A 72,089-nucleotide genomic window follows, 5' to 3' on the forward strand; every position below is an offset into this window, starting at 1 on the left:
ATTCTGGTTTGCCTTTCTTTTGCTGCTTGAACCCCAAAATCGTGAGATGCAAAACTTAAACTCCATTTTTACAACAATCCATGAGAGTGGCATTGGACTCAGAAGATCTGGGCTCAAACTCCCATAGTAGCCAAACCTTCATCCTCGTGTGCTCCGTCAAGGGGACAGATGATACCTAAGACTTCAGCAGAGAAGTTGGCACCAAGTGAGGAACCATCACCAACACCGACCACAGCACTGACTACATCAACACTGACCAGAACTGCTGAGGGCATGGGCAGCAAAACCTCAGACATCAGAGCAGGTCACTGAAAGAGGCCACCTAGAACACTGAGGCAGGGGCTTCAGGAAGAGCTCAGTGTCCTCTCATGTAGAGACACAGGAAAGCATCAGGGATAAATCATCAAACTCTCCTAGCACTGAAGATGAGTGAAAAGGAGCAAACTACAGTGCAGCAGATTTCCTTGATTCTGGACCCACTGCCAACTCCAACCTTGGTATTATGGGGGAACAATTGTGGACTGCAGAATGGTCATCAGCACTGAGATGTCCACTGGTACTGACAGAAGCACTGCACCCCTATCCAGTGGTGGCACTATACCCACTGGCACTGCCCATGTGGGACACATACTCATCATCACTGGGGCACACTTCACCAGTATCGAGCAGGAAGCCGTCCCCCTTATGGTCACTGAAAAAAAACATAAGAGTTCTTTAGAATTCAGCCACTGCATCAGGACTGGCATTGGTCCTGTCAGCAACCTTCCAACCACCTGTATTCATACGGGATACCAGTCTGGCCCTTCTTGGGCTAAACAGTCCTCCTTTGCAAGCCTGAAGGAGCCATGCTTCTCCATCAAGAAAGAGAAGATCTCCCTCTCCGGCAGCCTAATTGGCAAGTCTGCAGACCCCAGAATACCAGGAGGAGCGGGATCTGTAGGCACAAATCCATCAGCATCTGGCATTGCCCCTCAAAGACCTTTCCTAATCATCAACCAGCAAGGTGGTCACCTCAGCATTGATACCAATGCTGGGATGATTTCAAAGCATTCCAAGAGCTCCTGGTATGGATCGCAGACACACTGGAGATCCAGACTTCAGTAATATCTGAAAAATCTCACAAGCTATTCATTTTCCTATCTTCACCTTCTCCATAAATGTGGGATTGCTAGATCCAGCATGAACTCCATGGCAACTGCTGGCCACTGTATCACTAACAACATATCAAGAAAAGATACCAGGTGCCACCTTCCAGGTTCAAGTATTTTTATTTTCACCCTAATCCCAATCTCTAGTGGTCTCAGTCATCCAAGAAAAATCGCATTTGGCCAAGAATATGCATAAAGATCCCAAATGATTGGATCTGCTATCTCTATATCACCAGTGAGTGGTGGCTAATTGCCAGGCTCTCCTAGACAAATGAGAGTTTCTTACATGGGACAGAGCAACAAGCAACAAGCTCCCTCACAAGGCTTGAGAGGAGCTTAAAGACATTGGAAAAGATGGACAATTGGCGGCAAATATGTCCCCGCAATCCACAATGGATGTAGCTAGATACACAAGCACTGTGGTGTTAGTGAGGAGGGTATCCTGTCTCCAAGCTTAGGGAATTCCTCATGAAATGCAAGCCATAACTGAGGATTTGCCATTCTCACTCTGGACATTTCCAGAGCCCTACAGGCGAGTCTCATCTTACGAGGGGTTCCGTTCCACGGTTAGCGTGTAAAGCGAAAACTGCGTATAGTCAAAACTACATTGAGTTGAATGGTGGGCGGAATCGCCCGCACTACAGGTACAGTATTAAAATTGTTATTTTTCTCTCCTTTTTTTGCCGACCGCGTAAAGCTGAAATCGCGCATGTTAAATGTGCGTAAGATGCGACAGACCTTGTGACGAACTGGGACTGTTCTTACTGGGGTCTGGGAATGCTGACAGGGGAGTGTGGCTAGGATAGTCTGCATTGGGGGATGGGAGTCTGCCCGAAGGCGAATACCTGAGCGTGTAACATGAGAACCCAGGAAGGGGTTGGAGGCCAGGTGACACCTTGGCCCGGGGAAACTGAACAAAGGCTGTGGGAGGGGTCGCTGAAGGCAGAGTGTTGGAAGCGGGCTGGAGAGATGGCTGGGAGGCAGAGATGGCTCTGACCCCCCCAAGGGGGGGGGGCTGGGATGCCCTGGGACCCCAAGCTGGACCTAACTGAGGGGGGCCCTGTTGTCTGTGCCTGCAAGACCTGTCTTGGACTGTATTCCTGTCATCCAAATAAACCTTCTGCTTTACTGGCTGGCTGAGAGTCATGGTGAATCGCAGGAAGCCGGGGGTGCAGGGCCCTGAGTTCCCCAATACTCCGTGACAGACCTATATTTTAATACCTAAAGAGGAGTAAACCCTTCCAGCACCCTCCCTGTTTCTTTGTGTATTGAAAGGCAAAGTGATCTCTCCACGGAGACTCTCCAAGTGGATTACACGATCCATTTCCACTTGTTACTATCTGGTTGGTGAGCCTCACATGTGAAAGTCAAGACTCGCTTTACCAGAGCTCAAGCGAGCAAGTCGGCATTTGTCAGAAATGTGCCAGATTCACAGAGCTGTAAGGCAACTACATAGACAAACCCACTGACCTTCTTTAAACATTATGTACTTGACATGCAGCCAGGGCAGATGCCAAGTTCCGAAGAGTAGTACTTCGTTTTTTATTTGATTAGCACAGATGATATTCCTCATACCCACTCAGGGGGGACTGGAACAATTTGTATAGGGCGGGTGCTGAGAGCCATTGAACCAAACAGTAAACCCCAGGATATAATGGAAATCACTTCAAACCAGGGCATACAGCAGTACCTCCAGCACTCTTAGTTCAAGTGCCAGGGTACCCACTATCCAAAAGAAGAAACTGCTTGCCAGTCACATACAGTGGGATTCACACTGACACATTCTCAAAGAAGAAAGAAATGAAGCTTACTTCTTTGAGGGAGCCTCTGCATATTCCCATTTGTGGGATCAAGGTGCCTGCACCACAAACTTCTGGAAACTTCTGACAAGCAGTATCCATTGGGGCCCCTCACTCCTCCCTTTTCCTCTGATCCTGAAGGGTTCTGATGGTGTAAAAGTGTGGAGTGGCCCCAACCACACCTCAGCTCCTTCCACTAATTTGGGAATTCTTGCCCTGAGATTCCAATGAAGCGGGGAAGATGGGCAGGGAGTGTGAACATGCAGAGACTGCTCTTGTAAGAACTTCAGTTACAGGTAAGTAACCTTCATTTCTTCTTCGAGTGGTCTCTGCATATTCCCACTTGTGGGAGTTAACAAGCAACAGAAACTCCAAGAAAGTGGGCTGAGGCGTTCTAGGTAAACAAGGACTGCAGAACGGCCAGAACAAGCATCAGCTCCGGATGTCAGGTCAAGAATGAATAGATCAAGCTTCTCACTTCCCCAAGATAAGTTTTAACTGAAGGAAATTTTTTTGCTAAAAACAACGTATGTAGCTTCTTATCTGTCATGCAGCATGGTGTGATGAAGAAAGCATATGGGCATGCTGTGGACGTGGCCTTTCTCCTCTCTCAGTGGTGCAGCAAGGGCTTCCGCCCTCAGGCTTCCAGTTCCCCAGCTGTTGCCTTTCTGGGTGGAGACCCCCATCTTTCTCCCTTCTGAATGGGCTGTTTCCAGACTGCACAGTTCCCTGCTTTCACAGTGCATTTTGCAGCACTGACAGGTTGCCAAAGGGCATCTGCTGACTATCTCTTTAGACAGTCTACTTACCATAGGGTAAGTAACTGTTCTTTATTTTTTTCTGAATAAGGACTTCAGGATTTTGTTCAATATGAATTAAACTCTGGCAATTCTACATTATGTCTGGTTATTGTATAATAAATTTACTGGTGATTGCGCAATAATGTTGGCAGCCATTTTAAGTTTGGCCTAGCTCCTTTCCACTGCCTAGATTATAATATAATATATGGAGATATACCTATCTCATAGAACTGGAAGGGACCCCGAAAGGTCATCGAGTCCAGCCTCCTGCCTTCACTAGCAGGACCAAGTACTGATTTTTTGCCCCCCATCCCTAAGTGGCCCCCTCAAGGATTGAACTCACAACCCTGGGTTTAGCAGACCAATGCTCAAACCACTGAGCTATCCCTCCCTTAAACCAGATTGCCTCTCACCTCTTATCCTCTGGTTTTACAGATTACCTACTTCCTCGATCCTTAGTTCCTTCACAATTTACACTCCATAGTCTTCCCACCCCACTCTACTGTATAGTTTTTTCTATCTAATCTATCCCCATCTTCATGTCTATCTGACTGGCTACGTGTTGTATAGCTTGCTATTCTCCAGGATGTGGGTGAGGTGTTTTTTTTGTTTTTTTGTTTCAGTAGGATTTCCTCCAGTCCTCTAACATGAAAGAAAAAAGCCGGTTTAATGCAGGATGCTACAAGTTTATATGCATATATTAAAAAGATTACAAATGATAAGCACATCTACTTACCATGAGGTGGAGAACTGCCACCATGACCCCCAAAAGCCCCTTCTCTTGCATTACCCCCTGTTCTCAGTAGCTACATACATGACAGGGGTAAGCTTGGAATAAAGAATTTCTCGGTATAAATTTGGATTAACCTGCATAACTCATATGTGGCTACACTATGCATTAGTAATGTTTCCATCTCTATCTCATGCCTATAAAACGTAAATATGAACCTGAACAGATAGATAGATATGGACATACAGAGCACAGACAGTTAACAACCTAGGGATAATATAAGGTTCCTCTGAAACAATTCCTACATGAATCCTTCATTTAAAATGTGCTGTGTTTTCATGAAGTATTAGCTTTGGTTTCATCGTTACAGCTTTCTGGGGAAGGGGGAAAAGAAAATAACATATGAGGATCTTCTCTAAATTAGGATGATAGTTTCTTTTCAAAGAGAAACTGTAATGAGTCATCGCTACACATTTTTAGAGCCATTTACTGCAGGTATTGCTCAGGAATAGATAAAAGGCATTCTAGTACTCAGCCCTTTTTCAGAGAGGGTTTTTTTGCTGATGGCATAAGAGTGCCCCCTATTGGAGTTCCGAGAATGAAAATGCCCACTGAGACAGAAACGTCGAAACAGACTGTCTATTTCTCACATTAAGTATAGAATATTGCAGACTTTTTATCCACCACAGTAGATGTTTTACAAGATATTTTTATAGATAAGAAATCCAGAGTACACAGTAGATGATAATTATGTAGCCGGTTTACATGAACATAGTATCACTTTTAAAACTTACTCGCTTGATGGAGTCCCCAAGACACACAAAATGTTTCTCACTCTAATCAGCAGCAGAAAGGTTTTAAGCATTAAGAGACATACATGGGATCACAACAACATAAAGGGAACCCCGATTCACTACTAAAACCTACTAGGGGAATCTTCTGTTTGTTTGGGGACAGTAGGTAGACAGCAGTAGGCAAATGTAAACATTTGTCATTTCAGTGGCCTCAGAATCACTCATTAATAAATTGTGCTAAGAATGTTTGTGACATCTGTCCAAGTGTTTTTAAAACCACTGATTTAAAAATGAAATGTCTACCAGCTGCTGTTTTTAATATCACTTTCTCTGCACAAGCTTCTAATATATTGCTGTCTCAAAAATTAAATCTGGGATATTATTAATTCTGCCTACAGCTTTTTAAATAGAAAGTGAAAGCTAAACATGAATGCAATGGGCAGCCAGAAAATACAATATATGGAATATGGGGAATATGGAAGGTGGAAGCAGGGGCTCAGGAAACCTTTTTTTTTTTTTAAGGCATTAGCATGAATTACAAAAGATGATATACAATAGAACTGTATGTCATGAGCTGTGAAAGTACATCTGGGGACCCTTTCATCAGAGCCGTCCCTTGGGTACTGCGAATCGGCCCCGGGCCCCACACTTTGGGGAGCCCCGCGCGTCAAGAAAATCATGAGGAGCGGATGGGGAGATGAGGCAAGAGACGGGAGGGTGAGGAGGCGAACAGGGAGGCGAGCAGCAAGTGGGCGGGGGGGGTGAGAGGGATCCCTCCTACCAGAACCTCCCCTCCCCCCGCGCCTCCTGCTCCCCAGCGGGCCCCACCGATCAGCGCCTCCACCTCCCTCTTAGCGCCTACCACCAGCCATGGATCAGAAGTTTAGCTGCTTTCACAGCGTCAGGAGGCACTGGGGGGGTGCACAGCGCACTTGTGGGAGGGGGCAGAACTGGGCAGGGAAGAGGCTGGGGGGCAGAAAGAGGCGGGACGGGGGTGGGGACAGGATCTGGGGGAAGCATCTCCTTAGGTAGGGTTACCATATTTCAACAATCAAAAAAGAGGATGGGAGGAGCCCCGCCCTAGCCCCGCCCCCATCCTGCCCTAGCCCCGCCCCTGCCCCTTCCACTCCCTTCCACTTCCTGCCCCCTCAGAACCCCAACCCTCCCCCCCACTCCTTGTCCCCTGACTGCCCCCTCCTGGGACCCCTGCTCCGAACTGCCCCCCAGGACTCCACCCCCTATTTATGTACAGGCGTGACTACCTGCCCTTTCCTGGTTATTATACGCGGCCAGTCCGCATCCACATCCAGTAGTTAAAAAAAAAAAAAAATAATAATTTAAATTGGAATTTCATCCATTAATAAGTATTTATTATATAGTTAAAACCATTCTATTGAAGGACAGATATTAAATAACACTAAATATGTTAATGTTCAAAACAATATTAAAAATTTGAAAATTTAGAGCATGGAAACCAAAATAGCTAAAATTAATTTTGGCAAGATACACGGAATGGAAACTCCGGGATCTTTACCTGTCACTGAATATAGCCATCATACCAATAGTGGAATATAAAACAAGTCTACATATACTCTCCTTAAAATTTTTACTTCTGTCCATTCCCAATAATTGTAACAAATCATTATTACCTTCACTCCACTTGCCACGCGCCCCAAGCACAAAACCAAAGAAGTGAATATTTTTACCTCCCGTTACGTTTTTAATTTCTTCCTCTAACTCAAGATAATAAGCCACCTTCTCACTGTGGGCTTGTTCCAAACTTCCGGCATTATCCTCCCATCGCACTGTAACATCAACCACCACTGCTGTATCTCCTTTTATAAATATAATATCCGGCTTTCTTAACTCACCCTTACTATTTCTCAAATGGGGCTCTATCATTGCCTTCCACCCTAATTTACCAACCTTATCTACAACTGCAGACACTACTCTATTATGCCTTTTTATCCTAGCATTCTTAATCTTATAACATTGTCCTGAGATATGGGGAACAGTCTCCCGCACTTTACCGCACCATCTACAAAGAGCATTCACACCTCCTCTTCCTCTTGCTAATGTCTCCCTAGTAGGATAAATATTTGCCCTAAGCTGCAATTCTGCGATATACGCTGACGATTTAACTTTACTAGAGTTTCTAAAAATCGAATTACTAATTAAATCATTTTTAAAATATTTTATCCCTATTCCCTGACATCTCAGTTCCGACCATCTTAAAAATTCCTCTTCCCTCCATTTCTTGGGATGAGATGTTACTGCACTAAATGACAATATTTTATCCACAAGATTTTCTCCTGCATATAGATAAGATAGGTCCATCCAATCATCTCTCGAGACAATATGTCTCCTCCATTTACGAATTAACATATTTGGGATTTGCACACTAAACTTAGTGAGAGCTAAACCACCATCCCTACCTCTAGAATAAAATATCCCATCTGTGGTACACTGAGGTAAATGTAAAATCTCTTTAACTATTTTTCTAACTAACACATCAAGATCGTCTAAAAGATTAAAAGGGGGTTCTATTAAAAGAAGATTATAAAATAGCTTCGGTAAGATGTATGTCTGTAAAATTAATATTTTTTGGGCCGGTTTTAATGGGGCCTTAATTAAATTCTCACTCCAATCTTTCAATTTTTCTTTAAGTACCGGTCCCCCTACACCTATCCAGGGATCTATTCTAGCCCCTAAATATTTTTCAAAATCCCCTGGTTGAACATATTCAATCTCCTCTGACCCTATCTGCCAATTATCCTTAGGATTAACTACATAGGTTTTATGTTTAGTTAAAATATGAAAGCCTTTCGTTTTCTTCACATTAACAGAGAGATTAGTATTTTTACAAAACTCCTCTAAGATACCCAAATTTTTGATCATTCCTTTATATGAGCTACTTAAAATTGCCACATCATCGGCAAAAGCCAATGACGTGACACTATTACCCTTAACATAAAAAACACTTCCTTCTACTTCTAATCTAGTTAAAAGGGGATCCATAGCAATATTAAACAAAATTGGGGACAACGGGTCACCCTGCTTGACCCCCCTCCTAATTAAAATAGACTCAGTAGCTTCATCACCCACCCATACCCTAGTTGTGCAATTATCATAAAGGTCCCTAATAATATCTATAAAATGTTCATCTATACCAAATCTTCTCAACCCGGCTATTATATGTCCGTGTCCCACAGAATCAAATGCTTTAGCCAGATCTACGAACACTATTGCAATTTCATTCCCATTTCGTTTAGCCCCTTTAATCAAATTATCTAATATAGCAATATTTTCCTCACACCCAGGGGTGGATATAAACCCTTTTTGTCTACTACATATCTTAACTGTTTCCACCAGTCTTTTTGCTAATATTTTGGTATAGATTCTAATCCAAACTGACCTAATTGTCAATGGTCTCCAAGATGTTAACTTCTTCATTTCCTCCTCATCTTGTGTCTTTGGTATTAAAATCGTTCTATTTTTCTTAAATTCATCTGGTACCTGTCTATTTAGAAACCATATATTAAAAATTTTTGTAAGTATTAAGGAGTCTAAATTAAAAATATCCCACAAATTGCTCACTTTTACTTTATCTGGGCCAGGAGCACTATCTTTTCTTATTTCTCTTAAAGCTATTCTAATCTCATCCACAGAGATCGGACTCATTAATATATCATTATCCGCATTCTCTGTGGATGATGGCCACCCTATCATATTACCATGTCCAATTGTTCCCAAAATATTTACATAGTATTCCTCAATTTCTTTCATAGGGATAGCACACTTAGCCTTATCTGGCTCTCCCATTATAATGCGAGTCAATCTTCTTCTATCCTTATCAAATAATTGTTGATAGAATTTATACTTAGCTTTCTTTGTAGCATATCTCCTAATTGCATTAAATTGCTTCCTTCTCCCCTCCTTTCTCATCTTCCCTTTTCCTTTATTCCTCAACTCTATTTGACTTTCATTTCTAGGGTCCTTTCCCTCTACTAATGAATAACATAATTTTTCCAACATTGCCCATCCGAGAGCTTTTGTTAAATCCTCCTTTAATAATCCTTCAATTTCCCCTAAACTATTTATTATTTCTCTTCCCTCCCTACTTTGTTTTCCCATTTACATATTTTCTCCACTAAATCCACTTCTGGATGTCCTTTTAGTGGGAAAATCCTCTCTCTTGGGGGCGGAATTTCTAATATATTTACTCTAATGTCCTCTACCTCAGTCACTTCTTCCCTATCTCCTGTTACCACTAACTTCTTCTTTGCTAATTCTCGTCTTTTATCTGATATTTGTTTTGGTCCTCATCTCGCTCTCAATACATTTATTTATATTCCTTTTCCCAATATATTTCCTTTCCAACTGTATAAGCTGCGCAACCTCATCTTTGGTCCATATATGAGATCTAGTCGATCCCTCTTTGATCTTACTTTTAGCAGCCATATCTTCTTTTCTTTGCTCATTCCTCACAGCAGGGTGTCTATGTCTACAGTGTTGGCTCAATCCAGATCTAGTATGAAAACCAAGCCCACAGACCGAGCACGTATGGCTCTTCATTGGGGTATCCGCCTTCTTGGGTATGCACTTGGGGTAGTGGCAAGCTATATTATGATATTGAGAAGATTTTCCACATTTACTACATACAACTCGTATGGATTTACTTTTATGAACCACATTAATGTGTTTGGCCCATTTACCAAATGTTGGTAATATCTGGGGACATATTGGACAATTAAAACTATCAACGGGATACTCTAAATAAAAAACCCCATCCTTCCACGAACTACTTTCTAATATATTTATATTACTACCAGTACTGTTAAGATCCTTATTACGATCCCTATTAAAATCAGTACTTGGTCTAAAACTATTTAATAAACTAGACCCATTAACTAAATGAGCATTAAGATATCCCGATTCCCTAACATATGGATCATCAAATGTACTTAAATACTTAAAATCTGGATTAAAACTGTCCATAGTTAAATCATTAAAAGTGTCCCTTGTAAAAACCATCGGTAAGATAGATAAAATCTCCTCACCATGATCATCACAAACATTCTCCTCTACCTCCTCTCCATGCTCCACTGGGAGGACTTGATTCTCACTCTCATGCTCATGAGACTTCATTATAGTCCACACCATTTTATCCATTGGTCCAGCGACCCTGATCACACCCCTAATATATTTAACACTGTCAGCCGGGGCATCAAAGCCAACAGCGGGGCGTTATTAACCCGGTCCAGCGCCAATCCGGTATAAAAATATAAATTACTTTTTTCCATAGCTAAAAGATTTACCCTTCTCAGGGGGAAACTAACCCTTTCCAGGAGGAAACTAACCCGTACCTGGGGGAAACTTACCCTTTCCAGGGGGAAACTAACCCGTGCCTGGGGGAGACTACCCTTACCAGGGGGAATCTAACCCTTACCAGGGGGAGTCAACCCGTACCTGGGGGAGGCTACCCTTACCAGGGGGGCATCCATGTGGCACCATATGGGGCTGCCCAACCCCGTCCCACACCCCACTGAATGTGGGTTCGTCCTCCGCAATCCGCCTGACTATCCAAGCCAGTTACCGACTCTCACCACGAGGAGGTAGCGATTGGACTTGCAATCCAGAGGCTTTCCTCAAAGAGGGGTCCCAAACAGCATAATGTCGAGCTCTAACAGGCGTGTGAGAAAAGGCTCAGATCTTGGTAGGGGTTGCCCCTATTGACCGGGCTCACGCCCACCCCCACCTCACCGATAACCCATTCTCTCACTACCCTCAGGCAATGTTTCCGTCCAAGCCCGACAGCTGAGAGGGTCCAGAGACGCATGTAGAGCCATTAAGAGAGCCTCCCTGTGCCTTGTCCCCTAACTGCCCGCTCCTGAGACCCCTCCCACCTATACTCTGACTGCCCAAAACCTTACACCCCCAACCCCCAGACAGCCCCCCCCGAACTCCTGACCCATCCAACCCCCCCCCCCGCTCCCTGTCTCTTGACTACCCCCTCCAGAACCTCCCTGCCACTTCTCTGACCCCCTGGCCCCCTTACTGTGCTGCAGAGCAGCGTGCTCGGCAGCAGGGGGAGGGGAGCAGGGTCGGAGCTCCAGACTGCCGGAGGCCCAAGGCGAACGGCCGGCCAGCGATCTGCGAATGCGGGGGGGGGGGGAGAGAGAGGAGGGGAGTGGTCTCAAGTTGCAGGGGAGAGGAGGGGGAAGTGGAGGAAGGGCTCTGGTTGCCGGAGCCCCGTGCGATGGCACGATCCGGCCAGCTGCCCTGTAAGCCACGCGTGCTCTGCATGGGGGGGGAAATCCGGACATTTACAAATTTCCCCCGGACGCTATTTTTAACTCAAAAAAGCTGGACATGTCTGGGGGAATCCGGACGAATGGTAACCCTACCTTAGGGATGGCCCTGCCTTTCATGGTTTATAATATAGTGATATAGTACATCTTGGTCAAAGTCAAAAAACAGGTAGTGTTGCAGGATAGTTGTGCCATTAAAGGAAACTGGGCTTGGCTCTCCTGTTCTAGTCCAGGTGGATGATGATGAGGGCAGGGCAGCACCTGGGGACTATAAGGGTATGTCTACACTGCAATTAAAAACATGCAGCTGTCCCGTGCTAGCTGACTCAGGTTTGTGGGGGTTGGGCTGCAGGGCTGTTTCACTGCAATGTAGACTTCCAGGCTCAGGCTGCAGCCCAAGCTCTGGGACCGTCCCACCTCACAGGGTCTTAGAGCCTGGGATCCAGCCTGAGCCCAAACGTCTACACTTCGATGAAACAGCGCCCAAGCCCACAAGCCCAAGTCAGCTGGCACAGGCCAGCCATGGTTGGCTAATTGCAGTGTAGACATACCCAATAAGGTCTTGTGAGCAAGAGACCAGGAGAGCAGAGCAGACTGGAAGGGCAGGAGATAAGAGCTGCCAGAGACAGAAGGTGGTTCCTGCGAGAAGGATGAAGACAGGAGAGCAGCCAGAAGGTTTTGCTGGCTGACAGGTCTTAACCCAGAGAGCCAGGGCTGGAGAAGGCTGAAGGTGACAGCAGCAGAAGAGGGAGATGCCTGCTGGCTCTAATCCAGAGAGATGGAGCCAATGGCCATAGGGGGCTGAAGGAAAGGGGAGCAGTGAAGGGGCTTACCCACTGATGTCTCTTTGCTGGAGAGCTGGACCCTGAGGAACAGTGGGGAGTGAAGGCATGGGGAGTGAGAGGTGCTCCCAGCAGAGAGGCTGTGGGAGCTTCCACTGGGAAGAACAAGATTGTACACATGAAGGTAGGGCTGGACTCTCCTGGCAAAGGGATGGAGATGTGGCAAAAGACACTGGCATATGGTGAGAACAAAGCTGGATTATTTAAGGACTAATTTCACTGGGGTGACATGCTGTGGGACATTTGTGCTATGTATTATTAATAAATGTTGATGGACTTGAGAACATGTTTGCATGGATTTGCTGGGGATCCAAGAGGGAAACTGAGGTGAGGGACCACATGCAGGGCTGCCCCTAAGCCAGGAGGGAGCACCTGGGAAGAGGTTTCATGTCTACAGAAGGCATGTGGGAGACAAAAGCTAAAATTTTCAAATATGGATAGGTAAAATTAGACTACTAAGGTTGTACTTGGCACATACGTGAACTGATTTTCAAAAGTGCTGAGAACACCACAGCTGCCATTTATTTTGCTTTACTATTAAGGATAAGAAACCTTTTATATTCAGTGGAAGCTGCTAGGTACTCAGTATTTTTTAAAATAAGGCCATTTATTTAGTTACCTCATTCTTGGCTCCCAGTCTCAAAAACTTTAGCAAAAACTATGAAGAAGAAATGAGAATGCAGTGCTTCCCCTAGAAGCCATCTGTATGGGCTTTAATAGGAACTGTGGGAAATCAGGCCACTTTTATTTAGGCGCCTAAATCGAAAATCTTGGCATCAGAATGCAGCTTTTTGGAGTCTGAAGACTGAAAACAACTTGTCTATGTTGCAGCAAGGAAATGGGATGAAGACAGAAAGGAAAGAGACGAGACTTCTGGTCATCTGGAAATATACGGTGGAGAAGAAGATAAATCTGAGGACGATGAAGAGGATCCGTATACTTTTGCCGAGTTGGATGAAAGTGTGTATGATATGATACTGGCATCTGATGAGGAGAAAAGAAAGCAACACGGATCCTTTATTATAAACCGGCCACCAGCACCTACCCCTCGTCCATTGAGTTCCCCTAAAGAAGAGAACACTCCCTATATAGTACAAGGTAAGGTTAGTTTAAAGATATTTACTGGCAGATAAGTGTTGCTCCGGGTAGAGTTGTCTGTTGTGAATGATGAATATTAATTTTCTAAAGATTATCTTCTACTTGAGGCTGAGGTCCTTGGCCTATTAATAAACTTGAATCAACCTATTCTCTCTTTGAAACAAACTGAAAAAGTATCCAAGTTGTTGCTAATTTCAGTTTTGCATCTAAAAGGATGCTGCTTTAAAAAAAAAAAAAAAAACCTAATCAAAATTACTTAAAATAGTAACACAATATGATGGAAGATGAAAAATTACTAGACCAAATACTCAGCTGGTGTAAATCAGTGGAGCTACACCAGTTACACCACCTCAGGATTTGGCCCATTCTGTTCGGTGTGTCCTTCAAGCGGTTAACAAATGGTGCAATATATTGCCCAAGTAACAATATAAAAAAAAATCTTTCCTTTCCCCAACCCCAGCTTCAGAACTTTCTTTACTGTGGTTCTTCCCTTAAATCCCATTTACCCCATTTGGAGTTACATTGTGAGACCTACCATTTAGCCAGCTTTTAACCCATTTAATGTATGCCCAGTTAATTTTTAATCTAAATGTTGTACAATGCCAAATCAAACACCTTACAGAAATCTATGTATATACACTCTTACCTTTATCAACACAGCTTGTAAATCATCAATAAAAGACATCAAGTTAGTTTGACAGGATCTATTCTCTAGAAGCCCATGCTGATTGGTATTAATTACATTATCCTCTTTTAATTCTTTATTAATCAAAAGTCCTGTATCAGCTGCTCCATTGCCTGGGATTGATGTCAGAGGGACAGGCCTATAATTACCCAGGTCATCCTGTTTACCCTTTTTAAATATTGGTACAACATTAGCTTTCTTCCTGTCTTCTGGAACTTCCCCAGTTCTCTAAGAGTAATTGAAAATCAACAATAACAGTTCAGCAAGTTCCTCAGCCAGCTTCTTTAAAACTCTTGGAGGCAAGTTATCCAAACCTGCTGATTTAAAATTCTGTCCATTCTTCTTTCATCTATCACAAATCATCAGTAAACCGCATTGAACTCGGGAAGAAGATGTGGAAAACAGCATTTAGGAACTGATGTTTCAGTATCTATGATTAAATATTTCTGTATCCGGAGCGCATTTCCTTTCCTAGCAATCTTATTGTGGCATTAAATTAGCATTTTGAAATAAAGTATCTTAAAGGTTTTTTTATGCACAAATTGTCATTATGATAGTTAATGAGTGAACCTCAAAGATATAGAAGCTTATTTTGGTAGGAATAATTACACATAAATTAGGATGTGTATCTGAACTTTATCAAAGTGATCTGAAATTCCTGCTTCTGAAAAATTGGGTTGGAAATCTCATGGGTGCAGGCGTTCCAGTGAGCTGTCTAGTACTTCCTGCTTTTGTTCTGTCAGAAATACTGTGAGAACAGTGTTTCCTCTTCTGTTTGAATTATTTGAAAAAGAAAAAAAATCAGTGAAAAAGTTATCCTGATTTATTTTTTTAATTAAACAAAAATCATACCAAGTTCAGTTTGAGTTTTGAGCTAAAGTTTGGGCAGGTTCTTAATTTATTCAAATCAGTTCATCCATCTCTAACAATTACAGAAAACATTATTTCACAATTGAAAAGCTCCTTTCTTCAGTTCAGTTTTATGTAAATAAGGATGATTCTGAAATATAATACTGGAGTTTAAACTATACTGAAGGGATGGAAATGAAAGAGAAAATGTATACAGTAGCGTGATTGGTGTTTGGCTGGGATGGGGCTAACACTCTGTCTCTAAAAAACAGAGTTACCTCAGGTGTGTCTACTCATTACAGACAAAGACAAATATGGTTGAATGTAGCTGGACTCATCGGAGACCAGCTGAATTATGGGGCTGGCCATAAAAAAAGGGAGAGGTTGTTAAGAAGTGGTTTGTCAAATGTGCTGGAAGTGTAGTTTGTTTTGTTTGGGATTTATGATTTGATTATTAATACACAGACATTTTAATTTTACTATGGGTAGTTTGGCATATTGTATTTTGCTGGCCTTTAAGTGTTTGTCTCCTAACATTTCCACAGAAATCTTAAGAGCTGTATAAAGAAAAGCCATTTTGCTACACTGAATATTCTGCATCTGCACCACATTCACCAAAAGGATCTTTTCTTTTACAGAGCTATTATGAATGGTTGTCGGTATCATCAGCATAAGCTATTTCCCTCTAGGTTTCTCAGAATTTATCTGGATGTAAAAGAATTGCACTAATTTCTTAGAAAGTCATCACTTAATTAGAAAACTAATTTTCTTCCAGCTTGTATTCTCTGAGAGAGGACTTGGAAGATAAGATTCTTGTGGTATGTTTAATTTAAATTCCCCATTCTCTTTATTAAGGACATAACCTTACATTTATCCAGTAATGGCAAGACAACCATAACAAAAGTCATGCCTTTCTTAAAGGCAGGGCTGGTAGCACCACCTCTTATTAAGAGTATCCAACACTTTCCATTATAAGACCCTGATTTCAGTTTTTTGAAAAATTCAGCCAAAATGGTTCAGCTGTTTTGGAAAATGAGAATAGGGGAAAATACATTGTTTTGTCCATGTTGAAAGAGAGTTCTTTGAAATGCTATAGTGCCCCCATGCTGTGGAGTAGGGACTGACTGACTGGCGTCTAGTCAGTGAAGAGAAGGAATTCTGATTCATCTGATTCAAATGTAGAGGGGACAAAAACTGGATCTTTAGGAAGGGAAAGGAGTAGATTGGGACCAGGAGTCTTGTGAGCCTGGGACTGGAGGAGGGAGGGAAATTGTGACCGTGAGATGGAAGGGGGAGGATTGGGACTGGCCGAGAAAGGAGGATGCAACTGGGAGCCATGTGGGGAACAACTGCTATCAGCTGCTCCATTAGCTATAATGGCAGAGGTTTGTGTGATGGATTAAAAGGTTCCAACCCTGCTGATGAACAGCAATGTGGGTTTCAATATGATGTCACAATATGGAATTTGTTTTGTCAGTTGGTTTAAAAAACAAAAACTCAAACCTGCGTCAAAAGAACATTATTAATGTTGTAAATTCAAGCACTCAAAAGTTAGGAAATGTCAGAATTAAGGTTGTCTGTAATTTGGCCCCCTTGTCCATATGCATCAATTACACAATCACATTTTTTTCCCCACAGGACACCTGGGTGATTCAGTCCACAAGCCTATTTGGTCCTGCTCTTGAGATGAATCAAGGTTGAGTAGTGTTGTTTGTAGGACCTTTGCATCATTAGTTGCAGCAAGATGGAAGATCTATACTGAATAAGACATGGGATTGCAGTAATAGAAGGGATGGTCTCATGTTTAACACAGTTGAATGCTGCTCTGAAGAGTTGAATATTCTGTCCCTATTTCTGACACAGAGTTTCTGTGTGGTGCTGAGCAAGTCACTTAAACCAAACTATTCACAAGTGGTCACTAATTGTGTGTTCCTCTTTTTTCTAGCCCAACTTGAGATCATGGGGCCTGATCTTCAGAAGTGCTGAGTGCTCACATTTACAACTGAAGTAACTGGGAGCTGTGCTCTGAATGTATAAAGTGCTAAGTACTCTGAAAAATTGGCTCCTCGTGTCTCAATTTGGCATTCAAATTCAGTGGATAATTTTGACCTTAATCTCTGTGCCTCAGTTTCCATCTGTAAAATGGGAATAACAACACAGTTTACCTCACAGGGGTGTTGCATGGGCAAGCTTAATTACAGCATCTCCTAACTTCTGAGTGCTTGATTTGGAAATAATAGTAAGGTTGCAATGTATTTTTTGTGTGAAATTTACTATGTAGACCACTTTGGGAAACTTTAGCTAAAAGGTGTTATTTAAATGTAAAATATTATTGCCAGGGCCCTGATCCTGTATTGTGGACTGGAGAGGTGTAGCCCAATGGTGAGTGTGGGATAGTGGGGGCTTGTCCAGGATTCTGAATTGTTGTGGCCCTCAGATGCTCAGGATGACAGTCCCCTGTCAACAGGAAGTAGGTAACCTACTGGTCAGTGTGTGTTGTCCTCTTCTATACCGCATCCAGAGAGGATACAAATCTGTTACTGCTACCACTTACAGGGTCTGCTTCTTAGAGATCAAGCGGTGGAAATGCATGCTATTAGTTTAGCAGATCCCCTCACATTCAGTCCTGATGCCAGCCAAGAGCGAGGCCATTTCACAAGTAGATCCTTCTTGAAGTCAGGAGCATTCGACGTAGGCAAAGGGTTATTCCCACAGGGCCTACCTGCAGAAGCAGGGCCCAGTTTCTGTTTACGGTGCTCACTCATAGAGAAATGATCAAATTGCATGTACCACCATTTATGTTTGTGCAAGTACAGCCTGGACTCCAGACTTTAAAACTGTCTCATGACACACTGTCTGCTGGGCACTTTGGCCAGTCTAAAATGCAGGGCTTGATTTCATAGAGTTTCTCATGGCCAAGTTTGAGTTCTCGTGACAGGGTACTATGTGTAGCACCGTGGTCACTGGGTTTGCTTCAGCACTGGGAGGAGTGCAGGATTCATTGAAGCCAATTATACACTTTCTGTTGTGGGATTGTGCATACCTGGTTGATAATCTTTGGGCTAATGAGGTAATTGGATGGAACAGGAAGCAAGAGGCAGCTCAGAAGGGTTGCTCAGAGGGTGAGCCTGGGCTGCAGAATGAAGGTGTCATGGAAGTCTCCCCTGGCTGTAAGCCTGCATTACACTGTGTTACTTTGTAAAAAAGAATAAATACACACCTTGGTGAAAGTTTGGGTGTGTGTTTGGGCCCATGCAAGCACACATACCTGAGCAGGCAGTGAAGTACACCAGATAGTGATAGCTCTTATTTCAAGAAATACATTAAATTCTGTGACCTTTGGCTCACAGAAGAACCCATGCTCAAAGTCACTTGGTCTTCTCCAGCCCTTGCTCACCCCACTCCATCCTTGGTCCACCGTGTCTCTAGATTTTCTTGTGGAGCTGCCCTGCTGTCATGGGTGCATGGTGGTGCTAGTCATGGTCAACCTCCTGACCAAGATGGCACAATTTGTTTCTGGCCACAAAATCCCTACCACCCAGGAAAAAGTGTGCTTCTTTTCTAGTTCCATGAACTGCCAACCAGTATCGTGTCAGACCGAGACCCACACTTCATCTCCCATTTTTGGCTTGAATTTTTTAAGCTCCTTAGCGTGGAACCCCCTCAGGCTAATGGGCAGATGGAATGGGTCAATCAAGTCCTGGAGCAGTATCCCTATTGTTCCCTGAACTACCAACAAGGTGACCCTATGCGGATTTTGCTTACAATAATTCAACCCAGGCCACAGCATGATAGAGCCTGTTCTATGTCAGTTATGGCTTCCATCCACGCGTTCACTGAGCCTCACCCACAGATTCCCCCATACCTGCAGCCATATTAAAAAAGCATAACTTTAGAAGCAGCCGGAAACAAGACTCACTGGACCAGAGAAATATGTGACTAATCAGCTTTTCCATAGATCACCAATAAGTGCTCTGCAGACCACAATTTGGGATTTGTTGATTTAGAGGCAATGAACATAGGACCCCATGATACCATTTATACACAGCCACTTTTCAGAGTAGGACCACGCTTTGAAGGATGATGGTCAGATGCTCAGCTGGTGTAAATTGGCATTGCTCCATTGACTTCCACAGAGCTGTGATAATTTATACAAGTTGAGTATCTTGGCCCTGTGTCTCCCAGCAGATGAAAGTAAAAGATCTGTAATTTAATGTTTTTATGACCCTTCAGCTAGGAGACTCCCCTCATTATTTTTTAAAATTGTTATGAGTTCTAATAAGGTTTCTCTTAATTTCATGTAATTTTTTGCCAGATTATACTGAACATGCAAACTTTTATACTGAACACTCCACTAAACGTACTGCATCTTTAATAAACAGTGGAGTGTATCTCTGCTTGTTGTTTAATGCACACCAGTGTAAATATTCTGTCTTTCTATGAAAAGTTCATCAAAAGACGAAGCTGCAGAGTGGTGCCAAATAGCGCTTTGTCCAGATGGTGCGCATTCCCTGTGTGCTCCCTCTCCATTCCTTAAATTCTTAATATTCCTTACCAGGTTATTTCAATATGTTTCCAGCTATGTGCTGTCAAAACAATTGTTAACTAAATGTATGAAGGGATTTTATTTTTATTTTACAGTGAAATTGCAGTGCTCATTATAAGTGCCAGATTAACAGTCCTGCAACCCAATTTTCTCAATTTATCCTCACAACAGGTGCAAGCTTTCCCACAATGCCCAGCAGCGTGCCCCAACTCAGACTTTTGAGGACTGCCTAATACATTTAGTATCCCTCATTGACCAGTCACTTACCTCCTTGCTGAACCTACCAATGAGGGCGCTAATTGTCATCAGTGTTTGTTATGTGGACACCTGGTCCAGCAGGAACTAGAATGAAGCCACAAACTTGTTTCATATGTGTCGTTAAAGAGCTCTCGGGGGGGCAAAGGCTTTTACTATTCTGCTTCACCCAACCAGTGACATGGTGTAGTCTGTCTCTCATTACATATCCCTGGAGCCGTATACATGAAATAGTATGTCATTTCCCCCCCACCCCCAAGTACATGAAAACATTTTAGCATCTAAAAGTGGCTATCCCTGGGACAAATTTCAAGCCAAAAAGTCAGTAGTGGAACAATATTCCAAAATCTATTCCAGAATAGAGTACAAGTTGCACTCTAGCATCTCATTTAAATCATATGAATTTGCACCACATGCAGCAACCAGTGGGTGGGTTTTTGGGGAACAGGACTATTCCATATAAGGAATAGGCAGTGTTTACCCAAATGCTGTAAAATTCCCTCATTTCCAGCACCTCAGAGACTCAAGAAACAACAGATTTCTTGTAACTATAGCAATCAATTCCAGTGTGAGAGATCTCTATTATACTAAGCACTGAGATTGTTTAATGCTCTAGTAGTTTTACTGGCTAGAATGGGGATTTTTTATTCTGCTTGTAAACTGGTATGCTAACTTTATTGGCTAGATTGGTAAACTAAGATTAGATTTTAGATGAGCAAACATTGGGGCATTAAGAAATCTACTGAAAAGGTGTAATGGGAGGAAATATTTTTAGAATGCACTACTGTGATTGAAAGCTGAGGAATCCATCTGAGGCAAAAAAAAGGGTGCAGTTTCATCAGTCCTCTGGGAGAAAAAATGCTACTTTGTATTAAATAATTAAATATTAATTGGGCTAGAGTGAGAAAGACACATAACCCTGTGGCTAGGGCACTCGCATGAGAGGTGGAAGACCCCTATTCAAGTCCCTTTGCCTCATCAAGCATAGTGGGGAAGGCCTATCTTGACCGTCTTTGAAGATCGCGCTGGCACTTAGGTGTGAGGATAAATACTCAGGTGTCTGCCTCAGGCAGTAGGGTGACCAGACAGCAAGTGTGAAAAAATCGGGACAGGGGATGGGGGGGTAATAGGAGCCTATATAAGAAAAAGACCCAAAGATCAGGACTGTCCCTATAAAATCGGGACAGTTGGTCACTCTAATGCCCAGAGGTGAAAACTTAGGTGCCCAGGGAACTTTTACAGTGGAAATTTAAGCACAGAGTGAATTTGGGCATCTACAGAGTTAAGACAGCAGACAAGAGGGAGTTTTGTGAATTGCAATAGCACCTAAATCTGGGGGTGCAAGTTCCTAAGTCCTTTTGTGGATCCATATCCCAAATAAGACATAATTTTGTTTTCTTTCTGATCCATCTGCAAGTACTGTATGCCTTTAACTGTCTCTCAGCATAAGTGACCACATGCTAGCAATAATATTTGTGGAGAGGAATAGGAGTAATTTGAAACTAAGAATTGCTGAAACTTCCCATTTTCTCGCTTTTTGAACTGCTTTGGAGGGTGTGATGAGGTGTGTACTTCACACAGGCTCTGAAGGGGTTAGTGTGGGCCTAAGAGGCCAAATAACATACCTGGCAGCACCTGAGAAAGAGAGAGAGGGAGGCTTAATGGATGACCAAAGCCCAACTGGGATGAAGCTGGATGGTGATTATAAAGCTAGGAAGTTTGTAGCACAAAGAGGCTCAAGGGATTTGGATAGATGTACCTGGCTCTCTTGCTGGAGCTGAAGTGGAAAGCTGGTCAGGCTAAGTTGCTGGTCAGGGGGAAGATGGAAGTGATAACAAATGATACTCAAACCAGGCTAGAAAATGTGGATAGGGAAAGCATTGAGAAAAACTGGATGAAAACAAGGAAAAAGAAAAGGATAGATTCTTTAGAACCAGCAGAAAGAACATCAAGTGGGAAGGCAGGAATGGGCCATGGGGGGAAATTATGTAACAGTAAAATCCCTAGCTAAAGAGAAAGTTAGGGTATGTCAACCACCTGATGATTGTTGAATGGTTCAAAGAAAGTGTTGGAGATATAGTAAGAGCTGGGAAACTACCTGGTGGAGTCTTGTTCTTTGTTTTTGGATTCCACTAACAAGTAGGGCAGCTCCTTAAGACAAAGATGCTAAGAAAGCTAAAAATGAACTGTTAGCTACCTGGATTCCTAACTGAAACAAACAGGGTAGATGCTACAGGTGTTAAAGATTTGGTCACATAGCAAATAATTGCAAAGGGAAATTAATGTGCAGCAAGGTCTCTGGAGGAGACCATTCATATGATAATTATAAGGAAGGGACAGAACAAAAATGTAACTGTGAAGGAAAACACAGCTCAGCATATGGAGAATGTTCCAAGGCAAAGCAAGTTAAAGGAATATAAAAACAAAATTATTAACATCTCATATGCAGAAGCCTTAGGAGACACCTGGAGGGACAAATAATACCCAGTTGGGGGCAGTGATTAGCAAGCAACAAAATACTGAGAAGAAAGTAATGAGTGCCATTGGGGTAAAATGAGATGATATACTACTTATAGAAAAAGAAATTGCATCTGTGACTGAAGTCATACATTGTACTTCTTTCAGACAGGAAAGAAAATAGAAAATGAGACTTATAGTTAAAGCTGCTGAAAAAGTACCTATGAAGTAGAAATCTATCAGAGGAACATCTCCATACTTTCCTAAGTGAAGGAAGTATTGAAGGTTACAAGAAGGGGGGTGACTATTTTTATCTGGAATGCACATAGTCTTATCGCACATGGGCAGGAATTAAAGAAATGTTATTGATATGAAAACAAAGCCTGATATACTATGCATAAAAATGACTCAGCTCATAGAAAAACTAAAATCACACATATAGATATGCTAGAGAAATAGGAAAGGGTGGGGGTGTCTGCACCTTTGTTAAGGAGAATCTAAACTGCCTTGATTTAGAGTTAAAAAGTTAAATATCAAGTATAATGCTGTTGAGATATTGATACAAAACATCTCTGCATCTCTCAAACTATATGTTTATAATCTCTGCAGAAAACTAGAGACTATAGAACTGAAAGAATTAACTGCTCATACATTATCTGCAGTGATCTGAACAATCACAATGGACTGTGGGAAAGTTGGAAAAATATAAGAATGGAAAATGTCCTACAGCAATTTTTTGAAGATAATAATTTAGTAATATTACGTGATAGAAGACCTACCAGGTTCACTGCAGCAGACTGAAGCCTGTCTTGCCGAGACCTGGGAATAGCTTTTAGTAACGTAACAAGCAAATGTATCTAGGAAATTTACAGAGAGGAGGGAATGGGTAGTGACCAGTTTCTGACATTCAATACATATCAAAAAAGAGAAAATACAAAGATGATACTAATACCCCCACTTGGAACCTGAAAAAATCAAATTGGAAACTCTTTAACATGAGGAACATGTGGGCAAGCAGTGTATAAGTAAGGATACTGAAGAATTCTGTAGTAATATTACTAAGGAAATTATAAAGACAGCCAGCCTGGATACACCTAGGATACCAACCTTTATAAAAGATAGAAAAGCATACTGTGGTGGAACAAGATATACCTATCTCATAGAGCTGGAAGGGACCTTGAAAGGTCATCAAGTCCAGCCCCCTGCCTTCACTAGCAGGACCAAGTACTGATTTTTGCCCCAGATCCCTAAGCGGCCCCCTCAAGGATTGAGCTCACAACTCTGGGTTTAGTAGGCCAATGCTCAAACCACTGAGCTATCTCTCCCCCTTAAGGAATGTGACCAGTTAATTAAGGAAAGGAACAAGGCATATAAGAAACAAAAAGCAATAAATGGTGAGGACTTAATGACGTATAAAAAAAAGTAAGGCACTTGCACATAGAGCTATAAAAAGGGCAAAAAGAGAAAGCTGGAGGAAATACTGTGGAAAAGTATGTAAAGATATCAATACATCAGAGGTACACAAACAGTTTCAGAAAGTGAATGGAATAAGAATAAGAGCAACACAGTACGAAGCCTTGCAGTAGAAGGCCATAGAGTAATAAGCTCCAACAAAGAAAAAGCAGAAATTTTGGCCACCATGTTTCAAAAAGTCAGTTATGATGAGGCTCAGGGGATAGAAATTATGGAAAGGAAAAGAACATTCCTTAATGATAATTATGAGATAATGAATAGGTGGGAGGAAGATGTTGATCTTATTTTAAATGAAAAATTCAGTATTAAGGAACTCCAAAAAGTGATAAGGAGCAAAAGCACCACATGAGGAAAGGACAAAAATAAGCTTCGATATGCTCAGATACTTCATACTAGGTGATGAAAGCCTGAGGATAATACTAAAATTAAACAATAGCATATAGAGGAAAGGGAAAATATCTAGGGACTGGAAACATGTGATTATTGTCCCAGTGAAGCAACCAAGCAACATGCACTCTGGGCCTGAGGCATACAGACCAATTGCCATTTCGGCATATTTAGGTAAAACTATGGAAAAACTGATGACAGACAGATTAGTAACATACTTAGAAAGAAATAGGCTCATAGATGGAACACAAAGTGGGTTCAGAAGAAGTAGGAGTGTGACTGACTACATTGTACTGATAGAGACAGAAGCACTTAAAAGCTTGAAAACCAAAGAGTAAATAGTAACCTTCTTGGACATAGAAAAAGCCTACAATGAAGAGAGGAACTTTTGTAAAAGGTAGCAACTACCTGGATGTTGTAGGAAGAATGTATAGACAGATAAGAGATTTTCTAAGCAAAAGAACTATAAAATTCCAGATGGAAGGCCTTTTCCAACATATTTTGGAGTACCACACTGACTTTTTCTGCAGCACGCAAAAAAGATGAGCATGGTGTGGATATCACATTACGCATGCACATACACAAATGCCCTCCTTGTGACAGGAGAATGAGACTTTTATTTTGCTAAAATTTATTTTGTTAATATATATGTTTTGCAGAAGATTAGATGTAATTTCCTCCCATTGTGTCAACAATATGCCATGCACCAGACAAGAAATTTCAGCCCACTGTGTTTCATTGTAAGACTGCCGTTTTTCATTCACTAGCAATGAAGAAGCTATAGATGTAGATATACATAGAATAATGTTCAAAGCAAATTCATACAGTATCACTTCTCTCTGTACAACAAAAATGGGACTCCAAAGTCTAATAAATGTATCCAACGTTTTAGACTTAGCTAATTGTTCCATTTTCATAATTTACCTAATATTTCTGAGATGCACTGTGAGAGGTCTTCCAACTTCTAACTATCATATGTTTACTTACTAATAGGGCATGGCTACACTTGCAGATGTAGAGCACTTTGAGTTAAACCAGCCTTCATAGAGCGCAGTAGGGAAAGCACTGCAATCTGTCCACACTGACAGCTGTAAGCGCACTGGCGTGGCCACATTAGCAGCTCTTGGAACCAGGGATTTGGAGCAATCAAATTTTTGAATTGCTCCACTCCAGCTCCAGGCAAAAACCTACTGGTCCGGGCTCCAGCTCCGGGCTCCGCTCCAAGCCCTGCTTGGAACGGCCACAGAGAGCAGTGCACTGTGGTAGCTATCCCAGCATGCAAGTGGCTGCAACGTGCTTTTCAAATGGGGGGGTAGGGTGGGGTGGAGGGTGACAGGGAGTGTGTTGTGTGTATGTGGGGAGAGAGAGAGTGGGTTTTTGGGGGGCTGAGAGCATGTCAGCATGCTGTCTTGTAAGTTCAGACAGCAGCAGACCCCCCCGCCCCTCTTTCTCTCTCACACACAATATTCCACAGTAATGGTTGCTTTGTCTCGGAGCAGATAAACAGACGGCTGTCAGAAACGGAGCTTACAAAGGGGATATCGGCATTCCTGCAGCGATTACAAAACAATGGCAAGAGTTGCCACTTGACTTAAGGGGATTATGGGACGTTTCCGGAGGCTGATCAGAGCGCAGTAATGCAACATCTCGTTCACACTGACGCCCGGGCATTTCAGCCAACGCGCACTAAGCGAGATGGAGTACCAGGAGCGCTCTAGCCCTGGAGTCAGAGCGCTCTACGTGCCTTGCCAGTGTGGACGGGTAGTCAGCTAGGGTGCTCGGGGCTGCTTTAATGCGCTCTAACTCACACGTGTAGCCAAGCCCATAGAAGCTGCAGAGCAAGAGTTCTTGGGGTGGTCGCTTGCCTAGCAAGTAATTAGCACCCAGGAATTTAATGTCACATTCTATTGATTAATCAATCCACTTGACTGTTTTCCCCAGTATTCTCTTATTGCTGGAAAACCCTATAAGCTATTATTATATAAGGTTCTGGTAGTACTTTACAACCAAATTTGTCATCTTATATCTGACAGATTCTGACAGAGTATGATAGCAAATTGGAAATAGAATTGCTAATGAGTTTTGGATTAATGTTTTCACATTGTCATTATTCGGTGATATACCTTTTAATATTTTTTATGCTTTTGATCTGAGAAAAACTAAGGATGCTCTTGACTAATTAATTACATAGTTACATGAGACAACGGATGACAATCTGTGTAAGTTGAGATGAACAATTATGACACTATTTTTTTTCAGCAAGTGTGCTTTGGCCTTCTGCAAACAATATTACTGATATAGTAATTCTATATCAGATGACGTCTGCAACTATTTTGAAGATGTCTTTTTAGCTGCTTGAAATTCTGTTAATAAGTGGTTGCTAGACCAGTATTTATGATCTGTGTGTTTATTTTAAAGAAATTACTTATTTTTGTTGTGGATTCATATAGGGCTAGATTGTGTCTTTAGGCACAGTGCATACCAGCTGCAAATTACACCCTCCCCAACCTGCTCAGCTGTGTTAGATAGTTTATTCGTTTTCTTGATGACTTATTCCTGTGCACTTGGATCCAAGGTCCAGGTGGCCTATGCAGGACTATGAGGGGGGATGCTGAGTACCCATTATTTCTGTGGATGGGTGTGTCCCCCAAGCAACTGTCTAGCCCTCACTATTCATAACTTTTCATTCACCCTAGTTGATTTCACTTTGTGAACCCCAAGATTTTTAAAATTTTATTTTAATATTTTAAATGTGCAAATTTTCCCACTGGGCTTATGAATGTTAGAGACCAGTGACCTTATGCAAAATTCACTTTTTTTTGTTAGCCTTCCACTGATGACCTCTACCCTAGCTTCCATTCCAAGGCAGTGCTCCAAATGTTAATAACAAACTAAATATATGAAAGAACAAAACAAAAGAAACCAAAAATATCTAACAAGATATGAACATAACAGTCAGTATAACTCATGACCCCTAACTGTGTCAACCCTTATTCTTCCATATTCCCTGCTTGCTGTCCTCTGTTTACTGACATCTCTTGCTGTATTTTGTCTAATTTAGATTTTAATCTCCCCCAGGTAAGAAACTTGTCAGTTTTATTTTTCTAAATGCCATGCACACCTGGGATGATCTTTAAGTAATAAAATAATTACACTAAGTAAAGCTAGAAATAATTCTGTACATACATCTAGCTATGCACCATAACTCTGAGTTGTAACCTACCCCTACTATTTCATTGTTGGCCTTCTCTTGATCAGATGCAGTCATTGTAGTTAATTGTGTGATTGTTTTATGATGTGACCAGATATTCAGTAAGGATAAGTTTGAAACTAACAAACTTATTCCGATCGGTGACCTAGTTAAGATGTGAACGTTGATATTAAGAAGTAAAATCCTGGTGTATAAATTAACTCACACTATCATTTAGCCCTGTGTTCCAGTGTAGCATTTTTTTCAAATTTTGTGATTAGTAATTGTCAATGTTTCCTAAGCAATGCAGTTCTTGTTATAGGTAGCCTGCTAAGAACAGACTCAGTGAAGTTGACAAATAAATGCAACTTGAATAGCCATGATCAAGCTGATTTCAGATGTGTGATATCCACCGTTTTGTCTCCTTCTGCTGCATCATGTGTATATTTTACTGAAAGTGTTGAATAGGTGACATTATGCTGATTTTCTGACTCAGTCACATTCATCCTCAAGAGCACAATTTCACAAAAGTTGCCTCATTCATATCAATAGTGGATTATTGTAAAAATCAACACAAATTGTATATATGTCATCAGTGATTTTTTTTTTGTCTTTAGACATGGTGTCGCTAACACAACAATCAGTAATTTTCTTGTCTTAGCCTCCTATTTTAGACAGCTAAAGAGGAAAATAAGATTAGAGACATTTAACTAAATTCATCAAAGTTTACATCTCTCATAATGGAGCTTTTTTTCTCTCTGAGGTGACTATATTGTTAATCATGCCATAATTCTATTGTTTTCAAGATGTCATCACTGAGTACATTTTTGATCTTTCAAAGTTCAAATGTAGTTGCCTATGTCAATCCCTTATTTCAGTTTTGCATTAGAAATTGAGCAAATCTTAGGGAGCCAAATTCCAACTCCTCCTTTAGTCTGCAGCCATTGTGCAAACAGAATACAATAACCAGGGTCCTGTGTACATTCTCCAACTCCTATTGGCCAAAGAATTCGCTGTGGAAAGTCCCCTTTGCCATAGAATTGTGCTCCAGAATCTCAGATTTCATTTTTTAAAGTATTTTCTAGTCTGTAGGCTGTTCAAGTTTTCAAGGTTGAAATAGTGTAATATTTCCTGCCTGCATCTGCAGAGCCTGAAACAATAACTTTGAACACGTGTGAACTGTCCTGTTCATCTCAATCAGGGTCCTGTGGATTCTGTAATTCTGCAACCCTGTCATTTGGCATTTTTCCAAGGTGTCACTGCAGTCATGCTTTGAAGTATTTGTTTTCTGTTTCTCTTCCCTGCTGGAATCTGCCTACATCTGCTTTTTTGCTCTCCAGCTTCCCTTACATGAGAAAGTGAATTGGATTACAATGCATGCTTAAAAGAATGCCAGACATGTTATGGAAATGCAGCTAGGGCATCTAAACAATTTTAACTGTCTTGTAGTGACACCTGAGGGGGGTTTGGAGGGGAGAGAGTTAAAACAAATATAATGTTTCTTTAGAGATCAGTGTAATCTAATCTGAGATTACAAACTCTGAAATGTCTTAGTCATAAACATATGGTTAACGCATAATGTGACTATAGGGCAGAGTTAAGGTTATTTAGGTACACTACCTGTGCATTTTCATGCTTACTATGTTTGTATTTCTTTTTAAATTGAACCTGGAAAACTGAATTTTCAGGGTTTATAATGCTTTTGGTGGGGGTGATTATAACATTCCTGTAATGCATTGTACCCTAAACTAATTACAGGTACTCTCAATCTTAACTCCATTTTGACATAGTTTTTCTCTGGGATATATGTATTTATGTATTGTATGTAAAGTGTATTGGTTTTTCATTTATAGTTTAAGTTGGATTTCTGTTTTTTGACATACATGCACTACACACAGGCCTTAATCAGCCATAATATGAATATACATTGAAAAGATGTACACACATACATCTTCTTAGTATTTTAGAGATCATTGTAGGTACAGGTTGGATAAATAAGTGTAATGGAAGTGCATAGCTTCTTATAATTACCCGAAGCAGAGAGGATCAGAAAATAGACACCCTGCCTTGGATGGAAATAAATTATGATATCTTGGTCATCAAAATGAGGGTTTCTTTTACTGATGCCCTTTGCACCTTTTTATTCTTCTTTATGTGGGAAAGGACAGAATAATCTTCCTCTGTCACACAAGCAAGCCCTTTCCCATATAGTACTTCAACCGTATACCAGATGTTACAACAGGGGTGGGCAAACTAAGGCCCGAGGGCCGCATCCGGCCCTCAGATGTTTAAATCTGGCCCTCGAGTTCCCACTAGGGAGTGGGGTCGGGGGCTTGCCCCACTCTGTGCAGCTCCTGGAAGCAGCAACATATGCCCCCTCCAGTTCCTAGGCACAAGGGCAGCAAGGGAGCTTTGCACGCTGCTCCCACCACAAGTGAAGCCCCTGCAGCTCCCATTGGCCAGGAACAGTGGCCAATGGGAGCTGCAGAGGCAGCGCCTGCAGACGGGGCAGCACGCAGAGCTGCCTGGCCACGCCTTCATATAGGAGCCGGAGGGGGGACATACTGCTGCTTCTAGGTGCTCCTTGAGGTAAGCGCTGCCCGGAGTCTGCACCCCTGACCCCCTCCTGTGCCTCAACCCCATGCCTCAGCCCTGATCCCCCTCCCATCCTCCAAACCCATCGGTCCCAGCCCAGAGCACCCTTCTGCACCAGCAACCTCTCATCCCCAGCGCCTGCACCCCCAGCTGGAGCTCCTGCCCCCCCCCACCCTCCCGCACTCCAACTCCCAATTTCGTGAGCATTCATGACCTACCATACAATTTCCATACTAGATGTGGCCCTCGGGCCAAAAAGTTTGCCCACCCCTGTGTTACAACATATGGGTGGTAGACTAAATTGCTTGATTCATCTCTGTACATGTCCATTGTATATCTAGCATTATGCTTAGACATCTTTTCAGTCATTCCAAAAATTGGACTAATTTGTTTTCACTTACTTCGCCCACACTGAGCGTTTGTTGCCAGCTGAAATCATTTCAGCAAGATGCAGAGTGGTTTTAACGATTTTACTTTCAACAGCTGGAAGACTAATTCCATTTCTGATTACTCCAGCATTTCAAAGCTCAGCAGAAATCTCAAAGCCTATCAGTTAAAGTACTTCCCAATCAGGGATATTGTTGAGAGTACCCATCCTGGACTCACTTCATTTCCCCTATTGATGATTTTGCTAGAAACTCTGCTCTTAATTCTCATACCCCAAGCTATTGATTTAACAATGCTGGTAGAAAATAGAGTACAGATGCCTTTTTATGCAGTAATAATCACAACTTCACCTCTATGTTGTGGTTACTCTATTGTTCCCTACTTTAAAAAGAAAAAATCCTTTGAACACCAATAACCCTATACATACAAATAGGAGAAAACGCCCACAATGGAGAAAATACTGCAGTTGGACTAGGTGGGCTCTATGGAGATAAAGGTGTGAGAGTCAGAGAGGTGAAATTTAACCCCCTAAACTGAAGCTACGGATGGGTCTCTTCTAGAGTGGGTAAGCAGGGCAGTCACCCTGAGTGCCAACATTCAGGGGGCTCCATACTACGCAGCTGGGTTTTTTGTTTTGGTTTTCTCAGCTGGACATTTTGATTCATTTGTTTTTTGCTCAGCTGCTTGTTTTGGGGGTGACATCAAAATCCACTTTCTGTCCTGGTCGGCAAAACCCCTAGGGCCATTCCTGGGCATTGGTCCAGTTTTTTAGTGTATTCACAACACTTGTGCAGAGTGTTGGAATTGCATTCCCCAGAACATGAAGCTTGTGGCCACTCCCTTGGCTTGCTTCCATCAGCACCTTCCTTACCATTCTGTGCAAGGTCAATCTGAAGACCCATCCTGCAGTACAGAGGCACTCCCTTCATGACTTCCACCCCCCACACATGTGCAAAGCCCAGGTCGTGAGCTTAAATGGCACTGAGGCCTGGCCCGCTACATTATAAGTAAATGTCCCTAGTAAGAATAGATGCCTCTTAGATAATTCCATATGTTTGGTAACATAAAGATAACCCCACAGTAGCGTGTGTAAAAGTTTGGGGACAAATTCTGTCCAAAAATGCACGTGCACAGATTCTGTTTTCATCTACGGAAATGGTGCACTTAATGCAAGGACATAATTTTTCACTTTTATTGGACAAAGATAACTTCCTCTCCTCTGGTGCCTCCCCACACTTTATCCTTAGTCTCATTCACAAACGAGGAATTACCATTTTGCTCCTCACAGGGCAAATCTGACAGCAACAGCAAGAAACTGCAATAATTGCATTAATAGTGAGCAAGTCAGAATGTAACTCATGAATGTAATGATCAAACATACTCAAGAGCAAATTAACTTAAATAGATTAAAATATTATCCAATAAAGTTCATAAAACAAACATATTAAAGGTTAATGCTAGGAAAAGCCATGCTTTAATCATTTTTGGTATAAGATGCCTGAAAAAATAGTAACAAAAGAAAGATCAATCAAGATGATATATAGCAAAGAGAGTTAAACTAGGTTACCCAAAAATCTTTACAAAAAACTTTAAAATCCATTGGGCAAATATATTTGTATTAACATCTAATATTACCACCTCCTGGAAAAATTACATGAAGCAAATTATGAGCCTTTACTGAAAAGATTTTTAAATATTTAATGGCAGAAATGACCATTTTGGGTCTTCTTTCAAATCCTTCCAATAGAAATCCCTATAAAGATATTAGAATATTGCAGTTTTCTATTTTACAATATATTTAGTGTAATAAGATCATCAGGGTTAATTAAAGAAAATTATATAGTGTTGGTGGTATGTAATGTAATGGGCTTTGATAAGATTGTAAGATGGAGGCAGTCTTGAACACCAGATGAAGGTTGTGAAAGTTTCTTCACTGGAGGTTTTCAAAAGGAGACTGGTTAGCCATCTGTCTTGGATGGTTTAGACACAACAAATCCTGCATCTTGGCAGGGGATTAGTCTAGATGACCCTTGTGGTCCCTTCTAATCCTATGACTCTAAGATGAAGCAGGAAGATTTCAGTAACCTTTTACGATATATAATGTTCTTATTAAAATACCTGAAACTTGCTGAAAAGGGTCCCCATCTGTTTTAAAATTCTGGGACTAGATAAGGATTCTTCTCTAACAGCAATTCCCCCCAGGAGATACTCATCCCATGTTTAACAAACGAGAAAAAATTAACCTGTAAAACAGTCAACCTGTAAAGAGGAGGGGAAGTAATTAAAGGGGAGAAAATAATGGACACAAAGACATTATAAAGAGTTTTCAATACAAATATATTAGTATCTAACTGTACACAATTAAAACATTTTATTTCAAATTCTTGACAGAGGTAGGCTTTAAGAGATCACTCACCGAGATTAAAAAAATTATAGCCTCCAAGGGCATAATTTGAAAACTATATAATGAACTTTTATTAAACTTGCTGTAGGGATAATTAAGAAAATAAAAGAATTAAAGTTAGGTTTTTTGGTTAAGAAAATAATATATTTGCTTTATTATTCATGGCTAATAAAGAAAAGGTCCCAATCAGTAAGTAAAAGAAGGTTGTGAGAATAATAAGACGTATAACCTGGCTATTGTTTGTCAGGTGGGAAGAATGTATGGTTTAAAAAGTAACTAATAAAATAAAGAGCTGCAGTAACAAGACAAAGAAAAACTGTCTTAAAAGAAACAAGCACAACCCTTCCCACTGTTCTGCTGGTGAGCAAGAAGGGGCGAGGAGATAAGGAAGACCTTAGAGGAAGGAAATTGAGTTTTTGCTAAAGTCAGCAAGTTAACTGCAGGTACAAAGAGAGCCATGAATCTCAAGGTTCTTTGTAAGATCCTACCTGATCATGCTGGAGTTCACCAGGATGAGATGGTTTTCCCTAGCTCTGGCCTATTTGTAAGTATACTGATTGCATGCTTATGAATACTTTGTTACTGTATTGGGTGTAGTGACTGCTTATTTTTAAGCTGTTAGGCATGCCTATAGCAATTGCATAAAATACCATTTGGCCTTTGGCCTTAATAAAGGAATTTACGGTTAAATTAGTCAGGTGGTCTCTGATATTAATATTAATAATTTCAAATATTAATTATTCCAACACTTGCCATTGAAGACAAACATAATTATATTAATAAGTGGGAAAGTTATAGATAAGAAAATTCCCTGTGGTCTTGATTCAAAGCCCCCTGATGCCAATGGTAATCTTTTCTTTGTCTTTATTGGTCTTTGGATCTGGCTCCTAGAGCTGTGGTCTCTTATTTGCCATACAGCAGCTCCTCTTTCGTAAGTGTAACTATAAAAGAAAATAATCATAAGTGCTATTAAAGTGGTACCTGACAACCTCTCCTTTAAAGGAAATCTGCAGAGATGAGTCAGACAACTCATGCCTTTAGCTATATTTGGTAGAAAAATTCCTAAGCACAGGAATATTAGTCAATTATCTTAAACTTCATGAACAGAACAAAAGAGAAATTACCAGTGGATCTATTAGTAAAACTTTGGGGGCTTACAAATAAAAAGATCTAGCCACTCCATAATAAAAAATTGCTCACATCTTTTGATAGCATCAGATCTGCGTTTTGACAGTGTTTTGGACGAGAAAGGAGCCTTCTGACAATAATCTTAGTCTTAGAAGAGTATGGGATAGTCTCATAATGGAAAAGCTCCTGGATGATATAAAACGGGGGGGGGGGGAGATTAGATTCTTACAGGTCTGGCTATCAATTTCTAGAATATGAAAAAGATAAGATGAAATAAATAGAGGCCTTGGAAATACAGAAATATATTGACTTCAGTAGGGGTACTCATGCTTAAAGATAAGCATGTGCTTAAAAGCTTTGCTTCATAGGATTTGAGCATGAAAAGATGCTGAGTGCCCTCAATTCTAAGCCTACAGGCCCACAATTTAATGCACTATATGCACTTAAATAGTCCCACTGAACTCAATGTGTTTGTTCACATGAATAAAATTACTCACATGTTAAATGTTTGTAGGATGGGGACTCAAATGCTTTATCCTTAGAATTCTATGTGACTACACATTCTTTTTCATATAGTTGTATTACATACGTTATTCGGCACTGTGTATTGTGCAGATATCATATGTAAATTGCAGAATTCATTTACTGCATCTTAATTTTGTTTCTGATTAAGAAACCAACTAAATTGTAATTGCTGGTAATTAGGAAAGGACAAACAAACATTAGCAATTGCTATTAATTCACGTTCATTTAGATTGTTTTCTTCTGTTTACTGTTATAAGTAATAGTACATAGCACTAACATAAATGTTTTCTATTTCCAAAATACTTTTAAAAAATGGTTTAATTAATCATTTCAGTTCCCCATGTGAGGCAGCCAACAATTACGCCCTATTTTACAGGTTGCAAAGCTAAGGCAGAAACGTTAAACAACCTGTCCAGTGCAATAAACAGAATGTGTCCCAGAGATGGAATTAAAATTCTGGAGTTCCATGGGTTCAGACAAGTTTTAAATGCTGCACTATACCTTTCACTCTTGGGTCCAAATTCTGATCAAACAATGTTAACTCCATTGACTTCATTGGAGTAATTCAATTTGCATCAATAGAACGCAATATGTGCACCAGTTTAACTGAGCTCAAAAGCAGGCCCATGATGTTTAGCAATTATTTGTAAACATTGTAATACAAATTATATGTCACTAATGTGATAATGTGTCTATTTATTATTAATTATTGTTGTTTTGTTTTGTTGTTTTCTAAAATACCCTTCACCATAATATGCGGGCACTCTGTGGCTGGCTAAAATCATATCTCTCTATGCAACAAAACAACTTTACAAATTAGTAGTAAAAAGACATAACTTCACAAAAGGGCTAAAAGAAAAATCATGATTAGACATGTACAAAAAAAATTTCTTCTCCACAGAGTTTCATAGGAAAGATCTGGGTATTTTTGTAGTCAGTAGCTGTGTTGTCCAGTGCAAGCTAAATCCAAACACACACAGAGGTACAGTTTTAAAACTGTTATTAGGAGAGCTGTAGTAGCTAACAGCTTGTGCACTCTTAATAGTTCTTGGGGCAGATTAACTAGTAGTGGTGCTAAGGTTCTCAGGTTGCAATACTACAGCGGTCTTAAAGAGGACAAATAACCCCTTTTCCGTGCTTTACAAAGGCTATCTTCCTTCCAGTCCTAACGAAGGAATCCATAGGTGGTTGTGGGGTTTGTTTGTTTTTTTGGTCATAATAAGCAGTGTTACTACACATCTATGGACATTCTTCATTGGTCATCCTCTCCTTACTCTGGTCACAATTAAAAGATTCCTTGCCCATTTGTGTTCAGGGGGCCTGCTTTTCAAAAGCTTTTAATATACTGCTATGATCTGGAATCATTTCATTATAAACAGGCTTTCTGTTCCTTTTGTGATTTTGTGAAACTTTTTCCACCATTAAGAACTAGCTTTTCTTTTCTCGTCTCTCTGAATGACCCTGAATGGAAGGCGGAATACATGTTTCTTCCTGGTACTGTCTTTTCTCTCTGTTACTGGCAAAGCACATCCAGACATTCTCCAATAGAAGTTTTTTTTTTTCCTGTGTGTTTTGCTCTTCACTTGCACTGAGTCTCTGCACATTTTAGCACCTTTTTAGTCTTCTCTTTCATAAATATCTGAATTTGTTCCTGCACCTTCTTGTGCTTGCAAAAGAGTTCATTCTTTGGACTTCAACTACTTGAAGTTGATTCTGCTTTGTCATTGAGTCTTCCAACGACTCTATATCACTTTGGCACCCAGTTTCCTTTCCACAGCATTACTTTTTGTGCATTCTTCTTTCACATGAGCAAATTCCAGAAATGCTACTGGTATACATTGAGAGAGAGAGTTTTTTCTCTTCCATCTTATTTTCAATGGTCCAAAATTACCTTGCAGGACACTGAAGTTCTGATAAGCATTGAGCTATCTCCTTATTGTGTAATTGTGACCAGCTTCCTAACATTTTTAATTTTGTTGCAGTGTTTCAGCAAAAGGGCACCAGAACTCAGAGTGATAACGAGAAGATGTACTATGCTTTCAGGAAACAAGGTGTGGAACCTCATTTTGCTATTTTAACTGTCTTGATGTTCCTTAATGGGACTATGAGAGTTTTGCTCTGGCTTGATTTTTTCTTGGATTATTTAATATCTTTTTTTTCCTACCAGGATGGCCTAAATCCCCAATAGTATTTCAGCTTATAAAAATCAATTCAAATAAATAAAAAGTTATTATTTTAACAAAGCAAATCAGTGAGGGGCTTTATAAAAGCTTTTTGGATACATATGAAAAAGCAAAAATGACTGTGCACTTTTCTATCAGCTTTCGCTATAATGATTAAAACTAAAAAAGGAGGAACTGGGTGGCTCATACGTACGCCGTGCATCAGTTCTAACCTGCCTGAGTCAATAGCAGGTGACCAAAGCTTATCTCATGGCTGCTTTGTGGCCCATGTAAAATGAGTTGCTGGTCCCAGCCCAATTGCTGTTTGAGAAGAGTCCATATCACTAAATAACCACTGCAACTGGCATTAATTGGTATCCTAGCATAACTAGCATTGTTATTCTTAAACGACTGCACATGGAGTAGAGACTGAATTATCCTTCCAGGAAATAGCCCCTCTAGGTCAGGTTTAGGGCATATTAGTTGAAGCAGAGTAGGGAAGCTGCATTGCAGTTGTCTGTTCAGTGAATAAACAGAGAACGCCACTTGCCAGTGCTGTCAGTGTCTCTTTTTGCACTACATTCATTAAAAAGTAAGTGTTGAAATATAGGAGGTTTCTGGGTAATGATTCAATAACTGCAACATTTAGTAATGGAGTATTGCTAGTGTATCCCTACAAAGGTTATTCCCGTAAAACGTTTTAGGTTTGATTTTTCCACTGCCTGGCATCTGGGCTAAACTGTGAGGGTGGCAGCATAGAACTCCATATTACTTCTCTTCAATTGCACACCTGTCTAGGGATTAGTTAGAATCTAGTCCTATGAAGCTACATATAAATTATAAGATTTCTTTTTGACCCTGCATATTTTCTGATCATCATGGTTGAGTGAATTATATGAAAATTCAAAACAGCACTCTCAGCACAAGCTATTGGGAAATATGCTATGTGAATTTGGGGGGAGAGGAAAATGGATATTGATGGGAGTTTGGGGAGTGAGGGAAATGGTTATTAATGGGAATTTGGGATCTTCCACTCCTATCCCCAAGTAATGTTATGGTTTATAAAGCCAATAACTTGGCATGATATAAATGGCTCTTAGCCACGATGGTCAGGGATGCAACCCCATGCTCAGAGTGACCCTAAACCTCTGACTGCCAGAAGCCAGGAATGGAATACAGGGATGGATCACTCCATACTTGCCTCATTCTGTACACTCCCCCTGAAGCTCTTGTACAGGCCACGATTGGAGACAGGATACAGGGCAAAATGGACCATCGTCTGCCCCAATATGGCAGCTCTTATGTCAGGACTTCCTTTTGAATTCTGTGGAATTTCATAATTAATTAATGGTACGGCCCTATCTCAAAAGAGGAGCTGCTACATAAACGTAGGCTAAGTCTACACTACCCACCTGAATCGGCGGGTAGAAATCGACCTCTCGGGGATCGATTTATCACATCCCGTCGGGATGCGACAATCGATCCCCGAATCGACGCTCTTACTCCACCAGCGGAGGTGGGAGTAAGCGCCATCGACAGGAAGCTGCAGAGGTCGATTTTGCCGCCGTCCCTAAAGCGGGATAAGTCGGCTGCGATACGTCGAATTCAGCTACGCTATTCGCGTAGCTGAATTTGCGTATCTTAAATTGACACCCCTCTCCCCCGTAGTGAAGACCTGCCCTAAATTTGATGAAGAATGAACCAATCAGGCAAATGACAATGAGTTTGAAAGTTTTGTTCACCAGGACACACTACTTCAAAAGAACACTAGCAAATAGCTCATTGCATTTTTCTCTATAGAGTTTGGCTGTAAACATGGTTATGATGGTAAAGATTAATTGCCATCTCCTTACAGATTTGCTGCTCACATGCTCTTGCTCAAAATGAGCTTTCATTGAAAAGAAAAACAGTTTTCGAAATGAATTAACTGTCTGTGCCTTTTTTTAAACTCTTTACACTTGATAACTACAGACAAAGTTCGAACTGACACTTCCACCTATACCACTTTGAGACACAGCATCCCTTCTGGACAGGAAGAACTGATCCTTTTGCAGGAACAGGTGAAGAAGGGAACAATTACTGTGGATGAAGCACTTGAGAAATTTAAACAATGGCAGAATGAAAAAAGCAGATTAGAAGTTCCACAGCAGGTATACTTCTGAAGGATTATGTTTGCTTGTAGGGCACCTTGTCCAAGAATTTCAAAAATAGGTACCTAAATTTGGAGTCCTAAATCCATACTTAGGCATCCAAATAAGCATACATCTATACTGTAGCTGTGATTCCCAGCACTGGCAGACAGACTTGCATGAGCTCTGCTTGAGCTAGCGCACTAACAATGGCAACATGGACATTGCAGTGCAGATGCAACTTGGGCTAGCCACACAAGTTCAAACCCAAGAGTTCAGCAAGCATAGACTCAGGCAGCTAGCCTCAGCCTCCGCCTATGCTGCTACATCCACACTGCTATTTTCAGCATTCTAGCTCAAGCAGAGCTAACACAAGTCTGTCCACACCGGGAATCTGGCCACCCAGCTGTGGTATAGACATACCCAGGGTCCCTGATTTTCAAAAGTATTGTGCACCCGGCAGCTGATTTCAGTGAGACCAAGTGGGTTCTCAACATTTAATTTAGGTTGAGTATTTTGGTACCTAACTATGGATTTAGAACATAGCTTTTGCACCAGTTTGTTGATGTTTTGTTTTATTTTTTTAAATCTTGTTCTTATTGTTTTGACCATCTATGAAAGCTGTGTAATACATATGAAAAATGATTATCTTTGAATTCTTCTCCATAAGCCTTCTCTCACCGAATAAGCTGAACCCTTCTCAATTATACGCAGGAGGGGAACCAACTCCCAAAACGAATAGAGCCAGTTAATGGAAGTTTTACCATTTCAGATATATAAGACATTGTATATACATTACATAGTGTTTTAAACAGGTCTCAAAGAGCTTGCATGCAGAATTACGTGCTACAGTCTGGTATATACATATAGGGATCATTGTATTCCCACCCACTTCTAAAATGGAACCACTTTTGTATTGCAACAAAGAAATCTTTATGCTGGCAGTAGCCCCACTAGCAATTATCAGAAGTACAAAGAAGTGAAGTGAAGAACAGGATATCTTCCAGATCCCTTAGACCATGATTCTATTACCATATCAGTATTCATGCTGAATAGTATTTTATTCTGCGAACAGCCCCATTAAAATGCCTGTTTCAATTTGCAGTTCACAAGTAATACATGGGCTGAAGTCTGTTCACACTAAACATTTGTTTTAAACAGAAAATAAATATTTAAGACTCAATATGTCTTTGCAGACAATCAGTTGGATTACTTGCATAGTAAGTTGCTACTTATCATGAATAAGGATGGTAGGATCAGATCCTAAAGTTTCTTTCTATTAGCACCTTATTTCTCAATTGGCTAGAAAATGACTACCCCTTATTATGGCTACAGAGACCGATGCAGACTGTCTAAATCTATGTGGATATCAGTGTAACTGTCTAGCCCTGGATACGCCATAACTTGCTGATGGCTTGGGGATAAATGCTGAAACTAAAAGGCTGCATCTATAGAGCAGCATGGCATTCTTCCTAGTCTTTTTAAATGATTTTCCTGAGGTGAGAAGCTAAATGTTCAGAATACTAAAAAGCCAACCTTTTCCAGCTATTCATTCATTATTTTTTTACAATCAACCCTGGTTATTGATTTTTATTGTTGTCTGTGTGTTTCTTTTTTAAGGAAAAAGTACGCCAGCTCAGAGATAGCATTATTGGGAAAAGACCAGAAGAAGAAATTTTGTATGGTAAATTATAGCTAAGTAGCATTTCAATACAATGAAGACATGAATTGTGGGATAAATATGCCATATCTCTGCTTAGGTACCAATCCACATCCCATGTTGTCCTTTAGATCGGCCCTAGTGAGCACTTTGTGTATCTTGGTTTAACTCACAGGTATTATTTTAAATGTAATAAAGACTTGATCAACTTTTAGGGTAAAATCCTGACCCTTCTGAAGTCAATGGGAGTTTTGCCATTGACTTCAGTTGGGGCCAGGATTTCACCCTCCATGTCTACTGCTCAGCTTTCCTGTAGTGCACTGTGTTTCTTAATAAAGTGTTGGGACTAGAAATGGGCGATCGATTTCCTAATAACAGTTTATGTGGTGAATTTAGTCTTTTTTTTTCTTGTTTGTGACTCACATTGGTTTTTACTAACTTGTTCGCTGTTCAAAATGATTCATATTTAGTGTCTGTGAATTGCTCAGGAACTGCTCACTGCAAGAGCATTTTCACATAATTGGTATTCATTATTCATTATGTGAGCTGTTTTTTTTTCCATTATTTAAAGTTATACTATATTGTTTCCTTCCTGTTGGGATGGCCTGCACTTTATAAACTACTTGCATTTCTTCCCCAAACAAATTTCATTCTGTCTTGAAACTAAAAGTTTGTTTCACAGTTAGACAAATCTTGAGTATGAACCTGAAATTTTCCTGCAAATATTTATACAAAAAAAACTTCATTCACAGAACATTTGTTAAAAATAGGATGTGAACACAGTCAATACAAAATTCTATTTCTAAATCACAAAATGTTTGCAAATTATTTTTCTCTCTGCTCCACTAATCAGGAAATCACCCACACTACTGTTTTCATGATTACATTGGAAAACAGTGCACTTACGTAGATATGATGGTTAATGTGTTGTAGTAATTTTGATAAAACTCAGTATTTGTTGAGTACTCTTTGGAGTACCAAGGAGCATTTTTAAAGTAAATATAAAATAGATACCTTTAAACAGGTAGTCACCCAGGTAACTAAAATCTGTTCCTAAATATTAATGCTAATTGATTGTTAAATGGAGTGTATGTGAAATCCCATGAAAAATAGTTCAATTTGTCCTGCGGTTTAATTTTGACAATTAGTACAGAATAGTAAACTGCTTAAAAAAAAAAAAACCCTGTCCTTCACATATAGCTATAGGGGCTGTGTGAGTGTACAAGCAATACTATAGCTATCTATATTTACACACCTATATATTTATCCAATCCAAAGTGAAAATACACACACACACACACACAAACACACACTTGCTCTAATGCCAGAAAGATAGTAAAACAAATTCTAACAATATTTTTTCCTCCTGACAGACAAAATCACCATTGAACATCATCCAAATGGTAAGTGATACTAGCTTTAAAAGTTCACCTTAGCATAGGTACTTTTCAGATTGCCCCTCTGGCAAAAACTACTGCACAGAAATTCCAGGTTATATAGCTGATTCCTTAGATTGAAATAATGCATTTTGGTTAGCTGAATGATCTAGTAGTAACCTAGAGGATTCAGTGTGCAAGTCCCCACGTTGCCAGGAGCTTAGAGTACTTGCGCCTGTGAAATGGTTGAATCTCTATCAGCTTTCACAACAGAGCACACAGACCCTGAGTTAGTATTCAGAATCACACCCTTCCTAGGGTTTGATTTTATTGGTAGTTCACAAACAGTTACTTGATATAGACCTCAAACTAAGCTTTCTCTCTGAGCTTGGTTGTCTCCTAGTGTTTCCCTCCAGGACCTCCTGTTCTCCTAGTTCTCTCTAGTTTCCTCTCTCCTGAGAGCCACTCTCACTCTCTCTTACACCTCCCACCTGACCTTCAAGGTCAACAAGAGAGCCCTGCCATTCTGGGTGAAATTCTGTTGTGTGCATTAGACAGGTCAGACTAGATAATCAGAATGTTCCCTTCCAGTCTTAACATCTCTGAATCCTGCTACAGTGTCTTATATTGCTCTGAAGTGAGTCTCTCTAGCTGGCATTCAAAATGGGTATAAGACAGAACTTCATCAACCCTTCTTGGTTGGGAATGACAAGGCAGAGACGTAAAAGGAGGAGAAACGGGGAAGAACCTGAAGGGATCCCAGATCCTTTTGAAACAGATTTTAACTATTGAGGACCTAATCCTTGAGTTCTTACACAACTCCCACTGAGTTAATTGTCAAAATGATGGGTGTAAGGCTGGGACATTAGAAGGTTACATCTCTGTCCACCCAATAGATGTTAATTCATGGCTTGAAACAAAAATGACAGTAGCATATTTTCTCTTTCTTTAGTTTGTGGGGAAAACCTTCATTATAGAGACCTGCTGTACACCACACCATTTAACAAACTGGTACGTATAGATATTTTCATAGCTCCCACATTTGTTTGTTTGAATTCATTTGCAATTGAAATATGGAGATACCCGTTTTCAAACATAGACTCCTTAACCATATCTCCATATCCCACTTTTAGACTCTCAGATTTGGATGTCCTATTCAGTAGCCACATCTGAAGATTAGATTTAGCATGCACACTTATTATTCCATAAACTTATTCAGGAAGGAGTTTAGTTATTTTTGTAAATGAGCAGGGGGATAACTGAATTTTGCTTTTCATAGTTACGAAATGTGATTTTGAATTTCTTGATATTGCTGCTGATCTTCCTCCAACTAAAGTCAGTGGAAACTGTGCTATAAACTGCAGTTGAAGCAGGGTCAGGCTCAGTCTTCTACTACATTATTTCAGTTCTTCCTATCTTTGGGTCCCCTTTTATGTGGCTATTAATATATGATTTAATCATAAAAAATATGCCTTTTGTGGGCAGCAGGAGAGTTTATCTTGATTTTTTTTTTCTGGAAAGGCAAGTGGGATTAATCTGATTTTAACAATTACTACTACTAAATAAGGAGTAAGTGTGTGGCATATGAATGCACATGCTATTTGCTCAAGCACTGAATATGAACATAGAAAACACTTTGGTTTTAATAAAGCTGATTCTCTGATCACAATTAAAATGACGTCCATTAAGGTATGGATATGATCGCATTTTTGTTGCATTCTTATAGAACTGGAGACAAAAATGAATCACCAAAGAAAACCTTCTATGGTAAAGTTTTCAAAAATGCCTAAATGACTTAGGAGCTGAAGAGCAATTTTCAAAAGTGATTTAGGAATCAAAAAGTCCCACTGAGAGTCAATGAGACTTAGGGTACATCTACACTACAGGGGGGAGTCGATTTAAGATACGCAAATTCAGCTACGTGAATAGCATAGCTGAATTCGACGTATCGCAGCCGACTTACCCCGCTGTGAGGACGGCGGCAAAATCGACTTCTGCGGCTTTCTGTTGGCGGCGCTTACTCCCACCTCCGCTGGTGGAGTAAGAGCTCCGATTTGGGGATCGATTGTCACGTCCCAACGGGACGCGATAAATCGATCCCCGAGAGGTCGATTTCTACCCGTCGATTCAGGCGGGTAGTGTAGACCTAGCCTTAGTCTCCTAAATGCCAGATTTTTAATGGTATTTAGGTGCCTAAAGATACAAAAAGGTGCCTTAGATTTTCAAAACACATAGACACCTAACTATCATTGAAATCAATGGAGTTAGGTGCATAATGGCTTAGTGGGATTTTCAGGAGTGCCAAGGAGCCTAAGTACCTTTAAGAATCTGGCCAAAGGCACTTTTGGCACTTTACTCATTATCACATACAAACTGCCTTGAGTTTCGTGTGACATTTCCCATAATTTAAAAATCATCCACAATCATTTTCTAACAATAAATATGAGAGATGATTCAAAGTGATCAGAGGTGATTAAAGAAAATAGTTGTGATTCATGATGATTTGAACTGCCTGTAAATTGTTGTCTTCTGATGGCTCTTTGGTAATTTTTGTAGAATGAACTCTTCTCAGGCCAGTTCTGGGTGGACAAGTTTCCACATCATAAAACTTGCCATCAATATTGGAATTACCGTAATTAGCAACCTCATTGCCAGTCTTAGTGCCAAGGACTGGATGGGCATGTAGTACCATTCTATCACTCAGTAATGCACCTATGTTTTAAACAACAGTAATCAATTGTGCCCAGACCAACAGTGCTGCCCCATGTGCTGACGCTGAAAGCCCTGCCGCCAGTGATGTAGGAGATTACCTGATCAGAGGTGCAGAGCCTCTGTCTGCAAAATGGAAAGCAACAACAGGGCCAGATAGAGGCTCCAAAACATCTGAAGTTAACATAAATTGTATTTGAAAAGACCAAAAGGCCAGGTATTCGGGGGAGGGGGGAAAGGGGCATATGTATCATCAGTGTGCATAGTTGCATTTTGACTGAACATAGGTCTCCAGAAACATGTCAGACTTACACACCTGGAAATTGTAGTCCTTTGGTCACAGTTCTGTCCCATGAATATTCCTCTAACTTATTCTGCTGGAGCCACAACCGGGGTGAGATGGTAACTCAGTCTTAATGCCCATTCCAGCCTTGGCATCTTTGAGACCACCAATGTGAGTGACATGCTGTGGCAATTTTGATGGTTGTTTTGTCCTGTGGGTGCTTGTTCACTGGGAACTGGATGGAAGTCATTTTACATAGGCCATTCAATAGCCAGCACATAATTATGACTTCAGACACTGCTGACTTTTTAAATATGAAAGATGAAAGTGCATGTTAATTTATTAATTTCTCTGTGAGAAAAGCTTAATCTCCAAGGACTATCTTTATTTCATCATGTGCTGCTATATTAAACATTCTGTCCTCTTATTGTTATAACTGCTCCAATACAGCTCAACTCCCCAATGTACTGCACATGACCAGGTCACCTACTGGAGTAAAGCAATCCTAGAGTATATACTTTTTCATATTTCACAATCTGAACCTGTGGAAGCCCATGGCAATAAAGCACATATGGTTTAATTAAGTTTGCCCAACTGTCTGCCAAAGACCAAATTGCTTCCATAGCTTCATCCAAAAAGCCTTCAGAATAGCATTGAGCTTCTTTCACAACCTGTTAGCTTATTGATTATGAGCACTATCTTGATTACCTGGATGCATTTCCCCAGCTCTTCATCTCTCACCAGCATCTTGTTTCTATTCCCACTGCTGGCAGTTATCTCAGTAAACTCACTCACTTGATAATCAGTGGACTCCATTCTGATAGGGAAGGGAATGCATATACAAAAATCCGTAAGACAGATAAGAAGTAGAGATGGGCCTAAACCATAAAATACACACTTTTATTTTGAACACATCCACCAATTCAAAGTGTTCATGAAATATGGAGCCAGTTATTGGATTTCAAATCCTTTGCTTTTCCCTGTTATTAGGAGAGAAATAATTCAAAGTGAATGCCACTCAGTGGAAGAGCTCACAAACTCATAGTGTTTCCTTGGAATTATCCCATAGGCAGGAATGGGAGGAGGCATCACTTAAGCCTCATGGAATGACCAAGACCCAAGATGTTAAAGACCATGGCTGGGATGTTCTTAAAGAGGCCCGGTGTCTTTACAATACTCCCCAACTCTCAATCTCCCTCAGACGCCACTTCATCCTTGCAGCTGCACATCCCCAAACAAAGAGGAGGGGACTCTTGTATAGACAGAGGCAAGGGTCAGACCCACCCCAGCTCATTCTCCAACAAAAATGACCAATTTTTATAGAAGTTTCACAGTTTTCCCCATAGCATTTTCCATATTTAACACCTTGGAAGAAAAACATTACTTAAGTGGCTGCCAGAAATATAGAAAGGATATTGTAGAATTTAAAGGAGAATTTTAAAAATTAACATATCACATTCTGTAAAAACAATCACTCTCACTCTAAATATGGACTTTGTGACCTTACTAGATTTTTCAACATTCTATATTGTCCTAACTGCTCATGTCACGTTCATGGCTGTTTGTAAATTGTATACATCTTTTTAGCATCCAACTCGAAACCCACCAGAAAAGGAACAGATGCCTAAAGATAATTAATGGAGGTAAGAGCATATATAAATTATTTATTTTTATATAAAACAATTCCTAATAATGTGCTTCATATCAGTGATGCATGCTCCTAACCATGGAATAGAAGTGACATCTCAGCCGTAATCCTGGCATCATTACTGCAATAAGCAGAAATGCACATAGTGCTATAGTATGTAGTGTTATGTATTGTACGTTATGGCCCTGATTTTTAGTCAGATTTCAGTGTGCCCTCAGTAGTACAGCGGCAGATTTGCACTGAGTCAGAAACACAACTGTCTTGTGTGTGCAAATAAAAAGTGAGTGCAGTTGTAGGTACAAGTAATTGCACCAGCAAAATTAGAGGCTTTGGGGGAATATGTAGTCTGATATACTGAACAGATATATACTATCGTACTATACATATACTGTCACAAAGGTATTGAATGAAAACCTGTGCTGCATGTAACTAAAAACCATCACAATCCAGATATGAGGTTTATTTCTGATCTTGCTCACATCTGTGTAAATCAGTAGTGACTCCACTGAAATGAATGGAGAATGCAGGGGTAAGAATGGTGCAAGATCAGCATTAGGTGAACAGTGTCCCCAAGAGAGGATTGTGTTTGGTTTTTGCAATGGCAGGTGTGAGCTACCTAGATTGGACAACTAATATATTTTTGTTCATTTCTAGAATCTTTGGAGATTTCTCTAGGTTGTCTGAAAGGGTTTGCATTTTTGTAGTAGGCTTGTGAACTGTACATCCCACAAAGCAGTATCCAGAGGCCTTGAGACATGGGAAAGGGTATTCACCAGAAATTAGTGACAAACAGTGAAGGCTTTCTATCACTGGGAAAGCTGGGATACTGCTACCCTGAGAAAAATAAGAAAATCAATGTACCTTTGCCCAGTTCTGTGTATAATTCACAACTGATAATTTTATGTATGAGAGAGACAAGGGTGGTGAGGAAATATCTTTTATAGGAGCAACTTCTGTTGGTAAGAGAGACAAGCTTAGCGCTACGAGATGAGGGATTCCTATGCAGCAGTGGCTTTGGGTCCCCTTATTGCAAAGTGCACCTTTCAGTAAGGGGATTTCAAAGCAGCAGTAGTACTTCATTAACCAGCCTCTCAGACACAATATAGCACTGAGGGGCACTTTCCCTTTATTAGTGAACATATGTAATGGAATGAAGGGAAGTTAGTATCCTAGCATGAACTTAAAATGCCTCACCAAGGACCACCACTGACATCAAAGCTAGCCACTGAGTTGATACTGGCTCCCTGTGTGCTAGGGACTACATAGTTGTACAGATATATCCTCTAAGACCACAGGTACCTCACTTCTATGGCAGAACTAAATCAATGCTGCAAATTATTTTCACGTAAGGGGGGCAACTTTAGACTCTAGCTGGGACACCGTGAGAGATGAAAGCTGTCCAAGGAATGCACTCAATCAAGCATTTTCTAGGTGTTCTGGACTCACCCCATCTCTGGCCAGCTTTGCACACTTGTGGGTTACACCTGCACTTCCAGCCCCTTGGCAGAACAGGGCAGGTTCAGGTTGCTTGCACCTCTGTATCCTAATTTAGGTGCTCACAGCCTGTGTCTTGTATTCAGAAGTTGCTGGAACCCAAGGAGTAACCCAAGCCGAAAGTCATTCACTAACAGCGAAATATACAAATATGTAGTAGAAAGTATGAAGAAGATGGGAGATATCTGAAATGTTTTTATTGATATGCTGTGTACCTCTTCTATTTGATTGCACCCACGTATTAGACAGCATGATAGTAAAGAGTTAACTCAGACTTGGGTGGTTTTACACATCTGCAGAAAGGCAGACAATGGTTGTAAATCCTTAATACTTGACAAACAATATGGGTGTCAAAAGATGTTGCTCTTTTGTCACTATCCAAGGGGAGCACAACCACCCCTAGCTTATGGCAGGACCAGAGCCCTGCAGAGAGAAAGTTTGAAGAAAGAATTTGGAAATTATTAAAAACACTGGCCCTGAAACTGAAGGCAGAGGCAGGTCTGCAAAAAAAATTGTAATCCAGTCCCCAGGAGAGTGGGTGTAAGTTGGACCTAACTAAGGCTTGCTATGGAAATGCTATGCTTAGATAAGATGCCATGTGTGTAGACCTTTTGTTGTTCTGGCACTTGGAAGGCTACCCATGAAGAGACTGAGAGAGAGCTCAGAGATATAACTTATCCTGAAACAATGACAGTGGGGTACAAGAGAATGGCCCTATTATTTTCAAAGGGATTTCCCTTCACCAGAGAATTTGGAGCCGTCATTGGAAAGTTAACCACTGAGGTTTTTTGCTGTTTCTTTTTACACTATATTCTGTTTGTATGCTGTTTATTTCCAGCACCACAACTGGTTAATAAAGAGATCACTGAGGTAATACAAAGGTATTAATGTAAGGAGACTGTTCACAGAGAAACACTAATTAGCTATCAGCTATAGCCATTCAGTAATCTGTCATTTAAATGATGAGAGGATTATGTGTATTTACTACTCCCGTTTTCAGCAGCAGCAGAGTTTGCTGATGGGCTTTGTTAATGAATGTGACCTTTTTACTTTGGGCATCTCATTATATCCTGTTGGAATATTAACTGCTCTCTCTAGTAGTTCATTGACAACCTATCCTATTGCATATTGTACCTCAAGGACTCTGTTTTAATCACCAGTTGCTACCTGCACTTTCTTTTCTGTTCCGTATATTGCTTTTAAAACTATTTTAAACATTGTGGAATGATGAGAGTCATTAGGATTGATTGCTTAGAATAGGGATAGTCAACCTATGGCGCATGTGCCAAAGGCGACACGCAAGCTGATTTTCAGTGACACTCACACTGCCCGGGTCCTGGCCACCGGTCCGGGGGGCTCTGCATTTTAATTTAATTTTAAATTAAGCTTCTTAAACATTTTAAAACCTTATTTACTTTACATACAACAATAGTTTTGTTATATATTATAAACTTATAGAAAGTGACCTTCTAAAAACGTTCAAATGTATTACTGGCACACAAAACCGTAAATTAGAGTGAATAAATGAAGACTCGGCACACCACCTCTGAAAGGTTGCCGACCCCAACTTAGAAGATATAGAGATAGGTAAATAGAATATTACTGCATTCATAGTCTTCCTGTCAATGCAGTCCTTGGCCTCTCTTCTGAGATTGCCAACAAGAGCTGAACTGAGACCATCAATTAATTTCACAGAATTTATCAATTACTTTTCCTTCATTCTGGACCTATGGTGAATTTGAACCAATTGCCTAGAAATGAAAGTTGCTACAGCCTGTTGCCAGCCCACTGAAGAACCCAATCCATCTGAACAAGTTAATGAGTTATGTAGCCTTACACAGAGAAGAATGAACATGTCATGAAAGCACAGGGCTGAGAGTCAGATCTACATGCTGTTCCTGAAACTGCCACAGTCCTCCTTCAACAAGTCACCTGTGGCCTGATTTCATGCATGCTGAGCACCAGCAGCTCTTGTTGATGTCTGTGGGGGCTGAGTGTACGCAGAAGCTCTGAAAACTGGAGCATTAATCTCTTGTGCCTCAGTCTCCCATCTGCAGAATGGGCTAATAATACCTACCTGACAAGGACGGTCAGACTTCACTTTAAAATGTTTAAGTTATAGAGGTGAAAAGTATTACTATATTTACTGATATATGATATAATGATACATTAATTGCAGAATTATGTTATACTGAGGAGGAGATAACATACCCTTTTAACTAAAACAAATACTGCATCTGTCTTCAAAAATAGGCTATTGTAAAGCTCAACTTTAGCCAACAATTACCTTGCAGTGCTGTGTGAGTTACTGCACTAAACAAGGGGGAACACTGCAGTATACTATATTAGAACCACTGTATGGTAATGGGTGGCACGACCTAATTTCAGACCTTAAAAGTAATCTTAATATGAAGCACTCTTGAAACTTGCTGTCCTTCACTTAAATGAAGGAGGGTGGATTGATAGTGTTCCTGTTGTGTTTCCCGTTAGTGTCAGTGAAACTGATGGATTTCCTGCTCTCTAAAGTGCAATATTCAGGCTCTTCCTAGATTGGACTGTCAGTCAGTTTCATGAATACTCTGCCACTGCTGCTGCTACAGCACATATGGCAGGGAAGTAACATGGGAGATGGCAGGGAGACCACCATATGGAGAATAAACAAAAATAGGGGAGACATTCAACATATGGAAGAGAGATGGAAAAGAGACATTACAAGAAAATAGATCTTCCTCCTGAGACTAGGTTTCAATCACATTCTAATCTCTTCTCCTCCATGGTGGTGTCACTGCTCCCTCTCTCCTGATAAGAAGGGGATGGTTAAAACATCAATACTTTTTGAGGCACGAAGATAGAGGCAATCATTATTCTATCACATTCTTTTCACTAATTTCCAGAGTGTATGTGGGGAGCAAGGTTGGAGAACAGGTTTGCCAGGAAGAGTCTACATACCTTACATGGCTGAGGTTGCTGACAGTTAATGTTGGTTGAAGCAATATTTACTTCCGCTCCTTGCTCTGTGAACCCCCTTGGAAAGATCACAGACTGTAACCATGAAATGGCCAGCCAATGTATTGTGCTTCCAATTGCTGGTGTACCGGGAGACTGATGATGATATAAAAAAAAGGGCGGGGGGTGTGCTGCTGACTGAGATCCATAAGCTTGGGGCATTATTATTCTGTGGCCTCTTGCTCTCTGCTTATATTTGCAGCACTTCCGCCTTTGTACACCTGCCAGTGCCACACCTCATGGGAAAGAAAGCACTTCCTCAATGAACACAGCAAAGCACCAAAGTTTTTATATTAGTTCATTCCCTTCCATACCATTTTGCCCAGGAGTAGAATGTACAGTATGAGCCAATATCTGTAACAATGCCATTTATTCCCTTTGTTTAGGGTTTTTGAGCCCACATTTCTAAAACTCATCTCTGTGCTCCATCAATAATATAGTTTAAAATATGACCTTTTTTTTTTTGACTCACTGCAGCTATAGCTTTTAGCTGCACTTTATCCTGTTTTATTGTTGCTTCTATAATCAAACAGAGTGTTTATGTGCCTTTTGTGATTAAATGAGCCCTCAGAATTGTCTGGCCGCTTCAGTTTATCATGCATTACTCAGCCTGTCTCCATCCAGCTGGCTTCATTTCCAGTGTCCCCCAGATCAGTGCTTTCACTTCCACACACCATCATTGCACTGAGAGACTTCTGAAGACATTCATCGCTCTTTCATGCAGTTCCCAGTTGGATGAAACTTTAAAGATGGGTGCTGAATATGCTATTCTCTACCTCCCTTTGTCCCCAGCTCTTGGGCAGGTCAGTGGGTCCACAAGTGTTCGCTCTGAGTGCAGAGCTTGGCCTATGGAATCAATATTGAATTCACTCAATCTTTAGGGCTGATAAAACATTGGTATTTAACCGGTTTGTGCAAAGTTAAAGGGCCAAGGTTAAATCATTCAGCTGTAAAAAGCAGTGACAGAAATAAATTTAAGCACCGTCCCCTATGTAGATATCACATTGTGGGGTGCAATCCCAATCAGTCAGGGTTGTTTCACCACCTTGTCTGCAACTTGGGTGCCTCACAATGCCTTGCTATTATGGCTCCCAACCTGGGCCTCTCACAAACAGCCGAACAGCATGCAGGTCACACCCTGAGTGTCTGTGTATAGCTGCAGTCCTGGTCCAGCCACTCTGACCCCAGCAGCATGTCAGCAACACACCAGCCACAGTCTGGTTTCTTGCAACTGTGGTTACTACTTCCTGGGTGGCCCCACCAAATTCCCAACCCAGGATTTTCCCTAAAAACATGTATTCTCCACTGTCCAGTCCTCTCCTGGACAGTTCAGATATTAGAGGTCCATTGCCCCTATAAATGGGTCAATGTATGACTGCTTGCTACTTTAATTGGCATTACCAAACAATTCAGTTTAAACACAACACTGGATTAGTTTTGATTAAAGAATAAACCAAGTTTATTTATCGACAACGAGAGAGATTTTAAGTGACTACAAGTATAAGGTATTAAAGTGAGAACTGGTTACAAGAGAAATAAAGATAGAACACTTCCTAGTAGCTAAGACTTAAGAAACTAAACTTGGTTCAAGGTAAAATCCTTATCACAGGCTCCCATCATCATTTCTGATCAAATTTTCAAGTCAGAATCTCTCACAAAGTCCAAAGCCTGGTTCCTTTGTCTTCTTGGATGAAAAAGAGGAGTTTTTGCCCCTGACTTTTATAGTCCAGTCAACCTTTGAAGTGCATTTTCCTGAAAGTTACCCATAGATAAACTACCTTCCACTGCAAGGATGGAGGCATGAAGTTTCTCTGTAAAAGAGGTTCTTCTTCGAGTGATTGCTCATGTGTATTCCACTATAGGTGTGTGTGCTCGCCACGTGCACTGGTGCCGGAAGTTTTTCCCTTAGCAGTACCCGTAGTGGGAGAGCACCGCTGCGACCCCTGGAGTGGCACCGACATATCACGCCATAAAGGGGGCTGCGTGCTCCCCCCACCCTCAGTTCCTTCTTGCCGCCAGTGAAGGTAGTCGGAACTTGCTCCAGCTTAGCTGCAGCTCTTCTAGCCTTAGTGGACTGCAGATCTTCCCCTACCTAGCCGACTGACTGCTCAAGGGCCGGTCTCGGTCTCTGGTGCAGCAGCAGACGAGCTTCCTGCTAGGCACCTGCGGGGCGCTAGGTCTTCTGGTAAACGAGGAGAAATCCACGTTGATCCCGGTTCAGCGCATAACCTTTATAGGGGTGCTGCTAGATTGCCAGGGGGCCACGGCCTCCCTCCCACGGGACAGATTCGAGACGCTCACAGCACTGATCGCAGGGGTCACAGCCTTTCCGGTAACCACGGCACGGGTGTGCCTGCAAATCCTAGGCCACATGGCACCATGCACCTATGTGGTGCGACATGCCAGGCTCCGAATGAGGCCCCTCCAGCTTTAGCTGGCCTCCCGGTACTCCCAGGCCAGGAACGGTCTGGACAAGGTTGTCACGGTGCCACCCAGGGTGGTGGCAGACCTTCAATGGTGGACCCACCCGAGCAACATGCTCCAGGGTATTCCCTTCCGAGAGCCGCCCCCCTCTCTAGATCTGGTGTCAGATGCCTTGGACCTGGGCTGGGGAGCCCACATGGGGATTTTCAGGATCCAGGGTATGTGGTCTCCCGAGGGGCTGACCCTGCACATAAATGTCAGGGAGCTCAGGGCCGTACGCCTAGCGTGCAGGGCCTTTTTCCAGCACGTGCACAAGAAGGTAGTTAGAGTCCTCACGGACAACACGACTGTCATGTATTACATCAACAAGCAGGGCGGCACGCACTCCCGGACCTTATGCCAGGAAGCCCAGCTCCTGTAGGAGTTCTGTATAGCGCACAACATACTTGTGTGGGCCTTCTACCTGCCCGGCAAGAGCAACACGCTCGCGGACCGCCTGAGCAGGGTGTTCTCCCAGCAGCATGAGTGGTCCCTGCACAGGGAGGTAGCCAGAGGGATCTTCCTATAGTGGGGTACTCCCCATGTAGACTTGTTCGCCACCACCCAGAATCGGCAGTGTCCTCGGTTCTGCTCCAGAGCAGAGTGGGCGACGTGGAAATACTGGATGGGTTCCTGCTCCCATGGTCGGGGGCCCTGTTGTACGCCTTCCCGCCCTTTCCCCTAATAGGCAGGGTCCTCCAGAAGGTGAAATCAGACGGGGCGAGGGTTATCCTCATAGCCCCAGATTGGGCCCGTCAGCATTGGTACGGGACCCTACTGCAACTCTTAGCGGCCCCGCCTCACAGGCTGCCGCTCCGCCCGGACCTCCTCTCCCAGGAGGAGGGTCATCTCCTCCATCCCAACCTAGCCGCGCTTCACCTGACAGCGTGGCTGCTCCATGACTGACCAAGGAGGAACGCAGGTGTTCTGTGGAGGTAAGATCAGTCCTGCTGGAGAGTAGGAAGCCCTCCACACGTCGAACCTACCTCGCTAAATGGTATAGGTTCTCTATGTGGGCGAGGGAAAGAGGTTCCTCTCCCTCTTCCGCGTCTATCCAGCTTGTCCTTGATTACCTCCTGTCCCTTAGGACCCCAGGGCTGGCGCCCTCCTCCATCAGGGTGCACCTGGCAGCCATCTCGGCCTTCCACCCTCCGGTGACGGGACAGTCCGGTTCTCCCACCAAATGACTTCCAGGTTTTTGAGGGGTTTGGACAGGGTGTTCCCTTACGCTAGACCCCCTGTTCCGTCTTGGGATCTGAACCTAGTGCTGTCACAATTACAACACTGTAAAATTTCAGATTTATATAGCTGAAATCATGAAATTTATGATGATTAAAATCCTGTGACCCTGAAATTGACCAAAAGGAACTGTAATTTGGTAGGGCCCTACATATAATGTTGCTACCTACATTTCATCATGATACTATTGACCAGCAAGTTATTAGTTTTCAAATGATACCTTACAAGACATATTTTGTATAAATATTATTACAGTGGTGTATCAGGTGTGAATATAGGGTTCATTTGGTCACAGTAAGTCCATTTCTAGCCATAGTCTGTGACGTTAAAACAAATTACAGAAAAATCCTGAGCAAAAAGTTCTCTCCTAGAATAGATACTATAGGCCTCATTCCCCTCTTACTTATACCAGTTTTACACCGCTGATTCCAGTCCTGATTTATGCTGGTATGAAAGGATAATCAGGCTTCAGGATTCATTGCTCCTCACAGCATCTCTGGATAGTAGTCAGCTTTTAGGTTAGACAAAGATTCCCTCCCAACCTTCTAACACACTTATTACGCTCCTTCCCCAAACTCTCTGATACAAACAGTTATAGTCCCACCCCTGAGGTGTGGCTTACTCCTCCTCCCTTTTCTCTCCGTGGTGCTTGTGATCACCAGTCTTTGGAGCATTTTCTGTCCTGTCCCCATGTTGTCTGGGACCTGGGTTCTTTTCTGGCATCTGGTGCCTCCACTCAAAGTGACTCCTCACTTTCCCATATACCCATGCCTGCTAACCCTTGAGAAAATCAATTATAATACTGCTAGCTTGCAAGGACTGTAAAGCCCATTACGCAAGGAACAATACAGTAAATAAAAAAATCCCTGCAAAGGAGTGGTACACCAGAAATAACACCATAAAAAAGGGGGACTTTGCTGGGAATGCGAAAGTAGGATCTGGAGAATGGAATGGTTAATGTTAATTAATTATTAATTAATATTAAAAATAAAGGAATTCCCTACCTCCCAACACTTGCAAACCCCAGTTCTTCCCTGGCACCCTGAGGCAGATGATATAGCTGAGGTTAAATGTCCTGAGATGGAGTGTTGCAGCCCTGTGGCATTGACTGGCTTAAATAAAAGTCACCTTACTTTTTCTTCACCCCTGGGTAGGACAGGGTCCTCTCCTGACTCCAACTGGGATCACTGGTTCCTGGGTCTGGAATCCTCCTGGGATTTCAGCTGGCTCTCAGTAGCCAGTGCTGGATCAGATCTTTCCCTCTGGATGTGGGTTGCTGCAGTGACGAAACTGCCTGGTTTATGCAGCTAGAGCCTCAGAGCAGCGCGAAACTCACTTCAGGGGAAGTAGGAGTTTAGCAGGGACTCGGTGAGCTGCACTCTCCCTCCTCCAGCTTCCAAACTCAAAAGTGAAATGACATGCTCTCCCTGTGTCTTTCAGGCTGTTCCCTCATTTGGAGCTGTTAAGCCGCTTGTCTTTGGTCCCTTGGATTGCTTGTACAGATTGCCCCATGCAGACGCCTCCCTATCGGCCTCAGCAGGGGTTTCTAGTTCCATCTGTTCCTACCCCTGACTCGAAGCGTGCTGGAAATGAGGTCAAAGGACTGGTGCAGCTATTTTAGTTGTAGGCCCTTTTGGTAGGGCCCCCTAAAGGCTTAGACTGGAGCTCCGGAAGCTGGCAAACTCCAAGTGGCTGTTACATAGGACTCAGCATGACCTAAAAGTTAACAAATTCAAACTACTGCATTAAATACCTTGCCTCCCTTTTCAACATTTCAGGGCAGATCCTCAGCTAGTGTGAATGGGCATAGCTCCACTAATTTCAGTGGAGCTATGCCAATTTATACTAACTAAGGATCCGGATCCTCATCTCTACTGAAGGAACTACAGCTGGAGAAAACCATTAAGACGAAAAAGTTTATTAAAACAGTAGGTAAACTGAAGATTGCTAACATGAGATGAATCATGCAGCGTGAGAACTCTGGATTAGCAAGTGGTGATCTCTGTCACTTTTAGAAAATTGCTACACCAGTAAGAGAGGAAAGGATAGGGGGAGAGAGAATTACATGTGGGAGAATAACTTGCAAGATAAAATTTATTCAGCAAATCGTGCTAATGTTCTTGTTTATGACAGAATAGATTGTCATGGACAAAACAGATTGTCCCTCTCCTTCAAAAAAATGATTGAGTCGGAACCCTTCTGGTCTCGTCTGTGACAAAATTTGAGTTGGAGACCTAGCTCAAAGGAAAACAATACCACACTGGTAGTGACCTGTGTTTTTGAAAAGCAGGACATGCTCATCGAGAGGCCCATATGCCTGCTGCATAAAATAGAGTACTGCTACCCGATGTACAAAAGTGAAATGGCCCTAACAAGAATGACAGAGGAGTGTGCTACAACTTCTTCCTTTTTCATCACATCTGGCCCCGCCAAGTTAACAGCAAGATAGAAACAGTGTTGGAAATGGAATATATTTTACATGCGCCACTGAAGAGAAATGCATTTACGGGGTGAAATTCTCAAATCCTTTATAAAAACTGGGTGGCTGAGCTTTTTGTTCCTGAATTAAAACCTATTGAAGTCAATGGAAAGATTCCTATTTTTTTTCAACAGGCTTTCAGCCATTCCCTTTATGCATGTGTGACCTGAAACCAAAGTGATGAAATACATTTACTGATAGCAGTCAGACGAATCCTAAATCAGATTGTGTGTTTTTTGTTTAACTTTGACAAATCAGACCACTAATGCAACAGCATAGTAAAAGGAATTGGGGGATATAGACCTGTACCACTTAAGTCAATAGATATTTATTACTGTCTTCAAGGGTAGGCTCATCCCCTGCATCCCTGAAATAACTCTTGCTACTTTTTCTAACATCAGACCAGCAGCCTTCAAAGTGGGACAATCCTAAAAGAGATGTAAATAATTCCTTATACCATGACATTCTTCCCAGCATTTTGCTATGAATTTTGAAGTAGATCCTCAGCTGGAGCAAATGTGCATAGCTACACTGAAGTCCGTGGATCCATTCCTATTTAAACTAGCTGAGGATTTGAGCCTTTTTAGTATGTTGTCTTGCAAGACAAGTGTGAAAACATGTCTTCATAATTTTACACTGACATTCTGCTATTGCATTTTTGCTGGGGCATGGAAAGGAAGACATATTTGAGTGTGAATCATAAAATACATGCATTAGTGAAATGCAAATTAGCAAGGCTCCTCGCACAAATAAACATTCAAAAGTAAGCTTCTCTGGCCAAATTCTCTTTTGCCTTCAGCAGTGCAACTTTCACATGTTGTTCACTCCTTTATCAAATTGAGTTCTATGCATGTAGAAAGAGCAGAGTTGAAATCCTGGATGTGGATCTGAAAGCAGAATTAATGCTCTTGAGGCTTTATCTAAACCTTCAAGAAATGTTGTATTTGATCATGTACCCACCCATTGCTAAAAGTTTATTCAATAATATGCATTTTTATTATTCCCTGCAGTGCACCTCTTCATTCTGTCTTGCATCAGCTGCCTCTGTTCAGCATCCCACACACGTATCCAATCTACATCTTGACTTACGCTCAATCTACTGCACATATTGCTAAGAAAATGACCATGCTCTCATCACTGCAGTTTCTGCACCTTGGAATCATATGGTTTGGACAATCCTGGCAAAAGTCCAGCATTGCTGAAGAAAGTAGTAATAAAAATTTATTGTCAAGTCAGCACTAAATTTTACACTCTTTCCTTGCTGTTTATTTCAGTTGATTCTCTAAATGAGAGGTTAAGAAAAAAACTGTGCCTTGTTTTGTGTATCGTATTTTATACTCATTTCAACTGCTACAAAACTGTTAGAGAAGTGCAGCTAAAAAGTGCCACTAAAAAGCTGAATAAGATGCTTGATTTAAATGGACTCACATGCACACAACTGGTGAAGTTATAAATACAGAGAAGTTGTATGTTTTCCTTTCTGTTGTTTAAAAACATTTTTATACAAATTTGTAATGTCTGTTTATACAGGAAACTTGCCTCTTTTGCCAGGAGGAATGACTGTATTCTAATTAGAGCTACTTTCTAACGGCCATATCTTTGTATATTAAGTTTGGAAGTAAATCAGCACGAGTTATCTGCAGCTATAAGCAAGATTACAAAAAATAATGTTTACAAGGCAGGTTTGTGTTTGTGTATGTATGTTTAATAGTGTGCCTAGGGTAAACTAGAAACACAGAACCAGGCTCCAACCTCTGGTAAACCCATGCAATCCCAGTAAAACCCATGCAGTGATTGGCATAACCGAGCAGAATTTGACTCAAATTGTGGTCTGCATTCACATAGCAACATACTCTGAGATTGAAATGAGCACCCTCAGTTGTGCAGGAAAACTTACAAGATTTGAAGAAATGACCCTTCTTATCCACACAAGGGAAATGTACAGGTAAGTATATGCAAGTTACACTCTAGCCAGTACTGTATCCTAGAGATAGCACTCACACAATGCTAGAACTGATTGAAGTGTTTGTTGCCAGCAATTTAGTTATTGGTTTTTCTATCTGAGAACAATTTTTCAGTCATGAATTTTACTGATTTTTTTTTTTTTTTTGGTTATTCATTATTGATTGGCAAATAATTTTCCTCAACACATTTAGGCCTGTGCATTGTTCATACACTGTTCACAGTGAGTCATATCAGACATTCAAAATTCTCAGTCTGCCCTTTCAGCTGTGTAATTAGGCAACTAAGTCACCTAATATGGTTTTTGTTCCCTGACTGGATGATCTAATGTAAGCATCTCCAGTGTGAATATTCTTGTTAATGCACAAGCACCTGAATACGTTTGAATAAAAGTTCCTCCCTGAACAAAATACCAATGTCTATGGAAAAAAAAAGGCTCTGAACATGGTCGGATTGAGGAATGATTCAGGTGAGTGAACATGTTCACTAAGACTTTTTCCTGCTATTTGCCCTGATTTAGCAGAGTTATCTGTGACAAGAAAGAGAACTGTTACAAAGAGAGATGATCTGAAGAGCCAGTGTTTGGATCTGGTTTAGATTTAAAGTAGAGTTCAGGGTCTGGATTTGACACCAACAAAATCTTGCGAGGTATTTTCATGAAGTTGTCTCCCACACCTGTGTATAATTTTAAGATGATTAGGGCTGGTTGAAAATTTTCTGTTGAAACTGTTTCACCATAGAAAATTGGGTTTTTGACTAAATGTCATTTTTTTGTGAAAAGTGTCTGCTTTCTGTAGCAAATTTCTCATTTTCATTAAAATCCAAAACCTGAAAACTATTGGTTTTGGCTGGAAATGTTTGGTTTTACGAGGAAAAATAGGAATGTTCTGTGACAAATAAAGACAAAAGAATTTTTTTTTCCCTCCGGGGGAAAAAAAAACATTTCCCCACCTGCTCTAGTTTGGACTGAAGGTTTTGATTCCGGCCTGTTTCTAGTTCTGCTCTTACTCTGCTGCTACCCTTCTTAATACCCCCCCTCCACACACACACACACACACACACACCAATGGTTACCTCAAGTCATTTGCTTGCCTGGTGACATTAAGCCAGACTGTGTGGATTGCCAGAGTCTCCCTGAAGGAAGAGAGGCCTGTGGCATGTTTGGGCCTGTGTTTCTTTTCTCCTGAACCCCAAAATGGGTGACCTCCAGCAGGCCTGAGCCAGAAGGCTGACTTTCCCTCGCCAGACCTGTACAGTAGACCACCTGGATGATGAGGGGCTGAGTGAGTACATGTTCTAAGAGGGCACTGGGGAAAGACTAAGCTTTAATAGGCACACTGAGCTCAAGAGGAACCTATTTGTTCTCGGAGAACAGTGTTCGACAATGATCAGGTAAAATTCTTGAAAATAATATATCTTAGTCACCTTTTTTGCTTTTCCTCTGTTCAACTTGCTATTACATGTCTCTTCCATTCTTCCATGATTTATGTGAGGCTGTTACTTTTGATGACAAAAGTATCATAAGGTCACAGATTTAGCTTGACATTGTCTCTGACTGGCCAAATTTTGTAAAAATATAGGCATTAATTCTTCAATCTTAACATAGGCACCAGACTCATACAAATGAGCGTCAATTTGCTATTGATTATTAGGTAAGTGCTATATGACATAGTGTTTGCTCTGAGGGGCTTACAGTATAAATGGAGATGGTGCAAATCAGATGACAATTCTCTGGTGTTAATAGAATATTTTCGCTAGTTTCCTTCAGTCTGCTCAGACTATTGGTTGGTTTTTGTGAATATATAGATCTAGGGTTCTCAGCACGGATGCTGAAACCCCCAACAAGTGACAGGAAGTCACAACCACCCTGCCATTCCCATACTGCTAAGGGGGAAGGGGCATGCGTGTATACTAGCTAGACTAAGGAGTCCCATGTGCGGTATTTAAGAATTTTAGAAATTTTGCAAAAGGAACACCACAAGTCAGAAGAACAGCAAGAGGCAATTATAGCAAGAAAACCACTCCAAAGGATGGCATTCCAATTTGATGAGCTTTGGTTATTGGTAACTATAAAATGCAACCAGAATTGCTTCCACCATTATATATTTTCTGGATGTTACTATCTTCAGTATTTTGTTATTTTTCAATTGATTTTTTTCAATCCAGTTTTAAATGAGTACAGTTTAGTGTATGGAAAGATAAATTTGGTGTTTTCATTGCTCTTTGCTTATCAGTAAATCTTGCAGCACCTTCATGGGTGTGTTTTGTACACTCTTATTACATGCTATGTGTTTGTACAGTGCCTAGAACAATGGTCCTTAGTTGAACTTCTAAATTAATGAATTAAATAACAATACTAATAACTATTATTTTCTTACATAGCCTTTTAATGACACACTTAGCCAAAACAAATTGAAAGCCTTATTCTCTAATAACTTATTTCTTTATAGCTGATATGAGAATTAATGGCATACCCTAGACGTGCATATGGAAATGCTGCAGCAGACAGCAAAACAAGAGGATTATGATACAGCATTGCACACAAAAGAGGAGAAAGGCGGACATTTTTGCTTTTGGCCATATGGTTATCCTCTCTTTTCCACAGTCCTGAATTAGATCCAAATAGCTGTAGCTTAGAAGCCACCAAAAACCTGAGGGATTATTCTCTTCGGAGGGCAGGGGTACTCATTAGTGTCCATGGGGTATGGGAAGGGGTGTGGCCTCATAAACACATGGCACCTGAGGAGCTGCGGGGACTCCTACTCCCAGCCCCATGGATTTTGGGGTATCCAGACCAGGTGTTCATCAGTGCTTTGCTCTTTACCACATGACCAATGGGCTTGGTCTAAAACCTACTAAAGTCAATGGCAGTCTTTCTATTGACTTCAGTGGGCTCTGGATCAGACTCTAATTTTGTTTCTTATAAGGAGAAATACTGAATCCCCATTTGCTGCAAGGCAAAACACAGAGAGAGAGACTTCTGAGAAAAGAAGGAAGAGATATGACATCATTGCTATAATGTAGACATGTCAGCAAGAAAAGCAGCACTAAAAACTCAGTCAAATTCAGCTCTCATATAATTGTGTACAATTCCCAGTGAAGTCAATGGAATTTGTAGGCACAAACCCTAGGACATAATCATTCTAATTCAGGAATGCAACAAATAGAAGATAACCATGGAGCCAAATTTTGTGTACTTTATGTAACTAATATAATTGACTTAATTTGGACTACTCACAAGCAGGATTTGGCGACTAAAGCCTTTGAAAATTGCTGATCGAACCATCTAATAAACCCAGCTTATCCACAGAATTCTTAGATCTTGCATCTGTTGCTTTCATATAGAAAACCCATTGTGCTTGACGGATAGTGTCTCACTGTTACATAATGGACGACATAAAGTAAAAGTAAATATTTTAAACTGCTGTAACTGTCACTGAAATAGCTTTAAACACAAGCCTTGTCGCGAGTGATATGGCAAAGGCAAAACAATGTTTTTCCCACCGTCCCTGACGCTGTGCTGTCCTACAAAATAATTGTCTCCAGAGGAATCAATCACTCACATTTTTAATGACTTAATGAGCAAATTGCACTGCCTGTCCACAGAAACTCTCTGGTGTTACCATGTGCAGCCAAACCCTGCTTGCCTTTTTTCATCCAAAACTTCCACTAAAGCAGGATTTGACTTGAACTGTCCAATATTCTCTCCATGCTGCCCTGTGCTTTAATCTGGAATGACATGTCCTATCAATGTCATACACACTTTTTTGTCCCAGCTCATCTCTAATGTCCCAGCCCACTTTTGTGAGTGCCAAAATTCATATCTTATCAGCCATATATAGTCCTTAATAATATAGACTTTGTGGAATGGAATCTTACAGTGCTCTGTCAACAAGCTGAGAACAGGAACCTCTATCTTGTTTATATTTGACATGCTTTGCAAAGCCAATAGCCAAAGTACCCTTTTTTTTTTTTCTTTGTCAGCACAATGGTTTATACAGTCTTCAGTGGGTATTCCTAGAAGTCTTTGTACTTCAGCACATGATGTATGTGTGAGTTAGCAGTGAAATCATTCTCCTTTCTGCTGTCAACAAAAGCAAAAGTGTGTCTTTCTCATCTGTCATGTGCACTGCAACGGTAATCCTCTTGCATTACTGTCTGCTGCAGCATTTCCATGTGCACCTCCAGCGTGTGCCACTAATTCTTGTATAAAGCTATAAACAAATAAGGTATTAGAAAATAAGGCTTTTAATTTCTGTTGGCTAAGTGTCTTTCATTAAAAAATATGAGAAAAAAATAAATGAATTAAGTAAGAATAATACTACGAACAACAATTCACTTATTTACAGGATCACATAGAGGTCCAATTAAGATCAGAGCTCCATTGTTCTATGCACTGTACAAACACAGAGCACATAGTAAGACAGAGTGAAAACACACCTATGAAAACACACCTGGCAAGCAAAATGACAGATTTCAGAGTAGCAGCCGTGTTTGTCTGTATCCGCAAAAAGAAGAACAGGAGTACTTGTGGCACCTTAGAGACTAACAAATTTATTAGAGCATAAGCTTTCGTGGACTGTAGTCCACGAAAGCTTATGCTCTAATAAATTTGTTAGTCTCTAAGGTGCCACAAGTACTCCTGTTCTTCTTTTTGCGGATACAGACNGGTATAAATATACAGCACATTAAACTCACATATGATATATTTGACTCCTGAAATCAGGCTGCTTATGTAGAAATAAGGATCCCTTGCGAGCTTCATTCAAAATAATTTACTTCAGTCATCGGCTTGACCATGCTGCTTCTGTTTATGTCAATGGCAAACAATCAATTTGATGTCAATGTTGCAGTATCAGGCCTGAGGACTGAGGTAACATTTTTTAAAAAATCTAAACATCATAAAACGCAAACATTCATCAACAGACTACGTATAAAGAACAGGAGTACTTGTGGCACCTTAGAGACGTCACGAAAGCTTATGCTCTAATAAATTTGTTAGTCTCTAAGGTGCCACAAGTACTCCTGTTCTTCTTTTTTCTGGCAAGCAAAGAGCACTGAAAATACCAGTTCTATCCTTCCATACACTAAAGTGTACGCCATTAAAACTGGATTAAAAAATAACAAAATACTGAAGACAGTAACATACAGGATAAAATATAATAGTGGAAGTGATCCTGGTTTTATTCTGTATTTACCAATAACCAAAGCTCACCAGACTGGGATGCCATCCTCTGAGGTGGTTCTGCTATAATTGCTGCTCTCTGTAACTCTGACTCACAGAGTTCCTTTTGCAAAATTTCTAAAATTCTCAAACACCTCACATGAGACCTTCCAATCAGTCTCCCACACCATCTGCATAGCCTATCATTTTCACTGCATTGCAGGTGCTCTGGAATTTTTCCATTTAAAAAGCCTTCTCCAATCTCAGATATAACTCTCAGTTCTTTAAGGTGAAGAGTGCCAATGCTGGAAGTCCAAACTATGAAGTCCAGGAGCAGCTATTGAACTCCTATTTCCCTGTTGGTTTCCAGGTTGTCTTTTTTTTTTTTTTTTTTTTTTCATGCTGGTCAGTGGTGCATCTTTTGTAGAACTGAACAGAAGAGACTGTGTTTGGATGTGGATGTGGTTTAGTTTCAGGCTACAATTCAGTGTTCAGATTTGAGGGAGAATCGGGGGTAGAGTTTGGATTGAACAGTGATGAACTCTTGTGAGGAAACATGCCCTTTCCAGTTCTGGCTCTCACTTGGGGCCAAATCCACCAGGCAGTTCCAATCCAATTTCAAACCTACATGAACTTCAACCTCCCAAAATAAGCAATGGTTCAGATTTTAGGCTCACTTTTTCATTCACCTGTTGTCTTTTTTTTCAACTTGACAGTGGTTAGCTTCATATCCTTTTCAGTATTCTGACTTTCAACTTTATAGCTGTCCAACAGCAATGAATCAATTCAATCCATTTGTTGACTATTTGTTCAGATACCAACATAAATTTAGTACATGTAGCAGACCTGAAGGGAGTTGGCCTAGCCAATGTATCTTCACTAGTTAGGAATGGTTATCTTGTCGAATGGCTCTACCAACCATGAATCACATGGACATATTCCATTCATTATCCCTGTGCTGTGTGTATAATGTGCCAGATTTATTTTATTAGTGGGGCTGGGACCCAGGGTATAAAATGTCAGTGCTGCTGAAGATTGATTTCAAATAGGAAATCTCTATCATTACAGGAGTAATATCCAGATGATGAGAATTTTACTAACAGTCCTCGTGGAGGGGCACTAAGAATGAGTGGGAGAACCGTGGTCACACAGACTGACTGACCGCCCATTTAATATATTGTGACCAAAACTCATTTTGACAAACTTCAAAGTTACTTTTCAATAGAGCTTCACTGAATAGATCCAGAAGTAGGCTAGGAAAGAGGAAAACTTTTTCTCCACCCACTCCTGCAGATAATTTGGGTAGCAGGTAGTCTTGCCTTTTCTAGCTGCAGACTGCACTTACTGAGACTCTAAAACAAGAACTATATCAGGAAAGCAGCATTAGTTTAATGGGAAGGGAAAGTGGTCTAAGGGAAGGAACAACGGTTTTGTGCTCCAGGCTCCATTTCCAGCCCTGCAAAAGACTTGTCACGTGACCTGGGATGAGTCACTTAATCTCTCTGTTCCTTGGTTGTCCCAGCTGGGTAAAAGCTCCTAGCCCTCAGACTAAATTAATCAAACATGTGTAAAGCTCTTTGGGAGCCTTAGGAGGAATGTGCTAGATATGTGTGAAGTGTCATCATGATTCTAATAGAGAGTGCCAATTATGGCCACTTCATTGGTGTGGTATTTCCATAAATCCCACTTAAAGGTGCAAATCCAGCCTGTGCCAAGTGTTGACATTATTTTTAAAACGTTTGCACTGCAATGGTATGAAGGTGCAACTGATATCAGATGTTGCACACAGGAATCAGCTTCTGAGATATCTGCATCTCATTAATTGCTCCCACAGACTTTTTTTTTTTTTTGGAACCTGAAAATTACAGGTACAGAACGGAGAAATTACAAGGGCAGAGAGAGCCCCATTATAACCCAAACCATAAAAGCTTATGAAAATCAGATCAAATAAAGATGAAATACACCAGGTATCATTTTTAGACAGCACGGTATTTCAATTAATAGATTCATATAGACTTTAAGGCCTGGAGGGTCCATTATGATATATAGTCTGACCTCCTGCCTAACACAGGCCATAACATTTTACGCAGTGATTCCTGCATCATGCCCATAACTTCTGGATGAGATATAGCATAGCTTTTTAGACAGACATCTAATCTTTATTTTAAAGACTTCAAGTGATGGAGAATCTACCACATCACTAGATAAATTGTTGAAATGGTTAATTACCCTTTCTGTTAATTTTTTGCACTTCTAGCTTAAATTTGTCTAGCTCCAACTTTCATCCATTGGACCTTTTATGACTTCTTCTGTTAGATTAAAGAACCCTCTGCTACCAGAAAACTTCCCCCTATCCATGTAGATGTTTATGATCAAAGTCATTGCACTTAAAAAAAAACTTAATTGGGACAGCTGTTTAATTGGGATGACAAACACATCCCAGTTTTCCTAATTATTGTGAAGTTTACTGTAGTATAAAAAGATACAGTAGAACAGGGGTCGGCAACCTTTCAGAAGTGGTGTGCCGAGTCTTCATTTATTCACTCTGATTTAAGGTTTTGCGTACCAGTAATACATTTTAATCTTTTTAGAAGGTCTCTTTCTATAAGTCTATAATATATAACTAAACTATTTGTTGTATGTAAAGTAAATACGGTTTCTAAAATGTTTAAGAAGCTTCATTTAAAATTTAAATTAAAATGCAGATCCCTCCGGACCGCTGGCCAGGACCTGGGCAGTGTGAGTGCCACTGAAAATCAGCTCGCGTGCCGCCTTTTGCACATGTACAGCAGCGTATTATCGCCTAGGCCAACAAGGCCTAGGCCTAGGGCAGCAAATTTGCTCTTGCTCCCTCCCCAACTCCGCCCCTTCCCCAAATCCCCTCCTCCCCCAGGCGCGCCTTGCTTCCCTCCTTCCACCTCCCTCCCAGGCTTGCTGCGCTGAGAGGGAGGGAGAAGCGAGTTGCAGCGCACTCGGAGGAGGCGGAGCAGAGGTGAGCTAGGGCCCGCGGGCACGGGGAGTAACGGGGGGCCAGGAACCGCTCCCCGGCCCGCCCCAGCTCACCTCTGCTCCACCGCTGCCGCCATCCCCCGAGCGTGCCACAACTCCCCTTCTCCCCCCCCCCCCAGGCTTGCCGCGCGAAAGCGCTGGGAGGGAGGAGAAGCGAGTAGCGGCGCGTTCGGGGGATAGCAGAGGTGAGCTGGGGCCGGCGGGCACGGGGAGTAACTCTTGTGGTGGGGCAGGGAACCACTCCCTGCCCCAACTCACCCCTGCTCCACTGCCGCCATCCCCCTAGCACGCCACAACTACCCTTCTCCCCCCTCCCTCCCTGGCTTGCTGCGGGGGAGTGGAGTTGAGCTGGAAGGGGAGGGGGGGCGGCAATTTTTTGACGGCCTGGGGGCGGCAAATTTGTTAATCCGCCCCTGCATGTGTGCCATAGGTTCCCTACCCCTGCAGTAGAACAATTCCACTTACAAGACACACCACTCTATATTTGCATCCTTCTGAGTTGTTGTTGTTTGTACTGTAGAAAGATTTAGAGGGCCCAATTGGGAATAAGACTGTACGTGCACACAGTACAAAAATAGCCTGCCCCAGAGTCTACTGTCCAAACATATGAGAGACAATAGGTGCATACAACAAATGGCAGAAGACAAGGTGACAGTGGATAGCATAATAAGCAACATCCTTATGGAGATGTCCATGTCTTGATTAAGAGTGAGAGGAGCTATAGATAAGTATGGTGTATACTTTTAAAACAGCAGGGTGGATTTCATTAGTCTCTTGCCAGGCTTTAGTTAACAGTATGTCAGAGAACTCGGAAGAAGAAGAAAAAAAGACACTAAAAGAACAAAAGTGCCTATGGTTTATTTGTATTTAAAAAGGGATGGTGGGGGTGTAGGGCAGCTGTGCAAAGGTCTTTTCTAGCACTCCTGGTAAAATTTCTTTTACCATAAAGCCTTTGGGAAATGTGCCAGTGTGGGAGACCTGAATTTTGGCACATTGCTTACTGGTGGCTAGGGCACTAGCTTAGGACTTGAAACTTGGGTTCTCCCGATCCCTGCTCCTCCACAGATTTCCTGTGTGATACTGGAGAAGTCACTTAGCCTCTTTATGCCTCAGTTCCCCTCTGTAAAATGGGGAGAATAGCACTGCCTTGCATCACAGGGGTATTGTGAAGATAAATACAATAAAGATTGAGGTTATCAACTATGGTAGTAATGGAGGCGATATCAGCACCATAGTTTTATTTAGGGTCAATAGCAGGCAAGGTCCCCCACCACCAACTAATATACACAACTTTGCATCACGTGGTTTTATATTTTGTGGAGGGTTCTCTCATTTGACAGCCTCATTTCTTCCATCCCCTTGCCACAGGCTGATGGGCTACAGAGAGTTCTTACTTGTTCCATTTAGAAGATTTCAAATAATCTATGCCCTATATAATGCTTGCTTTAACTTCCCTAGCAAACAAAAAGGAGCCCAAACAAAAATATGATCTGCCTCTTGCAGACAAAATCCAGTTGCTTTAGAAGAATGATTCTTTTCTGCATTAAAGAACAGAGGGTGAAAATGCCTTTGTTTATATTATTTCATTGCCAGTTTGAAAAAAGTCAGATAATGTATTGGTTATTCCTGATTGGTAGAAGGAAAAGCTGTGACAAATGGAAGTTGAAATTAACTAGGTTCGAGCGTATTACATTTTTCTGCCCTCAGAAACGTTATAAACCTTACAACTTTTGCTGTTTATACTTAGAAGTTTTCTTAATGATATGCTGTATGGTGAGGATATCTTAATTCATATACTATAGTACTTTACACATTAGCTATGCTTTGTTTAACTCTATTGTGATACAGCAGGGCCAGAGAGCAGCAGGAGAGTGGTCATATTGAAATTCCAGGGAAATGGGCAGGCGTAAACCCGCCCATGGCTAAAGGACCCTCCCCCAGCCTTTGGGGAGGATCCAGTGAGCCGGGAACTCAATTGATTACAAGGGACAACAACAAAGAAAACAAGGGCAGGTGTGCAGGTCAAAGAGTCAGAAAGAGAGAACTTGAAGGGGACACTAAGCAGAGAACCCCAGACAGAGCAGGAGAGTGGTCCTATTGAAATTCCAGGGAAGTGGGTGGGCATAAGCCCTAGGATGATCAAGGCCTTATTCCCTGTGGACTAGGGAAAGGTTACTACAGGGTAATTGGAGCACCTGGAGCCAATTAAGGCCCTGCCCAAGACCTAATAAAAAAAAAAAAAAAAAAAAAACCTGCTTCAGTAAGACAGGAGGAGGGAAGGAGAGTTGACTAGAGTTTAGAGGAGTATTATGGTTAATCAGAGGACCAGAGAAAGGGAAATCCTGCCCAAGGGGAAAGAGGGTAAAAAGCCCATGAAGCTGAAGGTGCTGGGACCTGGAGTAAGGGGGCGGACCTGGGTCTCTGCCCCACTCCCTGATTCTCCCCCACTGGGGCACTAGCGGAGCCCTTGTTGCCCAAGAATAGGGGCAAAGGGTGGCACCCTGACCCACCACACTAAGGAAAAGCGTGGGACCCAGTATAATAGCGTCAGCCATTTACCACACTATATTTTTCCCCACAAAGGTCAGTAATAGCATCATATATTACAGCTCTGATTGCTGACCTTAATACAAGCTCTATATTCTTTGCGTATTATACATTTTAGCTGTCAAATTCATGTCTAATCATAAATCCTATAAAAGGAATGTAAAATGAGTGAACTAAACATAAAGAAGTAACACCTAACACTGTTGAGCATTTCACAGTAGAAGCACATCTCGCTTTTATTTTTCATACAGTAAGTGAATGAACTCTTCAGAGCTTGTGTTGCCCTCCCAATACAATCTTAAATAAAGCCACACTTCCAATCTGTAATATCTACAAGCCATAAAGTAGCGATTACTTTGAAAATAAACATTTACAGTTTTGGTGCCTCAGTGCTGTAGTTCTCAGTCAGGCAAAGCTCACATTGATTTTAAATGGGAGTTTTGCCAGGGTGTATGGACTGAGGCACATCACCTTCTTTTGGCCAAGTTAAATGACAAACTCAATATGTATAAACTATTTGCACCTCCAAGGGAAAGGGTTAGGGATCAGAGGGTTAGCCTCTCAACTGTATGGAAAGCCATCCCTATGCTTGCAGTATGATAGACCCCCTGGGTTCTCCCTTACAGCTAGTCCAGTTCAGTGAATTTGTGCTGTCGTTGAGACTCATGGTGCACATGCATTTATGAGAGGAAGGTGAAAAACGCCATAACATATCTTGTCTGCTGTGGAAGAGGTGGAATCCTTTCTGACCCTTGCACTGATCATACCATGAAACATGAGATTTGATTACTCCTATTTTATCATAACATGCTCCATAATCTTTTAAATCCAGCTCTTGTATTGGACCGCATAACTTCTGTAACAGTGAATTCCAGCGGCTGACTAGTTTTATAATCTGGCAAGGAATTCAATGTACTTGTCTTGCACTAGGCCATCATTACATTAATACGTATATTTGTAAATGCAAATAACCCAAGTGCTAGATTTTTAAAATAATCACTTTATTAACAAAGAATATCTTAACTCACAGGTACCCTCGGTGCAACTCCACTGAAATCAGGGCAGTTTGGCAAATTAGTAGACAGTCATCAATCTGACAGACTCCATTTCTCCAACTCCAGTTTATAAGCAATCCCCCTTTCCTGTTGTTTTGCAGCAGAACTTAGCTAAGGAGCCTGCTGACATCCCTGAGGTGAGTGAACTGAATTAAGCAAAGAAGAATTTGTATTTATTCCTGCAGCACTGAAAACATGACACAACAAAAAATTGCTTTTGCAACTAGAGGAGACAGTATAAGGAAAGAAGACAATCTTAGTTTAGGTTTCCAAGATAATATTTCAAAGACTAGAGAGCAATAATAAAATCAAGAGAATATTTTTAAAAAAGGAGTTGACAGGGCATCTATGAAGTGAGTTGGTACTTTCTTCAATATACCAAGTTAGATTACATGAAAATCAAGGCAGTGGTTAGATTAGATTAGACAGAACTAGATTGAGAAATTATCCTCAACCCTGAGTATGGGACAGTGTACAGGTGCAGTGCCCCGTGAGTTGCCACAAGAAGGAATTGTTACTCAGAGAATCCAATAACTTCCTTGTTCCCATGAAGAAATAATTTATTGCATCTCTATCAGGAGTATGTTTTACCATGTCCCCCACTCCTTCCAACCTGTACTGGCTCAACTGTGTTGGTTTCCAGTTGGCTCAAATTCCTTAAAATAACACCCAGACCCCACCCCATCGCACCCCCTTGCTTATTAATGGCTGCCTGGAGACTGCTTTCCCTACCCTGGGTAACCCTCTGCAGGCACACGGGATTGGTGGCCTTTACATCCCCTTACTGCCCAGCAAGGCCACATAGGCTCTGTTAAAACATAGCCCAAACAAAGAGCTGGCTGAATGCTGGAAAAGAATTCTCATTACATATTTCCTCGAAAAAGACTTAAAATTCACCAAATAAATTATATGATCAACAGACCAGTGAAATGAATGGATGGACAGATGGATCAACCAAGCAAACAACAGACAAAATATTTGTTGACTATGGAATTTTTAGAATGTCACAAAATCCACACAGTGAATTATTCAGCCAATCTTATGTGACCAGCTGTTATTACAGAACAGTTTACCCAGCAGAACAAGGCAGCGTGAGAGCTCCATACCCACTAGCTGCAGTTTATGCATTCAGGAAAGGCAAGCATGTTCCTAAGAATATTCACCGCATTCACATCCAAGGTATGTTCTCTGTACCTAAAAGAGAGCGTAGAAACAGAAATATCCCCAAGGCAAAGAGGAAAGGTGGGGGAGGGTAAAATTATTTCATCCTCTCCTCCTGCCCCACTTTGTATGTCAATTTC

At 41.3% G+C, this 72,089-nt stretch overlaps 1 protein-coding gene across 1 annotated transcript; it reads left to right on the forward strand.

Moving 5' to 3' along the window:
* Window positions 1–3,188: 3,188 nt before the first annotated feature.
* LOC117877851 (B-cell scaffold protein with ankyrin repeats-like) lies at window positions 3,189–59,423 on the forward strand. Its single transcript, XM_034771418.1, has 9 exons — window positions 3,189–3,243; window positions 13,256–13,522; window positions 36,386–36,454; window positions 38,537–38,715; window positions 40,315–40,378; window positions 41,728–41,757; window positions 42,683–42,741; window positions 46,310–46,365; window positions 58,062–59,423. The coding sequence occupies exons 1-8, from the start codon at window positions 3,189–3,191 to the stop codon at window positions 46,358–46,360; spliced, it is 774 nt and encodes a 257-aa protein (XP_034627309.1). The 3' UTR covers window positions 46,361–46,365; window positions 58,062–59,423.
* The last annotated feature ends 12,666 nt before the right edge of the window (window positions 59,424–72,089 follow it).

Source organism: Trachemys scripta, chromosome 5 (genome assembly GCF_013100865.1).
Source record: "Trachemys scripta elegans isolate TJP31775 chromosome 5, CAS_Tse_1.0, whole genome shotgun sequence".
Taxonomy (NCBI): domain Eukaryota; kingdom Metazoa; phylum Chordata; order Testudines; family Emydidae; genus Trachemys; species Trachemys scripta.

Coding starts and splice junctions, on each gene's coding strand:
- LOC117877851 (XM_034771418.1), top strand. CDS start 3,189: ATGGGCAGGGAGTGTGAACATGCAGAGACTGCTCTTGTAAGAACTTCA. Junction 38,716..40,314: donor GATTAGAAGTTCCACAGCAG/GTATACTTCTGA, acceptor TTCTTTTTTAAG/GAAAAAGTACGCCAGCTCAG. Junction 42,742..46,309: donor CCACACCATTTAACAAACTG/GTACGTATAGAT, acceptor ACATCTTTTTAG/CATCCAACTCGAAACCCACC.